Source organism: Coregonus lavaretus (assembly GCF_964263955.1).
Source record: "Coregonus lavaretus genome assembly, chromosome: 27".
NCBI lineage: Eukaryota > Metazoa > Chordata > Actinopteri > Salmoniformes > Salmonidae > Coregonus > Coregonus lavaretus.
In genome coordinates, this window is record NC_140014.1 from 10,157,635 (window position 1) to 10,225,877 (window position 68,243).

At 42.9% G+C, this 68,243-nt stretch overlaps 3 protein-coding genes across 3 annotated transcripts in view; 1 reads left to right on the plus strand and 2 right to left on the minus strand.

The window, feature by feature from the left end:
* The window catches only part of tonsl (tonsoku-like, DNA repair protein), a 28,147-nt gene extending 18,604 nt beyond the window's left edge, over nt 1-9,543 (minus strand). Inside the window, exons 1-18 of the mRNA XM_084143970.1 lie at nt 9,169-9,543; nt 8,824-8,919; nt 6,651-6,793; nt 6,205-6,388; nt 5,659-5,788; nt 5,051-5,222; nt 4,486-4,600; nt 4,147-4,295; nt 3,687-3,839; nt 3,404-3,529; nt 2,973-3,168; nt 2,700-2,758; nt 2,462-2,551; nt 1,546-1,618; nt 1,232-1,395; nt 957-1,080; nt 242-483; nt 4-63 (exon numbers count right to left, since the gene is read on the minus strand). Coding sequence (XP_084000096.1) covers nt 4-63; nt 242-483; nt 957-1,080; nt 1,232-1,395; nt 1,546-1,618; nt 2,462-2,551; nt 2,700-2,758; nt 2,973-3,168; nt 3,404-3,529; nt 3,687-3,839; nt 4,147-4,295; nt 4,486-4,600; nt 5,051-5,222; nt 5,659-5,788; nt 6,205-6,388; nt 6,651-6,793; nt 8,824-8,919; nt 9,169-9,193 — 2,301 coding nt within the window. The 5' untranslated portion in view covers nt 9,194-9,543. The remainder of the gene's footprint in view (nt 1-3; nt 64-241; nt 484-956; nt 1,081-1,231; nt 1,396-1,545; nt 1,619-2,461; nt 2,552-2,699; nt 2,759-2,972; nt 3,169-3,403; nt 3,530-3,686; nt 3,840-4,146; nt 4,296-4,485; nt 4,601-5,050; nt 5,223-5,658; nt 5,789-6,204; nt 6,389-6,650; nt 6,794-8,823; nt 8,920-9,168) is intronic.
* A 10,002-nt stretch (nt 9,544-19,545) lies between these two features.
* LOC311102843 (gamma-aminobutyric acid receptor subunit rho-1-like) lies at nt 19,546-39,037 on the plus strand (the record flags this gene model as incomplete). Its single annotated transcript, XM_084144285.1, has 10 exons — nt 19,546-19,661; nt 29,651-29,704; nt 29,911-30,017; nt 32,140-32,207; nt 32,610-32,833; nt 37,275-37,357; nt 37,472-37,612; nt 37,786-37,938; nt 38,183-38,379; nt 38,720-39,037. 10 exons carry the CDS (start codon nt 19,546-19,548, stop codon nt 39,035-39,037), a joined length of 1,461 nt encoding a protein of 486 aa, XP_084000411.1.
* Nucleotides 39,038-41,062: 2,025 nt separating this feature from the next.
* On the minus strand, nt 41,063-43,706 carry LOC311103099 (xaa-Arg dipeptidase-like). Its single transcript, XM_084144633.1, has 7 exons — nt 43,245-43,706; nt 42,930-43,078; nt 42,683-42,825; nt 41,972-42,126; nt 41,749-41,875; nt 41,545-41,652; nt 41,063-41,336 (listed from the first exon to the last, which is right to left on the minus strand). The coding sequence occupies exons 1-7, from the start codon at nt 43,677-43,679 to the stop codon at nt 41,158-41,160; spliced, it is 1,296 nt and encodes a 431-aa protein (XP_084000759.1). The 5' UTR covers nt 43,680-43,706; the 3' UTR covers nt 41,063-41,157.
* Nucleotides 43,707-68,243: the final 24,537 nt, after the last annotated feature.

Below are 68,243 nucleotides of genomic sequence, written 5' to 3' on the forward strand. Positions count from 1 at the left end.
GACAGGGCGCAGAGGGCTGACCACGCCATCCAAGTCACTGTGGTCGGAGGAGCTGCTGTCATCCTGAGGAAGACAGATTATTTGTCAATAGGAACAGTGTAAATCTGCATCACAACAACTAACTTTAGGATTGCTGTTCTTGACTGAGATTCTATGACAGTCGAAAAGTGCTGGGTCATTGAGAATTAGTTTGAAACCTATAACAGACATCTAATTTCCTATGTTGTAATTCAACTAGTACCCCAAAGAGGATGGAGGCCTCTGTCCCTCTGTGTCGTTGTGGGGGCCCCGCTGTGCCGTTAGAGTGCCTCCGTGTGGGGCTAGGTGGTACAGCGCTCTCCTGGGGGCTCCTGGTTCTGGGCAGGCTGTTGGTGGCCGAATGGCGCCCTCCGGTGGGGATCAGAGGCTCTGAGTTCTCTGCATCAAACAGCTGACTGTCCTGCAGAGCGTCAAATGGCTTGGGGTGCGCGGGAGCAGTGGGGACTTTGGTACAGAGAGTGTAGAAACGTTAACTGCACAGTAGAATAGTGAACGTCCTTACAGCAACAGGAATGTATATTGTGGGAGATGCAGTATTTTCTGGACATGTATTAAGCTGATTTTAGGCCTCACAAACAGTGCGCGTGTGAGATGATGAATCCACATGTACTGAGTACATACAACACTAAAACTAAATGTGACACATTGAATATACAACAGGATTGGGGTCCATTTCATTTTAATTTCTAGTCAATTCAGGAAGTACACTGAAATTAAATTCTCTTTAACGCTTTAAAATGAGGAACATTTTGAATTTGGTTTACTTTCTGAATTGACTGGAATTTAAATGGAATTGACCCCAACCCTGATATAAAGGCCTCATAACCACCCAGTTTCATTATAAACCACTCTACACAGTTCTAGCCTTCTTGTATTGTGTAGGCCTACACCCACCAGGGGAAGTATGTAGGCCTCACCTAACCCTGCTAGGGCGCTCCTCAGCAGGTCCTCTGTGCTGGACAGCTCCTGTCTGGCCTCCCGGTCCAGCTCTCTTCTGTACATCCTCTGCCACAGCCGCAGGCTGTCCAGGGGTGTCTCACCCTGAGGGGGACACGCACATACATGAGCTACTTGCACAAACACTCACAGGTGCACACACAAACAGATACACACACCAAACAAACAAACACACACACACACACACATGCACCGTCCTCCAAAACACACACACACAACACCATATTGTCCTCACCTTGGCGTTGCGGACATTGACCGAGGCCCCCCTCTCCACCAGTAATCTGGCCGCTTGGAAGTGTCCACAGTTGAGGGCGTCGTGCAGCGGGGTGACCCCCTCACACAGAGACCCCCCCCCATCGTTAATGTTAGCCCCCCTCTCAAGCAACAGAGCCACCACGTCTGAGAGAGAGAGAGAGAGAACAGAGAGGGAAAGAGAGAACAGAGAGGAAGAGAAAGAACAGAGAGAGAGAGAAGCAGATTTGGGTTAAAATGCTGATTAAGTCTGATCTGGCTCCAACTCCACTGAGGGCAAGTGTATTTTTCTGTTACCTGTGTGTCCGTGGTTGCTGGCCTCATGGAGAGGAGTCCAGCCACAGTAGTCCCTGGGGTTGACAGGATGACCCTGAGAGACAGGCACACTGGCTGAATACTACCATAGACAGTACTGGCCCAATACTACCATAGACAGTACTGTCCCAATACTACCATAGACAGTACTGTCCCAATACTACCATAGACAGTACTGGCCCAATACTACCATAGACAGTACTGGCCCAATACTACCATAGACAGTACTGGCCCAATACTACCATAGACAGTACTGGCCCAATACTACCATAGACAGTACTGGCCCAATACTACCATAGACAGTACTGGCCGAATACTACCGTAGACAGTACTGGCCGAATACTACCGTAGACAGTACTGGCCGAATACTACCGTAGACAGTACTGACCGAATACTACCGTAGACAGTACTGGCCGAATACTACCGCAGACAGTACTGGCCGAATACTACCATAGACAGTACTGGCCGAATACTACCATAGACAGTACTGGCCGAATACTACCATAGACAGTACTGGCCGAATACTACCATAGACAGTACTGGCCGAATACTACCGTAGACAGTACTGGCCGAATACTACCGTAGACAGTACTGGCCGAATACTACCGTAGACAGTACTGGCCGAATACTACCGTAGACAGTACTGGCCGAATACTACCGTAGACAGTACTGGCCGAATACTACCATAGACAGTACGGGCCGAATACTACCATAGACAGTACTGGCCGAATACTACCATAGACAGTACTGGCCGAATACTACCATAGACAGTACTGGCCGAATACTACCATAGACAGTACTGGCCGAATACTACTATAGACAGTACTGGCTGAATACTACTATAGACAGTACCATAGTCACAGAGAAGTAGTAGGCGTATAAACCCAGTTCCACTCACCTGCTCCACCAGGTACTGGACCTGCTTCAGGTTCCCGTCTATACAGGCTCTGTGGAGAGATGTCTCCCCCTTCTCATTCCTCTTGTTCCACTGAAATACAGACAGACAGAGTCAGACAGACATGAGTCTCTGCTTCTTTCAGTAACTTCAATGCAGACTGCTTACACAAGTCAAAGAATAGAAGAAGAATCCCAGACAAATCAAAAGCAAAGACATCATTGCCAAATGTGGCACTTACCCGACCCGGCTTTCTCCTGCCGCTACTGACCATCTTGTCATATTCCTCTACATCATCGTCTACAGAGAGAGAAAGACACTGAAAATTAGCCGGACTAAAATTATCTGCCAAAGCAGTGCCAATTTTCCTTACTTTATTCAGCAACATCCTGTATGCTAAACTAAATAACCTGATAGCTCAAACTGAGGTAAAAGGTGCTTATTCTATCATATAACTAAGGTACAGATTCCCGCAGTGGACAAACATAGCTGTGGAGACCGTAGTCTCACTCACCAGAGTCTGAGAGCTGGATATCGCTATCCTCCATGGGTTCACTGTTCTCCATCTCCTCGTCCTCCTCTCCCTCGCTCTCCCCCTCAGGACTCCAGCCCTCGGTGGCACACAGCTCCTCTAGCCTGGCCTGCGTGTCATCAGTCTGCGACGAGCCCCTGCGGCTCTGGGCACCCAGCCACGTCTTCAGCACTCGCCTCTGATGAAGAGAGCGAAAGAAGGAAGGAGAGAGAGAGACCAAGAAAGAAAGAGAGAGAGAAATAAATGAAAATGGAAAATAAAAAAAGCTAGTGTAAATAACATGCGGTTTCTGCTGTCTGTAGAACAAAATATTTTATCTATACAGGCCTAGCGCTTTTCATTTCACTGAAAAAAACACTTAGCATATTTCTATGGTGAGCCCAGTCAGAGTGGACCACTACAACCTACAGTACCTGTAGTTTGAGTTGGCCAGCCCTCTCTGCACAGCGCAGGGCAGAGTCGTAGCTACAGTCCACATCCTCCATGGTCCTCCCACTCTCCTCCTGGGCTGCTGCGATGTTCAGCCACGTGTTACACTCCTGACACACACACACAAAAATGATGTGAGCATGGATTAAAAGAAGCACAGCCAATGCTGATAAGACAGTATGCACCAAAGGAAACCTTTCTATATGACAAGACTAAGAAATCCAACCCCATAGTGTTCAGCCACAGGTAAACCCAGGCAGGTCATACCTCTTTGGGGTTGCCCTGTCTGAGGGCCAACTCCTGTCTGTAATGCTCCACAGCCTTGTCATGCTGCCTGAGGTCTGTGTAGGTGGCAGCCAGGGACACGTGAATGACAGCCAGCTCCCGAGCAGGCTTCCCCAACGCCTCTGCACTGGACAGCTACACAACAGACAAGTGTCATGTCATTGGTCAAGATAGGTCAAGATTATACAATAAATACATGGATTGGACATACAGCTCATGAAACACAAGACTGACAGGTATAGATAGCGTGGGAGGGGGGGGGGGATAGGGAACGGTTGGATGGACGTGTACTTATCCAGACAAGTGATTTAAATAGTTAAATGGAGGCAACTGCCCCTTCATTTGGTGAAATAATCTACTTTAATAAACAGGAAAGAGAGGAAGTGAAAAGGGACACAGGAAGTGGTGACTGTGTGGGGCTACGTGAGTGTGATGTTTTCACCTGCGTACGGTAGGCGTCCAGGGCTTTGCTGTAGCATCCAACCTTACAGTAGAGGTCCCCCAGCTGCTCCGCCAGCCCCACAGCCTGCTGGGAACGCCCCTTGCCGCCCAGCTCTCCCGCTGCTTCCTCCAGCTGACTGCCCCGAATCGCTACGGCAAACACACACAGAGAGAGATCAAAGTTGCTGCCAGAGTAGGAAAATCATTGAATCTATGAACATTTCCCCCAGACAGACAGACAGACAGAAAGCCCAGTCCTGGTTGACATGTGTGGCCCAGCCCCTCTCTCTCCATCTCTGTGGTTTTAAGAGTAACAAACAAACAAGCCTCTCTCTCTCACCTTGTTTGAAGGCCTTCTTCACTGCCTCCCTGTCCACAACCTGCTGGGAGCCCAGAGAGAAGGCCTTCTTCAGGGAACGCCTGGCTGCCACAAAGTCACCCAGAGACAGCTGCACCTACACACACACAATGTACAGAGAGACACATGTAACAGAGCTGATTGAGTGACCACGCTCACATGATCACTCAAGAAACCCTGCTTAAGACCTGAAGAGTTGCATTGCGAGTCAATACCCAGGCTTTTAATGGGCAGGAGGAGACCCAGGTTCGAACTCTGTCACATGCACAGACAAATGCACACACACACTAGCTTATACTGTTAATGGGAAGTTTGTTATAAATATGCCATTTAGCAGACGCTTTTATCCAAAGCGACTTACAGTACATTTTTAGGTAAGGGTGGTCCCGGGGATCGAACCCACTACCCTGGCGTTACAAGCGCCATGCTCTACCAATTGAGCTACAGAGGACTACATAATATAACATAAAACTGTAATGCTTTATAACTGACTGAATTAGTGTGTTCATTTAAAAAATCTAACACCATGAGAATTTCCACTCCTCACCTTGCCAATGGAGTGGAAGCACTCGCTCTCGCTGAACTTGTCTTTGATCTTGCGGGCACACTCCTTGGCCTGCTCCAGACTGCGCATGGCATTGGAGTGGTGCCCGTTGCGGAAGTAGATGTTGCCCAGGTTGAAGTTGGCACGGTACAGATCCTCCAGGAGCTGGTTCTTCCTATACAGACAAGGGAGGGGGACACCAACTCACTTCATGGTAAGATATTAGGAAAGGTATTATCTACTGTACAAGGTTGCCATGGATTGAACCTTACTCTAGGTCCTAGTTCAAAGTGTAATAGACCTAGCTATATTATTACAGAGTGGCATTGTATTGCGCTGTATTTCATGTTCTGCCTGCTATTAAATGTGTGGCACTGCATTGCATGTGTATCTGTAGTCTAGCCGATGGCTTTGAACAGCAAGCGTTGGTGTTATGGTGTGCTGACTGTGTTCCCATTGGCAGACCAGTGCCTGTATCCACAAAACGTCTCAGAGAAGGAGTCCTGATCTAGGATCAGAATCCCACCTGTCCATATAATCTTATAAATTATGATATGAAAGGCCAAACTGATCCATCGTGGATACGGGCCCAGGTTGACGTGAGCTCTTACTCTGCAATGTAGACGCTGAGGCGGATGTATTCACTGCATTGCTTGGGCTCCCCCAGGTGGTCACACACCAGACCAAGGTTGAGGTACAGGCGAGCCCTCATCTCACTCAGCTCCCGAGCAGCCACTGTCCCTGAGGGGGAGAGGAGATAAAGCAATATACAGGAGGAGGTGAAAGATGGAAAACCCTATGGCTTACCTCATGAATAGGCCCAGGGGTTTTTCCTGATCAGATCAAGTGGTCAGGAAAAACTCTGGGCCCCACATTTGCCCAAAAAGTGACTTTTCTGTTCACACATTTATTTGCCTCACTTGGATTCATATATAAAAGCCGACCGACAAACATACGTAGACAAACATACACACACGTCTTACTATACTTGTGAGGACTTTTTGGGGACCAACAATTGATTACCATTCAACATCATATTTTCCCTAACCCTAGCATTTTTACAAGTGAGGACTGGCAAAATGTCCTCACTTCTCAGAACTTTTGTTGGTTTACTATTCTTGTGGTACTCACAAGTATAGTAAAACGTGTACACACACCTTCCAGTTCGTTGTCCACAATAGCCATGCTCTTCCTAAAGGCATCTTCCGCCTGCTTCAAGCTGTCCCTCGATTGGTCAGACTCGTAGCGGAATAGGAAGGTTCTTCCAATGGTGGCGAGTGCCCTTTGTTCCTCTGCATGATCATTGACGGAGCGAGCCAGATCCAGATGACATCTCTGGTGCTGAACAAAAGACACACTCTTAATTAATATACTCTGCTTATGTATGATTTGCAACAGGTGAAATGGTGAGGATACTCTTGTAATAAACAGGTGGTTAGTACAGAATCTGATTATATTCAAAATGTTGATTGTTCTTGTTGTGCCTTTCAGGCTGCATAGTTAGTCCAAAAAAAAAAATCTAAAAGTGTATCTCGAGTAATGTGCCCATCTGAAACAAAAGCAGGTAGAGGATCAGAGAGAAAAGCTTGAGCTGTTCACTCACCTTCAAAGCCGCCTCAATGTTCCCCATCTCTGCATAACACTCCCCAATCTTACGATTGGCCACTGCACGTCCAATGACATCATGCATTGCCGTGGAAATTTGCAGTTCCTGCCGATGTTCCTCAATGGCAGCTCCATAATCACCTGATAGGAAACAAAATGTGCAGAATCGTAGCGATGAATCAAGAATAGATATGACGATTAAATGATTGCACATGAAACCCAGACAAAAAAAAGTACATTACTTGGGGGGTTTTCACAAAATGTAATCCATAGAATAGTCCTTTGGAGGAAGGATTGTTGACATTTATATCTAAAAGCATAATTGTGAAATAATTACTCAAAATTGCTAAATGTATGACATTTTGGCCTTAACCAGCCCTTCTTTAAGACTCATGCTTCATCTGTACATTTACATTTACGTCATTTAGCAGACGCTCTTATCCAGAGCGACTTACAAATTGGTGCATTCACCCTATAGCCAGTGGGATAACCACTTTACAAATTATTATTTTTTATTATTATTATTTTTTTTTTTTTTTTTGGGGGGGGTAGAAGGATTACTTTATCCTATCCCAGGTATTCCTTAAAGAGGTGGGGTTTCAAATGTCTCCGGAAGGTGGTGAGTGACTCCGCTGTCCTGGCGTCGTGAGGGAGCTTGTTCCACCATTGGGGTGCCAGAGCAGCGAACAGTTTTGACTGGGCTGAGCGGGAACTATGCTTCCGCAGAGGAAGGGGAGCCAGCAGGCCAGAGGTGGATGAACGCAGTGCCCTCGTTTGGGTGTAGGGACTGATCAGAGCCTGAAGGTACGGAGGTGCCGTTCCCCTCACGGCTCCATAGGCAAGCACCATGGTCTTGTAACAGATGCGAGCTTCAACTGGAAGCCAGTGGAGTGTGCGGAGGAGCGGGGTGACGTGAGAGAACTTGGGAAGGTTGAACACCAGACGGGCTGCGTCATTCTGGATGAGTTGTAGGGGTTTAATGGCACAGGCAGGGAGCCCAGCCAACAGCGAGTTGCAGTAATCCAGACGGGAGATGACAAGTGCCTGGATTAGGACCTGTGCCGCTTCCTGTGTAAGGCAGGGTCGTACTCTCCGAATGTTGTAGAGCATGAACCTGCAGGATCGGGTCACCGCCTTGATGTTGGCGGAGAATGACAGGGTGTTGTCCAGGGTCACGCCAAGGCTCTTCGCACTCTGGGAGGAGGACACAACGGAGTTGTCAACCGTGATGGCGAGATCATGGAACGGGCAGTCCTTCCCCGGGAGGAAGAGCAGCTCCGTCTTGCCAAGGTTCAGCTTGAGGTGGTGATCCGTCATCCATACTGATATGTCTGCCAGACATGCAGAGATGCGATTCGCCACCTGGTTATCAGAAGGGGGACTGCTAGCTACAATGCAAAAATTGATGTCATATGAAGCTTTACCGCTTGCTCTGTAATATGAGTAGTATTTTGATTTCAATCAAATAAACATAAATGTCTGAATATTGAAAAATATAAACATGAATATTGAAATATAAAAATTTTGATTAATAGGCACATTGTTCAATATATTATTGAACATAATACTCTACGGCATATCAAAGTTCCAGAGTGGGATCACCAACAGACCATCTTGACTCCATTTTCACATTCACTCTGTTGGTAATGCTTACAAATTGGATCATAACTCTAAAAGTAGCAGAAATCCCACTCAGGAACTTTGATATGCCCTTAAGAGTATATTATGTTCAACATTATATACAAAAATATTCAGAATCTAAAATTTTATATTTTCAATATTCATGTTTATATTTTTCAATATTCATAAATTAATGTAAAAAAGTTATTGAAGTCAAAATACTATCATATTACAGAGTGAGTGGTACATTTTCATTTGAAACCAATGTTTGCTTCGTATCACCTAAAGATTAAACACTATGGAGTCTTAAAGGAGGCCTGGATAAGGCCAAAATGTCATAAATATGCCAACTTTGATAAAAGCATAAATGAGAAATAATTTAAATACAAATGTCAAATATGTCAACAATCCTTCCTCCAAAGGACTATTCTATGGATTCGTGAAAATACCAAAAGTCATGGTATTTTTATGTCTGTGTTTCATAAAGAATATTAGATATGACTAAATTGACACTTTCTCTATGCAATGAAGTAAAAAGATGATCACATTACCATTTCTTGACAACACCTCTCCCAGTTGATTGCACAGACTGGCCTCTTCTCTCAGATTATTATTGCTCTGAGCTTTGTTCTTAGCTTTCTGTAGTTCTATGGGGAAAAAATAGGAAAATAAATTGTGTGTGAGCGTATGTACAAAGCCCACAAATGCCAATTGCCTGAATGCCTTGGTATGAAGTATGTTTGGTCAACAATAGTCTCGCGTTGCCATACCTTCAAAATCACGTCAACAACAACAGCAACCTGGCAATCAAGATATATATAAAAACGCAAACGCAATGCAGGTTTTGCCAGCTATTACTCATCGTTACATGATCGGAGTAAAGGTGAGCAACTTACGTTTTATCTCCCGGGCAGTGTTCATCTGGTCCCGTCTGAAAGCGTACGTTAGGCAGAACTGACAAAATATATCTTAGATCTGCATTGCAAGCTAGCTAGCTAGCTATCATTGACTAAGTAAGGTACTAACGTTACACGGCTGGCTGGCTTGCTAGCTAAATTAGCTGGCTATCTAGGAGTGATTGTGAAGACACTAACGTCAACTACCGTTTTTATTTTTCTGTCTGTTGTTAGACTTTACTGCCTACCTCATTATACGCTCTCTACACTTATTCTTGATCGTGATCCATAGTTCCTATATAATCCGATGAACGTTAATCTGTTTTTGTAGTTAAAATCATTTGTTATCGTCTCAGTACCTTTCCATAAAGTCCCGCCAATGTTTCTTCTTCTTCTTTGGGATTGGGTTGGCAGATCACATCCAACGTTGCATACACTGCCACCTACTGTACTGGGGTGTGAGGCAAGTCACGGCCTACCTACATTAAATTATCTTCATTATTCCTGTTCCTCTAAGAAAGTGAAAGAGCCCTAGACACCACTTCCCTCCCCCTACTACACCACCCAAACCCCGTCCAGCCTCTCTAACCCTTTCACACAATCTCACCCTATCTACCTCATACAGTTCACAAAATATCAACACATGCTCCACCGTTTCCTCCAATAAACACTCATCATACAGACTTGTTTCATGTCTCCCTATCATCCATAACGTGGCATTCAAACCTGTGTGCCCAAACCGTAGTCTACTCCACACAACTTCCTCTCTCCTATATCCCATACTCCCCACCGCTTCCTTTACTGACCGGTGCAAGCGATAAAATTGCCTCCCCTTACTACTAGCATCCCACTCCCTTTGCCAAAGATCGAGCCCTTTTGCCTGGATCAAGGACTTGACTACCCTGCGGCCCAGTGGGACCTACTCCCTCTCTCCTCACAGCACTCTTAGCCACCACATCGGCTTTCTCATTATCCTCCACACCCACATGGGCGGGAACCCAGCAAAAGCTTACCACCACTCCCATCCTCTCCAATCCCATTAACAGCCCCATCGTCTCCTATCCGACCTGCCCGTCTTCACACTACTCAACACTGCATCCGAATCAGAGCAGATCACCATTCTGAGTGATTTCACCTCCTCCACCCATCTCAAACCTTTAATCGTGGCCATCAACTTGGCCGCAAACACTGACACATAATCAGTTAACCGCTTACATACTCTAACATTGAAATCTGGGATATAGACCCCTGCCCCCACCCTACCACTGACTGGATCCTTTGAACCATCTGTATATATCGTTAAAAACGATTATCTATATACAGTTGAAGTCGGAAGTTTACATACACCTTAGCAAAATACATTTAAACTAAGTTTTTCACAATTCCTGTATTTAATCCTAGTAAAAATGTCCTGTTTTAGGTCAGTTAGGATCACCACTTTATTTTAAGAATGTGAAATGTCAGAATAATAGAAGAGAGAATGATTTATTTCGGCTTTTATTTCTTTCATCACATTCCCAGTGGGTCAGAAGTTTACATACACTCAATTAGTATTTGGTAGCATTGCCTTTAAATTGTTTAACTTGGGTCAAACGTTTCGGGTAGCCTTCCACAAGCTTCCCACAATAAGTTGGGTGAATTTTGGCCCATTCCTCCTGACAGAGATGGTGTAACGGAGTCAGGTTTGTAGGCCTCCTTGCTCGCACACGCTTTTTAAGTTCTGCCCACAAATGTTCTATAGGATTGAGGTCAGGGCTTTGTGATGGCCACTCCAATACCTAGACTTTGTTGTCCTTAAGCAATTTTTCCACAACTTCGGAGTATGCTTGGGGTCATTGTCCATTTTGAAGACCCATTTGCGACCAAACTTTAACTTCCTGACTGATGTCTTGAGATGTTGTCAATATATCCACATAATTTTCCTTCCTCATGATGCCATCTATTTTGTGAAGTGCACCAGTCCCTCCTGCAGCAAAGCACCCCACACAGCATGATGCTGCCACCCCCGTGCTTCACGGTTGGGATGGTTTTCTTCGGCTTGCAAGGAACCCCTTTTTCTTCCAAACATAACGATGGTCATTATGGCCAAACAGTTCTATTTTTGTTTCATCAGACCAGAGGACATTTCTCCAAAAAGTACGATCTTTGTCCCCATGTGCAGTTGCAAACCGTAGTCTGGCTTTTTTATGGCGGTTTTGGAGCAGTTGCTTCTTCCTTGCTGAGCGGCCTTTCAAGGTTATGTCGAAATAGGACTAGTTTTACTGTGGATATAGATACTTTTGTATCTGTTTCCTCCAGCATCTTCACAAGGTCCTTTGCTGTTGTTCTGGGATTGATTTGCACTTTTTGCACCAAAGTACGTTCATCTCTAGGAGACAGAACGCATCTCCTTCCTGAGCGGTATGACGGCTGCGTGGTCCCATGGTGTTTATATTACGTACTATTGTTTGTACAGATGAACGTGGTACCTTCAGGCGTTTGGAAATTGTGGAGGTCTACAAATGGTTTTCTGAGGTCTTGGCTGATTCCTTTTGATTTTCCCATGATGTCAAGCAAAGAGGCACTGAGTTTGAAGGTAGGCCTTGAAATACATCCACAGGTACACCTCCAATTGACTCAAATTATGTCAATTAGCCTATCAGAAGCATCTAAAGCCATTACATCATTTTCTGGAATTTTCCAAGCTGTTTAAAGGCACAGTCAACTTAGTGTATGTAAACTTTTGACCCACTGGAATTGTGATACAGTGAATTATAAGTGAAATAATCTCTGTATGTCACGACTTCCGCAGAGGCTGCCTCCCCTCCTTGTTCGGGCATGTTTCGGCGTTCGGCGTCACCGGCTTACTAGCTACTGCCGATCCATTTATCATCACTCCATTTGTCTTGTCTTCAATCACACACACCTGGTCCTTATTCCCTCATTAGTCATTGTATAAGTGTTCCCTCTTTTCCTACTTGTCTGTGTGGGTGATTGTTTATTGTGGTTAGTGAAGCTCGGTGGAGCTCGTGTATTTTCCGTGTGCCTTGTATTTTCCAGTGCGCCTGTTTTTGTGCCCTTGAGTGTGTTTGACGCATTTCTGCGTAAACCTGTATTTTGCGGATTAAAGCCTGTTATTCTGTGATTTACCCTCCTGCGCCTGACTCCTTCAACACCCCCTCATCACAGAATCACCCACCCGCTATGGAGTCAGCGGGAGAGACGCGCATGCCTGGAGTCGTGGAGCATTCAACTATGCTAGCCAGCTTGGGTGAAGCGATGGATCGGGTTCTTCAGGTCATCCAACGCCTGGAGAGGAGAGAGCCCGATCCATCGAGACCAGCTGGCCAACCGGATCCCGCCACCTACTCCCCAGCACCCAGAGGGATCCAGATATCCCGACCACGGGAGTTCGACGGGACAGCGGCGCTGTGCCAAGGATTCCTTCTCCAGCTGGAGCTCTGCTTCTCCAGCATCCGGCCGGTCCCATCGGAGCGGGAGAAGGTGTCTGCCCTCGTCTCCTGCCTCTCGGGGAAAGCCCTGGAGTGTGCCAATGCGGTGTGGAACGAAGGAGGAGCCGCGTTGGAGAACTACGGGAGTTCGCTCGCCTCTTCCGGGCGGTCTTCGATCACCCGCCCGAGGGTTGAGAGGCGGGCGAGCGGCTGGTCCACCTGAGGCAGGGGACGAGGACTGCGCAGGACTTCGCATTGTAGTTTCGAACTCTGGCAGCTGGGTCCGGGTGGAATGAGCGGGCCCTGATCGACCATTTCCGGTGCCATCTGCGAGAGGACGTCCGACGGGAGCTAGCCTGCCTTGACACCATGTTGTCCTTCTCGCAACTGGTGGACATGGCCATTCGTTTGGACAACCTGCTGGTAACCAGAGGACGTCCTGGAGGAGGTCTGCCCGTTTCCATCCCGGCCGACTCGGATCCAGAACCGATGGAGATGGGTAGAACTGCTAGCCGAGAGAGCGGAGGACGACAGCTCCAGGGCCACACTGGTGGCGCAAAGGGACATTTCACCACACGTTTTCGTCAACACTCTTCTGGGGTTGGAGGTGGCAGGCAGGCAGGGCACTCTCGCATCACCCAAGGTATCGAACACCCACACTCGTTCAGAGCCCTCTGCTGCGCACTGTAAAATACACATCTCCTTTCCTGAACACATGGTAGTTCCCCAGTGTAAGGCGCTAGTTGATTCAGGCGCAGCTGGGAACTTTATGGACAGGGCATTCACACACCGTATAGGCATTCCATTGATTCCCCTATCCATTCCACGCCCCATCAGAGCACTTGATAGTCGACCATTAGGGTCCGGGTTGGTTAAGGAAGTTACTGCACCAGTCACCATGATTACCCAGGAGACTCATTGTGAGCAGGTTACTTTTTCCATTATTGAGTCTCCTGCTTTCCCTGTGTTATTAGGTATCCCTTGGCTAGCACTCCATAACCCCACCTTCTCATGGCCGCAGAGGGTTCTCACGGGGTTGTCGCAAGAGTGTCAGGGTAGGTGTCTAGGTGTTTCCGTTGGTGCAACCACAGTGGAAAATCCTGACAGTACCTCCACCGTGCGCATTCCCCCTGAATACCTCGATCTGGCGCAAGCGTTCTCTAAAACGCAGGTGACTAAATTACCACCTCATCGGGCGGGGGATTGCGCGATAAACCTCCGGGTAGACGCTGTACCTCCCAGGAGTCATATATACCCCCTGTCACAGGCTGAAATGGTGGCTATGGAAACATTTGTCACGAGTCCCTGTGCCAGAGGTATATACGTCCCTCCACTTCACCCGCCTACTCGAGTTTCTTCTTTGTGAAGAAGAAGGACGGAGGTCTGCGCCCGTGCATTGATTATAGACCACTGAACAGGGAGACGATAAGATTGAGTTATCCTCTTCCCCTCATTCCTTCAGTGATTGAATCAATGCATGGGGCGTGCTTCTTCACCAAAGTAGATCTCAGGAGTGCGTACAACCTGGTGCGTATCCGAGAGGGAGATGAGTGGAAGACAGCATTCAGCACAACCACGGGGCATTATGAATACCTGGTGATGCCCTATGGTTTGATGAATGCTCCCTCAGTTTTTCAGTCCTTTGTGAACGAGGTGTTTCGGGACATGCTTGGTCGCGGTGTAGTGGTCTACATCGATGACATCCTGGTGTATTCCGCTATGTGCGCCGAGCATGTGTCCCTGGTTCGCAACGTGCTGGCCCGACTGTTGGAAAATGACCTTTATGCTAAGGCAGAGAAGTGTATGTTTTTCCAGCAGTCTGTCTCCTTCCTTGGATACTGCATTTCCACCTCAGGTGTGGAGATGGAGGGAGATCGCATTTCAGCTGTGCGTAATTGGCCGACTGCAACCACGGTTAAGGAGGTGCAGAGCTTCCTTGGCTTTGCCAACTACTATTGGAGGTTTATCCGGGGCTTTGGCAAGGTCGCAGCTCCCATTACCTCCCTGTTGAAGGGTGGGCCATCCCGGCTCCGCTGGTCTGCTGAGGCTGACCTGGCCTTCAGCAAACTGCGGGGTCTGTTCACCTCAGCCCCAGTACTGGCCCACCCGGATTCATCACTACCGTTCGTAGTAGAGGTGGATGCGTCCGAGGTTGGGATAGGAGCTGTCCTGTCTCAACGCTCGGTTACGTCACCCAAGCTCCGCCCCTGTGCGTTCTTCTCGAAGAAGCTCAGCCCGGCGGCGCAGAACTACGGCATTGGTGATCGGGAGCTGTTGGCTGTTGCCTTGACCGTGTAGAGGCATTGGCTCGAGGGGGCAAAACACCCTTTCCTCGTCTGGACAGACCACCATAACCTGGAGTACATCCGGGCAGCGAGGAGGCTGAATCCTCGCCAGGCCAGGTGGGCCCTATTCTTCACCCGGTTTGACTTCACTCTATCATACACCCCGGGTACGAAGAACGTGAAGGCAGACGCACTGTCCCGGCTGTATGACACAGAGGAGAGGCCCAGCGACAACACCCCCATACTGCCGGCCTCCTGCATTGTGGCGGCGGTAGTATGGGCGATGGACGCGGATATAGAGCAGGCATTACGCACGGATCCCTCTCCACCTCAGTGTCCAGATGGGCTACAGTATGTGCCTGCTCTTATCCGTGATCGTCTGATCTACTGGGCACACACACGTCACCCTCCTCTGGTCACCCAGGTATCGGCCGTACAGTGCGCTGCCTGACCGGAAAATACTGGTGGCCTACCTTGGCTAAGGACGTGAGGGTGTATGTCTCCTCCTGCTCAGTGTGCACCCAGAGTAAGGCACCTAGGCACCTCCCAGCTGGTAAGTTACAACCTTTACCAGTTCCACAACGACCATGGTCTCACCTAAGTGTTGATTTTCTAACTGATCTTCCCCTCTCTCATGGTAACACCACCATCCTGGTCGTTGTGCACCGCTTTTCTAAAGCCTGCCGCCTCCTTCCTCTGCCCGGTCTCTCCACGGCTCTGCAAACTGCGGAGACCCTGTTTACACACGTCTTCCGGCACTACGGGGTACCAGAGGATATAGTGTCTGACCGAGGTCCCCAGTTCACGTCCAAGGTCTGGAAGGCGTTCGTGGAACATCTGGGGGTCTCGGTCAGCCTGACCTCTGGGTTCCACCCCAAGAGTAATGGGCAGGTGGAACGGGTAAATCAGGACGTGGGACAGGCTGGGGGAGTGGTCGGTGTTCTTGCCATGGGCAGAATATGCCCAGAACTCTCTACGCCACTCCTCCACTAATCTAACGCCTTTCCAGTGTGTTATAGGTTACCAACCGGTTCTGGCACAAGTGGCACCAGAGCCAGACCGAGGCTCCTGCGATGGATGACTGGTTTCGGCGCGCGGATGGGATGCTGCCCACGTTCACCTCCAACGCGCCGTGCGTCGTCAGAAGGCCAACGCTGACCGCCACCACAGTGAGGCCCCCGTCTTTGTACCGGGGGATCGGGTCTGGCTCTCGACCCGGAATCTGCCCCTCCGCCTGCCCTGCCGGAAGCTGAGCCTGCAGTTTGTGGGGCCGTTCCAAGTCCTGAGGAGAGTCAACGAGGTCACTTATAGGTTTTTACTTCCCCCTGATTACCGTATTAACCCCTAGTTTCATGTGTCTCTCCTCAGGCCGGTGGTAGCTGGTCCGCTTCAGGAGTCTGAGGTACGGGATGTCCCTCCACCTCCTCTGGACATCGAGGGGGCCCCGGCATACTCTGTCCGTTCCATCCTGGATTCGAGGCGTCGGGTGGGGGGCCTTCAGTACCTCGTGGAGTGGGAGGGGTACGGTCCAGAGGAACGGTGCTGGATCCCGGTGAGGGATATCCTCGATCCCTCCATGTTACGGGATTTCCACCGTCGCCATCCGGCTCGCCCTGCTCCGCGTCCTCCTGGCCTTCCCCGAGGCCGGGGTCGGCGCACTGATGGAGCCGCGCGTCGGGGGGGGGGTACTGTCACGACTTCCGCAGAGGCTGCCTCCCCTCCTTGTTCGGGCAGGTTTCGGCGTTCGGCGTCACCGGCTTACTAGCTACTGCCGATCCATTTATCATCACTCCATTTGTCTTGTCTTCAATCACACACACCTGGTCCTTATTCCCTCATTAGTCATTGTATAAGTGTTCCCTCTGCTTCCTTGTCTGTGTGGGTGATTGTTTATTGTGAAGGTTAGTGAAGCTCGGTGGAGCTCGGTGGAGCTCATGTATTTTGTATCAACGGGAGTATTTCCCGTGTGCTTTGTATTTTCCAGTGCGCTAGAGTGTGTTAGACGCATTTCTGTGTAAACCTGTATTTTGCGGATTAAAGCCTGTTATTCTGTGATTTACCCTCCTGCGCCAGACTCTTTCAACACCACCTCATCACACTGTAAACAATTGTTGGAAATATTACTTGTGTCATGCACAAAGTAGATGTCCTAACCGACTTGCCAAAACTACAGTTTGTTTGTCCCACCTTATCCTCAGTGGCAGTTCCCCACTATCCACCTGCAATGCATCAACAGGTGTCGTCCTGAAGGCACCCACACACAATATCAGGGCCCTTGACTGTATCCTTTCAGGCGCTGTAGTACTGTTTTGGCTGCCGATCCATATACAAAGCATCCATAATCCAAATATGACCTGATCAATGCCTGGTACATATACAACCGTGTTTGTCTATCTGACCCCCAATCATATCCTGCCACTGCCCTCATGAGGTTCAGCACCTTCCTACACTTCATTTCAATATGCTCAACATGTCTCTTCCACATAAGCCCCTCATCAAACCACATACCTAAATACTTAAACTCAGACACCCTACCTATATCCTGACCGTATATTTGCAGCTTAACATCTTTAACCTTCCTCCTAGAATACACCATAAACCCCCATGTAAGAGACCAATCTTCCACAACTCCCACAGCTTCCTGCATCTTCCTCATCACATATTTCACATTCCCACCTCTCTTCCATACAGCCCCATCATTGGCATACAAGGCCAGACCCACTCCCTGTCCCACCTCCTGAAATATGTCATCTATCATCAGGGTGAACGACACCGGACTAACCACACTTCCCTGAGGAGAAACCATTGTCCACTTCAAACCCCATTGACAGTTCTGACCCCACCCTCACTCGTATGACTCTATCGAACAGTCCATGATCCAGTTACCCTGCCGATGTTTACACCAATTAATGACCAATAACTGCTTTGGAGGTTGTTTATTGGCTGACGGCCTCACGCTTGAACCTGACGTAGATTCCAAGCACATTGAGCCGTCCATCTTTGTAAGGGAATCTTTATACTTCCCTCCCATCTGACCTTCTCCTCAAGTTTTGAAAAGGAGTCGAGGAAAGCAGAGAGAGGACGCAAGGAGACGTATGCATTTGAGATTCTCTCTATGCCTCTCACCTTCCTTTTTCTAAAGTGAAATAACAATATGATGATATTATGATAGGTTACACATCATTTATGTATAGTATAAGTTGATGCTGTGTTGTGTTTTTGTTTCATAACGCAGCAATTCAATATTCTCTCCCACAAAATGGGTCTGGGCTAATCTAGAGTCAGGGGCTGCAACTGGGACTCCAACCGTGGCACCTCCAGTGCATGTACACCGGTTACAACAGCCTTAGCATAGGATCCATGAATAACCCTGGGATGACCAACCCTAACCAGAGATGGGTTAGCTCTAACGCTGACCTTGCCCTGAATTAAAATCTCAACGCTACTGTGTGTTGTAGATTTATGTTAAACATGTGGTCTGATTATTTTCAATCTTCAGATAACATTCTAATGTTATATTGATCTTGTAGGCATACATTATATGCTGGCATCAGGCAGCAGGCCTATAATGAGCTATGTTGATTGTTTTGCTTTTGCTATGCCTTCTCTTCAAATAGGTCACCAAGAATACAAATCCCAGAAAAATAGAACCCAAAATATCAAACATAAACAATGCCTAACATTACTAAGACAACAAACTGGGCGGCAGGTAGCTTAGTGGTTAAGAGCGTTGTGCCAATAACTGAAAGGTCGCTGGTTCTAATCCCCGAGCCGACTAGGTGAAAAATCTGTCGATGTGCCCTTGAGCAAGGCACTTAACCCTAATTGCTCTTGTAAGTCGCTCTGGATAAGAGCGTCTGCTAAATGACCAATTATTTATTTAAACCCTGACTAAAAAGCATTCAAGATTAAGATCAAAGGCTTGGATCAATATGCTGTGGATTATCAAAATAACTACTCAGAAAGAGAGCTGACTTCCTAAAATAATGAATGACAGCCTATACTGGTGAATATTATTAATGTATATATTAATGAACTATTTGTTTAAATAGGTTAGGTTTATCCAATAGACACCAATCTCTTTAGAGAGTGTATGTAAACTAATCCCACATAACTATGTTAGCAAAACTCAGGCTGAAGCCATATTTTAGCAGCATACTGTAGCAGCCTTCGAAGATGTCTCAGCAAAATAGCCTCGAGAGACACTTTGAATAGCACTGATAAGCACGCAGCTGAGGGACTTTACAGCCTTCCACATCAGGGACTCTGTGTCTGAATGTGTGATCCAGATCCTGTAGCTACAGTATCTCCCACCATTGACCTCCCAAACGATCACGCCGCATCATTATGAGAATTGGTCTGGGCGGTACAGAGCAGAGTAGAGTAGAGCAGCAGAGCAGAGCGAGTGAGCCACATCCGCCACTGGAGGGATCTAATCTGTGCAATCTGACGCTCAAGGATTTATAGGTTTAGTCAAAATTGCTTTTCTCCACTGTGGGGATTAAGCACCGTGGGATGTTTTGTTGTTCAGGCCAGAGCTGCTGCTTCTTACCCGGCCCCGATGCTGTTCTGTTGAAGACAATGTCCCAGGACCCACGCAGAGAGGTTTTAGCCCTAGTGGGGTGTGGAATTTGACTGGAATTTGAGGGGTCCACGGGGGTATGTGCACTATGCAAGTGGAGACTGTGTTTGTGCTGTTCTGCATCTGCCTCATGGGGGTTGCTGGGAGATCAGCTCATCAAAGAGGTCACAAGCTGGAGACCTACAAACAAAGCAGGTAAATGCACCTTACATCCTGGCATCTATACATAAAATACATTTTAAAATGGCATAAAATGTATAATTTCATTCACATTTTAGATCTGGGCATGGGTTAAAATGTGAATCTGTATTTTTAATAGATACATTCCAAAGGTGATTTCATTTAATATAATCATATTAATAACAAGCCATTTAGCAGACGCTTTCATCCAAAGCGATTTACAGTCATGCGTGCACACATTTTTACTTATGGGTGGTCCCGGGAATCGAACCCACAATCCTTGCGTTGCAAGCGCCATGCTCTACCAACTGAGACATATTTGATTGGTGCTGAACGCCTGCGTGACGTCCACTTGGTGATAATAACGTGTAACCTGTTCTGTTTTCCTCACCTGTTTCCTCACCCCACCAGGTGAATTCAGATTTATTCAGAAAGGGGATTAAGAGAGGGCACCTATATTCCAGTATCTATTTTTGTTCTATTGGTGGATGTTGTGGCTGTTGTTCCATGGTGTGCTGGATGTGGCACTATTGGCAGATGTAATGTATGTCATTCTGATCAGCTTATGATACATGTTTATGGAGCTCTAGCTCAACCTAGCCTGGTCCCAGATCTGATTGTGCTGTATTGTGGTGTATAGTCACCTATTTTTGGCATATCAACGACCATAGCAGGTGGCAAGACAGCACAAACAGATCTGGGACCAGGCTCAACGAATGCTTTGTTTGAAATGCATACAGTTAACAACAAACAGAACCAATTATTTGGAATTGATGGATTAATTGCTTCAGTTGACCTTGGATTAAGTGGCAATGAGGCAAACAGTATGCTACAGTACTTACAGTACAGTATGTTACAGCTGAATGGCAAATCTACTACAATGACTGCTTTTAATATGATGTTGTTGCAATGCTGTAGCTTGAGGTCGGTACAGATTCCAGCACAGATATGACTAGCCGCAAATACCATAACAAATACCACAGCATGCAAAATATGAAATATTCCTTAAACGCGATAGCTGAATCCTACAGTACAATGCCAAGCACAGAACAGTGCAACCGTTAATCTCTGGTAAAGATCGTAAGGAATTTTCCTATCCAAAGTGCATGGTGCCTTTATCAGCTTTGAGTGATTTATACTCACTTAATGTATTCCAAAGGCCCTTTCATATCATAATCCCACAAACCATGTCTCCTTTAGACACAGTATCACTCTCATGTGATCATGGCCCTTTGCGCTATTTTTAAGTCTGATCTGAAAACAGCAACTAGAAATCTGTTCACCATTAGACCAATCTTACAGATGTTTTACAAATATATATCAATGGTTTATTATAGAGCAGGTTATTTTATTTGGCCCCCCAAGTTTTTGTATTTTAATTGTTTAATTGTTGTACATAAAAGAGAGTAAAAACACCAGCAAATCAGCACTAAGTGATTCCCACGCATATTAGAGAGATATACAGTACCAGTCAAAAGTTTGGACACACCTACTCATTCAAGGGTTTTTCTTTATTTTTACTATTAGCTACTTTGTAGAATAATAGTGAAGACATCAAAACTATAAAATAACACATATAGAATCATGTAGTAACCCAAAAGGTGTTAAACAAATCAAAATATTTTCTTCAAATAGCCACCCTTTGCCTTGATGACAGCTTTGCACGCTCTTGGCATTCTCTCAACCAGCTTCACCTGGAATGCTTTTCCAACAGTCTTGAAGGAGTTCCCACATATGCTGAGCACTTGTTGGCTGCATTTCCTTCACTCTGCGGTCCAACTCATCCCAAACCATCTCAATTGGGTTGAGGTCGGGTGATTGTGGAGGCCAGGTCATCTGATGCAGCACTCCATCACTCTCCTTCTTGGTCAAATAGCCCTTACATAGCCTGGAGGTGTGTTGGGTCATTGTCCTGTTGAAAAACAAATGATAGTCCCACTAAGCGCAAACCAGATGGGATGGCGTGTCGCTGCAGAATGCTGTGGCAGCCATGCTGGTTAAGTGTGCCTTGAATTCTAAATAAATCACAGACAGTGTCACCAGCAAAGCACCCCCACACCATCACACCTCCTCCTCCATGCTTCACGGTGGGAACCACACATGTGGAGATCATCCGTTCACCTACTCTGCGTCTCACAAAGACACGGTGGTTGGAACCAAAAATCTCAAATTTGGACTCATCAAACCAAAGGACAGATTTCCATTGGTCTAATGTCCATTGCTCGTGTTTCTTGGCCTAGCAAGTCTCTTCTTATTATTGGTGTCCTTTAGTAGTGGTTTCTTTGCAGCAATTCAACCATGAAGGCTGTTCTCCTCTGAACAGTTGATGTTGAGATGTGTCTGTTACTTGAACTCTGTGAAGCATTTATTTGCGCTGCAATTTCTGAGGCTGGTAACTCTAATGAACATATCCTCTGCAGCAGAGGTAACTCAGGGTCTTCCTTTCCTGTGGCGGTCCTCATGAGAGCCAGTTTCATCATGGCGCTTGATGGTTTTTGCGACTGCACTTGAAGAAACGTTAAAAGTTCTTGAAATGTTCCGTATTGACTGACCTTCATGTCTTAAAGTAATGATGGACTGTCGTTTCTCTTTGCTTATTTGAGCTGTTCTTGCCATAATATGGACTTGGTCTTTTACCAAATAGGGCTATCTTCTGTATACCACCCCTACCTTGTCACAACAAAACTGATTGGCTCAAACACATTGAGAAGGAAAGAAATTACACAAATTAACTTTTAAGAAGGCACACCTGTTAATTGAAATGCATTCCAGTTGACTGCCTCATGAAGCTGGTTGAGAGGATGCCAAGAGTGTGAGAGGATGCCAAGAGTGTGCGAAGCTGTCATCAAGGCAATGGGTGGCTACTTTGAAGAATCTAAAATCTAAAATATATTTTGATTTGTTTAACACTTTTTTGGTTACTACATGATTCCATATGTGTTATTTCATAGTTTTGATGTCTTCACTATTATTCTACAATGTAGAAAATAGTAAAAATAAAATAAAATAAAACCTTGAATGAGTAGGTGTGTCCAAACTTTTGACTGGTACTGTATATTTAGGCAATAAGGCCTGGGGGGTGTGGTATATGGCCAATATACCATGGCTAAGGGCTGTTCCTTGGCACGACACAACACGGATATACCACATATACCACAAACCCTTGAGGTGCCTTATTGCTATTATAAACTGGTTACCAACGTAATTAGAGCAGTAAAAATAAATGTTTTATCATACCCGTGGTATGCTTATATACCACGGCTGTCAGCCAATCAGCATTCATGGCTCAAACCACCCAGTTTATAAATAGCGTTTTGGAATGACTCTTCAAATTTTGTTGTAGATCACCGATTTCTATCTCATGTAGACTGGAAATTATTAAATGTATGGTCATAGATGCCAAACATTTTTGCAATATTGGAACATAGTAGCCTATATTGCTATGGGTGATACCAAATGTCAGCGACACGTAACTTGAACCAGGCTTAGACTTGAAGGTGTGTTTATTTTCTCTCTATAAAAAACGAGGAGAACAGAGTACATCAAAAACACTATCAGTCCAGCTTAGCTAAGCTTAACAGACAATGATTGTATACTAACTAACCCTGACCTCTCACCCAAAAGGTGTTTCTCCAAAGGTCATATGAAAAACATTCTCTGTCCTCTTGAATGGCACCAAATAACAACAATAATCAATAGTACAATCCGATTCTGAGAAATGCAATGGCTTGTTGTCACTGGAATGCTGTGGATCCAATCACGAAACTGGAGCAAACCGATATCTGGACAGAGCAATTTTCAATTGGGATCTGTGAACTGCGATGCACTTTTCACTGTGTTTGCACTTGTTATGTGCACTTAACAGGAGTCGATTAATGATCATGTTGTTGACTCTGTCTGTCCAGAAAAGACAGGCAGCTGTATAGCAGCAGAGCTATAGGAAGCCCAAAGGCAGTGTTCTGCAGACAGACAGACAGACAGGCAGACTCACGCACACTCACAAACACACACACACATGCATACACACACACACAGACAGACTGTTCTAGTCTCCGGTTTGTGGAGGGGATAGGAGATACATTTCTGCCAAGGGGATTAGCTACTGGGGCGTACAGAGAGGAATAGCATCCATTACCCATCAGCCCACAGCAGTTAGCACCCAGTAGCTCTCTCTCTCCCTCTGATTGTCAAGGTAGATAATATCGCTGTCGGCTGTTCTCTCTCCATGCACGCCTGTGGGGCACTGTCACCACATGCACTCACGCCTCTAGGCCACCCATTAATCCAGTTTAGGGTTTTAGGGGAAAATCTATTTTTGTATTCTGTTTCAAATGTTTTATGCCCTGACTGGGATAATGCTATCAAAGCGACAATTCATTCAGATATAGGATCCCTTTGAGCGTTGACAAGAGATGAGCATGTTCTCTTGAAATAGAGTGTTTCTCTGAATGCCCTCACGCTCTTCATGTCTTTTGGAATAAGAATTGCAACGAATCAGCCTGATCTATCTCCTTGAGTCAAGTTGAGAGTAAAAGAGACATTTTTGCTTAGCTGTATAAGAAAACATGATATACAGTGAGCTAGAAAAGTATTGGGATAGTGACATTTTTGGTTTGTTTGGGCTCTGTACTCCAGTACGTTGGATATGAAATTATTTAATGACTGTTAGGTTAAAGTGCAGACTGTCAGCTTTAATTTGAGGGTATTTTCATCCATATCGGGTGAACCGTTTAGAAATTACAGCACTTTTCGTACTTAGTCCCCCCATTTTAAGGGACCAAAAGTATTGGGACAAATTCACTTACAGTTCAAGTCGGAAGTTTACATACACTTAGGTTGGAGTCATTAAAACTCGTTTTTCAACCACTCCACACATTTCTTGTTAACAAACTATAGTTTTGGCAAGTCGGTTAGGACATCTACTTTGTGCATGACACAAGTAATTTTTCCAAAAATTGTTTACTGACAGATTATTTCATTTATAATTCACTGTATCACAATTCCAGTGGGTCAGAAGTTTACATACACTAAGTTGACTGTGCCTTTAAACAGCTTGGAAAATTCCAGAAAATGATGTCATGGCTTTAGAAGCTTCTGATAGGCTAATTGACATAATTTGAGTCAATTGGAGGTGTACCTGTGGATGTATTTCAAGGCCTACCTTCAAACTCTTTGCTTGACATCATGGGAAAAACCTCCACAAGTCTGGTTCATCCTTGGGAGCAAATTCCAAACGCCTGAAGGTACCACGTTCATCTTTACAAACAATAGTACGCAAGTAGAAACACCATGGGACCACGTAGCTGTCATACTGCTCAGGAAGGAGACGCGTTCTGTCTCCTAGAGATGAACGTACGTTGGTGCGAAAAGTGCAAATCAATCCCAGAACAACTGCAAAGGACCTTGTGAAGATGCTGGAGGAAACAGGTATAAAAGTATCTATATCCACAGTAAAACGAGTCCTATATATCGACATACAGTATCCTGAAAGGCCGCTCAGCAAGGAAGAAGCCACTGCTCCAAAACCAGACTACGGTTTGCAACTGCACATGGGGACAAAGATCAGACTTTTTGGAGAAATGTCCTCTGGTCTGATGAAACAAAAATAGAACTGTTTGGCCATAATGACCATCGTTATGTTTGGAGGAAAAAGGAGGTCTCTTGCAAGCCGAAGAACACCATCCCAACCGTGAAGCACGGGGGTGGCAGCATCATGCTGTGGGGGTGCTTTGCTGCAGGAGGGACTGGTGCACTTCATAAAATAGATGGCCTCATGAGGATGGGAAATTATGTGAATATATTGAAGCAACATCTCAAGACATCAGTCAGGAAGTTAAAGCTTGGTCGCAAATGGGTCTTCCAAATAGACAATGACCCCAAGCATACTTCCAAAGTTGTGGCAAAATGGCTTAAGGACAACAAAGTCAAGGTATTGGAGTGGCCATCACAAAGCCCTGACCTCAATCCTATAGAACATTTGTGGGCAGAACTGAAAAAGCGTGTGTGAGGCCTACAAACCTGACTCAGTTACACCAGCTCTGTCAGGAAGAACAGGCCAAAATTCACCCAACTTATTGTGGGAAGCTTGTGGAAGGCTACCCGAAACGTTTGACCCAAGTTAAACAATTTAAAGGCAATGCTACCAAATACTAATTGAGTGTATGTAAACTTCTGACCCACTGGGAATGTGATGAAATAAATAAAAGCTTAAATAAATCATTCTCTCTACTATTATTCTGACATTTCACATTCTTAAAATAAAGTGGTGATCCTAACTGACCTAAAACAGGGAATTTTTACTAGGATTAAATGTCAGGAATTGTGAAAAACGGAGTTTAAATGTATTTGACTAAGGTATATGTAAACTTTCGACTTCAACTGTATATGTGTATTAAAGTAGTCAAAAGTATAGTTTTTGGTCCCATATTCCTAGCACGCAATGACTACATCAACCTTGTTGGATGCATTTGCTTTGGTTGTGTTTCAGCTTATTTTTTGTCCAATAGAAATTAATGGTAAATAATGTATTGTGTTATTTTGGAGTCAGTTTTATTTGAAATAAGAATAGAATATGTTTCTAAACACGTCTACATTAATATAGATGCTACCATGATTACGGATAATCCTGAATGAGAAAATTACAGACGCACAAATATCATACCCCCAAGACATGCTAATCTCTCACCATTACAATAACAGGGGAGGTTAGGATTTTCTGGGGGGGTATGATATTTGTGCGTCTAACTTTCTCACTCATTATTCACGATTAATTCAGGATTATCCGTAATCATAGTAGCATCCACATTAATGTAGAAGTGTTTAGAAACATATTATATTCGTATTTACAATAAAAGTGACTCCAAAATCACACAATACATTATTTACCATTCACTTCTATTGGGCACAAAATAATCAGAAACATAGCCAAAAAAAACAGCAAATGCGTCCAAGAAGTTTGTAGAGTCACAAGCTTGATGTAATCATTGCGTGCGATGAATATCGGCCCAAATACTAAACCTTTTACTTCTTTAATACACATTTGTCCCAATACTTTTGGTCCCCTAAAATGGGGGACTCTGTACAAAAAGTGCTGTAACTTCTAAATGGATGGCAATACCCTCAAATTAAAACTGACAGTCTGCACTTTACCCTCATAGTCAGTGTCTCATTTCAAATCCAAAGTGCTGGAGTACAGAGGCAAAACAACACAATGTGTCACTGTCCCAATCCGTTTTTTAGCTCACTGTAGGCTAAGCTTTTGTACTGTAGCTTACACTAGTTTTTGGTTCTTTGATTTATTTGTTGTTGTTGTTGCCAGTGGCGGTTCTAGACACATTTTACTAGGGGGGCCAAGGAGGGGCCAGTGTTTAATCAGGGGGGCACACATAAAAAAACTGGCAACACATGATATTCAAAGATTATAAACTTTATTTTACTTTAAAATCATATGACATTTATTATAACACGTATTTTGTACAAGAGTGCAGATGCAAGAGAGATAGTGCCATAAAAATGAAAAAAAAAAAAAAAAAGTACAGGGTACAAATACAGGGTTCATATTCAATGTGAACAAAACTCCAGGATACAACAAAGGGTACAACAATGTGCCATTTCCTATTTATGGAAGCCCCACTACTGTGGACAGTCGAGTCAAGGAGATCTGTCAAGGAGATCTGTTAGTGTTGCGTCAGTTCTAACAGCTCTTTGATAATCCCTCCATGCGATCATTGCACACTTGTGTCGTTCAGACTTTGCATGTAGTGAAAACCCTGCATTTCTCATAGTTGCCTTTTTCCAGTTTGTAAAACCAGGTGTTGAAACAAAAACGGTGTCTGGGGCATTTGGTGTGCTAAAATGTCTACATGCATAGCAACATGTAGAGTCCGTCATTACAGAATACTCAAGCCATGGATGAGTAGTGTACCAGTTTGGTCTGAAGCTTCGTCTTCTGTCCCCCATCAGTGTGGTTGGGAATATCTTCAAGTTCGGCTGTACTGGTACGTCATACTTAGACTTGCTGATATCTGAAGAAGATGGACAGTAAACATAGGGCACAACTACAACATTTATTTACTGTATATCTGCATGTATTTCAAAATGTAGGCAAAGTATTTACTTAAAAAAAAAAACAGAGCCATATTGACACAAAAAAGAATTAACAGCAGAAAGCAGCATTTTAAGGACACCCAGCAGGCCTACCATTACATTGTAATTGCATTGCTTTGCAAATAGTAAGAACCTTCCTCATCACAAACCTGATGGTGCAGTACTTGATCCACATGGATCCACTTGCTGTCCCTCTGGCTGTTCATCTCTCTGTCCCTGTATGCTTTCTTCTTCATGCTTCTCACCCTCTTCTTCATTCTCCTCGCCCTCTTCTTCATTCTCCTCACCCTCTTCTTCATCCTCCTCACCCTCTTCTTCATCCTCCTCACCCTCTGGAATTTCCCTCTCTTTGTCAGACCCCTCACTTTCATCACATGCTGGCTCTCCCTCTTCCTCAACTTTCTCAAAACCTCGATTTGTTTCTCTCACTTTTTTGTTTGCTGGGGCAAAAAATGACTTTATGTCCCTTCCTCGTTTCATGATAACTATTAGAAGAAGAAAAAACGTAGGGGCATGCATTACATTTTGTTACCTAACCATCCCTCCCTACTTAACACTGGCAGATAACCTGTTGATTACTTTACTAAAAATGTATTTGTTATCGCGATGCAACAGCCAAGACGGATGAAGTTACGTGGTTAACATCACAACATTGTGTAGACCTAGCAAGGATAGCCTACTAACATTTGGATATTTGCTTCTGCTTCGATGAGTTTGCTTAGATATGATTACATTTCTAAACAAATCGAGACCAGACATTTAAAAACTTGATTTGATTTATGTGTGAGGAACAAAAGGAACATGTAGGCTATGTGCAAGAACAACAATTCACTTATGATATTAAATCGTTTTTCTTACCTTCGACTCCTGCAAATCGTAGCTCCTCTCGCAAATAGTAGTTGCTGAGCTCTCATTCACCGAAGCAGCACCACACGTGGCAGGCAGGCAGATGGCAGGATACAGTTTTTGGGTGCGCCACTCTAATTTACCCGTGTAGAACGTTGCCGTGTAGAGCGTTGCATTAGTTCCGCTTTTGGCGCTCGCGTGTAAAATAGTTATAAATTCATAATTTTTTATTTGGTCAGCACGGGGGGGCCACAGGGGTGGCCAGGGACATTTCCAGGGAGGCACGGGCCTCCCCCGGCCTCCGTGTAAAACCGCCACTGGTTGTTGCTATACTGCACCAAACTTGCTTTGTATTTCAGCCTCACAATACTGTCGTGCAATGGTCTCAGCAAGATTATAGGTCATTACAAGGTTACTACACTTCTATACTCCTGTGTCACTTCTTCTATATCTATCACCTATACAGGAATTCATTTTGACATTTTGACCAGAAGTTGTTTGCAATCATTTTGCGATCTTTTCAAATCAAATCAAATTTTATTGGTCACATACATCTATTTAGCAGATGTTATTGCGGGTGTAGCGAAATACTTGTTTTCCTAGCTCCAACAGTGCAGTAGTATCTAACAATTCACAACAATACACACAAATCCAAAAGTAAAAGAATGGAATTAAGAAATATATAAATATTAGGACGAGCAATGTCAGAGTGGCATTGACTAAAATACAGTAGAATAGAATACAGTATATATGAAATTAGTAAAGCAGTATGTAAACATTATTAAAGTGACTAGTGGTCCATTATTAAAGTAACCAGTGATTCCATGTCTGTGTATATAGGGCAGCAGCCTCTAAGGTGCAGGGTTGAGTAACCGGGTGGTAGCCGGCTAGTGATGGCTATTTAACAGTCAGATGGTCTTGAGATAGAAGCTGTTTTTCAGTCTCGGTCCCAGCTTTGATGCACCTGTACTGACCTCGCCTTTATGCCCAGGTGATTGCCACTATTCCTTTCCTAAAAACAATAAACATCTTGTGATTTTTTCCATCAACAGATCCAGGAGACAAACGTCAAGAATGGATGGAGGAACTCATAGCAAGTCTGAAAGGTTAGAGTTCAATGTCATTGTACAAAACACTGATCTGCAAAAATGGGTTGCAAATTTATAGCATAAGATGAAAGGTGTTTTGTACAGTAAAGCTGATATTGTAATTTGATACCCTACTTTACAGTGTAAAACATGTCTGTTCCCATTGAAAAAAGACATCATCACATAGCCTAACCCTATAAAATAACCTATTTTCCTATCTACAGACCAATTCTAAAACGAAGTTCAGACATGACAAAATCTCCCATGACAAAATCTGAGCAGCTCCTAAGAATAGATGACCATGACTTTACCATGAGACCAGCATTTGGAGGTAAGACTTTACAGGAGTCATATAATGTGTATATTTTTACCTAGTGAAATCATCAGGTTTAGTATGTGAAAAACATGCTCCACATAAGATTTGAAAGTACCCTTCATCAATGTACGTGCTGTGCATCAACAGTGATGCACAAATTACTTTGATGACAATGTACAACGTTTATTCGCTCCTTTTAGTTATGGTTGTAGTTGCTTTTTTGTTGATGCTTAAAGCACCAATACTAACTATTTTTTCCCTTTAAACGGGGTCGTCCAATCTATCCAATGGTCTTATCAGCTCAGCCCTCCAGAAGCCCTAATGACACCAGCAACATGACAAGCTGTACATTGGCATGCTAGTACACTTTCTTTTAACAGAGATGTTGACAGAGGGTTTGTGGTTTTATGGTCAACGTACAGGGATTTGCTGTTGTGGGATTAAAGGCCCTGCATGTGGGATCTATTGTATTAGTGAGAGGCTTTATGGGTTCTCATGTTAAGGTAACATGTTCTTTTTGTGTTACAGTATTTACACGTTTGGGAATCCATAATACCTTGAGGACGGCCATCTTAGGTCAAACAGAGATATAATAATGATCTAGGCCAAATGCCAAAATGTGTTTCAGAGTGTCCACACAAGCCCATGGAAAAAGCAACATGTGGGTTGCTGAAAATGAATGTCATATTTGTGACCAGAACAAGGGCCAAATATTTCAATTCATGTGTTTTATGAATACATACAAATAAACAATAACAGACTGTAAGAGTAATCTGAGTGATAAAAACATCACACTATGAATGATCCCTCTGGCCTCCTTTAAAATGTCTACTAATGCCACGCCAGCTCTCCAAATCTGTCTGTAAGAAGAAGAAAAAAAGAGATCTCAATAGCATCCAGATGTTTCACGTTGGAACAACTTGATCCATTCTGACCTAATTGTATTCCTGTATTACGGCGGATGATGGCGAGTAAAGGCTAAAATAGGTCAAAAATAGTATCCAGCCCGTCATGGCATAAGCAAATCCAGCCTATTAATAGGCCTACACTGTATTTGAATGAAACTACTTTATACTACACACAGCATTGTCACAATACACTCAGTGGCCAGTTTATTAGGTATACCCATCTAGTACCGGGTCAGACCCCCCATTGCCTCCAGAAAAGCCTGAATTCTTCGGGGCATGGAAACGTTGCTCAGTTGGTATCAAGGGACCTAACATGTGCCAGGAAAACATTCCCCACACCATTACACCACCAGCCTGTATCGTTGACACCAGGCAGGAAGGGGGCATTAACTCATGCTGCTTACTCCAAATCCTGACTCTGCCATTAGCATGACGCAACAGGATCCGGGATTTGTCGGACCAGGCGATGTTTTTCCACTCCTCAATTGTCCAGTGTGCCCACTTGAGCTGCTTCTTCTTGTTTTTAACTGATAGGAGTGGAACCCGGTGTTGTCGTCTGCTGCAATAGCCCATCCGTGACAAGGACCAACGAGTTGTGCGTTCCGAGATGCCGTTCTGCACACCACTGTTGTACTGTGCCATTATTGGCCTGTTTGTGGCCCGCCTGTTAGCTTGCACGATTCTTACCATTCTCCTTCGACCTCTCATCAACGAGCTGTTTTCGCCCACAGGACTGCCGCTGACTGGATGTGTTTTGTTTGTCGCACCATTCTCGGTAAACCCTAGGCATGCTTGAAAAGCCCAGGAGGCCGGCCATTTCTGATATACTGGAACCGGCGCGCCTGGCACAACGATCATACCACGATCATACCACGCTCAAAGTCGCTTAGGTCACTCGTTTTGCCCATTCTAACGTTCAATCGAACAGTAACTGAATGCCTCGATGCCTGTCTGCCTGCTTTAAATAGCAGCCAAGGCCATGTGACTCACTGTCTGTAGGAGTGAATTTTCATGTACGGGGTGGTGTACCAGACACATGATGTTCTCTGTGGTAGAATCAATGAGTATCCATTATAGCAATGCATGAATGAAATGAAGGAAAAACTGTAGTGCTCTTTTAATTCAATTTCTTTGATAGCTTTTTGAACAGAGGTCAAGGATAGTAAATTCAATCTGAAAATCTACTCTCTCACTGAACTTTCTATGAATATAATTGTATTTAATTACAGGACCCCCTATTCCAGTTGGGGTAGATGTTCAGGTTGAAAGTCTGGACACAATCTCTGAAGTGGATATGGTGAGTGGGATTTCAGTCTCTTTATTACACGGTGAAGGGTCATCTTTCCTAGCCTGTTGTAACCAGCCTGAACCAGCGCGATAGCTCACATTCTGTTTTACTTGAAGCGAAAGGAAACGTAAGCACAGCAGTCAGTCTGCTTGACCAAGCTACATATTTTCCCCATACTATAACAAAAGTATTCCACTATCTAGAAAATGTTTTCAACCAGAGAAGCCTTTCATGAATATTACATAATGACAACAAATTAAGCTCACTCAAATCCGATATCTCATATGTAGAATCCTCCAACACATGCTGTACCTACATTCCTTTCAAAAAGCATCTTCATCGATAGGTGTGATTGTCCTCCAGCAGAAGGCACCACCACCACCATAACAAGCCCCCGTTGTGTTGTTTCAGGACTTCACCATGACCCTGTACCTGAGGCATTACTGGAAGGACGAGCGCCTGTCTTTCCCCAGTACCAACAACCAGAGCATGACCTTCGACAGCAGGCTGGCCAAGAAGATCTGGGTTCCTGACATGTTCTTTGTCCACTCCAAGAGGTCCTTCATCCACGATACCACCACAGACAACGTCATGCTGCGGGTGCACCCTGACGGAAACGTCCTCTACAGTCTGAGGTAGCTGCTCAGCTCCCCTGTCTTAGAATTATGAGAACTGGGCCGTGTCCATTAGGGCACACCGTAGAAAAAGGTTTGCAACGGAACACGAAAACAAGCATTTCTTATTGGACAGGTTCCGATAGTACCCAGTTTCCGAATGTTTTCATGTTAGCTGAATACGACCCCGGTTTGATGACTTGCCCTCAAGGGTATTGGATTTAGTGCTGAACTCATGTTCAAACTGATTTATCAAGGTATATGAAGAAGGCCGATTTGTTGGACTGCAAAACAAAGCTATTGAACATGCTACTTAGTAAGCATGTAATGTTACCATATGGGAAAAGGTTAGATCATGTGTGAGCAATCTTCCTGGGTTCTTGAATTGGAAAACCTGGAGCACTTGAATTAGTTATCTTAACACATGTTTTGTCCATTGAATAAATTATGTCCATTGAATGATATACAGTAAGATAGATTGGGTGGTGCGTGACATAATTTCTCTGACAAAGTTAGGACCGTTTAGTGACAGCCATTTAATGAGACAGATGAACAACACTGTTGTAATCAGAAATGGATGCCAAACACTTGCCCTTCCCCTGCCAGTGTTCCTCACTGGACAGATTTACTCAACATGTAACCCATGTTATACATAAATCCTTCAGTGACATCCCACTGAGCAAAAACTGGTTGACTCAACGCTGTTTCCACATAACTTCAACCCAAAAAATCAATGTCATGACGTTGAATCAATGTGGAAAACTGATTGGATTTGCAAAAAGTAATCAACGTAGGGGCATTTTGATATGGTGACTTTTTTTGTGTGAATTCACGTTAGTTGAAAACTCAACCAAATGTAAATCAAAACTAGACGTTTAACTGACGTCTGTGCCCAGTGGGATAGTATAGAACCCTCATACTCAACTCTGGAGCCAGTTCCACATAATTGTTGTATTGTTCCCTCTAATCAGGGACTGATTTAGACCTGGGACACCAGGTGTGTACAATTCATTATCAGGTAGAACAGAAAACCAGCAGGCTCCGGACCTTGTAGGGTAAGAGTTGAATAATCCTGGTATAGAACATTCTGTACTCTCTTAGCAATTAGACATAGATCACTTACATGGAGTTGAATTTGGAAAAGCTTGTTTTCAAAGTGTTATATATATATATATATATACACAGTGAGGGAAAAAAGTATTTGATCCCCTGCTGATTTTGTACGTTTGCACACTGACAAAGAAATGATCAGTCTATAATTTTAATGGTAGGTTTATTTGAACAGTGAGAGACAGAATAACAACAACAAAATCCAGAAAAACGCATGTCAAAAATGTTATAAATTGATTTGCATTTTAATGAGGGAAATAAGTGTTTTGACCCCCTCTCAATCAGAAAGATTTCTGGCTCCCAGGTGTCTTTTATACAGGTAACGAGCTGAGATTAGGAGCACACTCTTAAAGGGAGTGCTCCTAATCTCAGCTTGTTACCGGTATAAAAGACACCTGTCCACAGAAGCAATCAATCAATCAGATTCCAAACTCTCCACCATGGCCAAGACCAAAGAGCTCTCCAAGGATGTCAGGGACAGGATTGTAGACCTACACAAGGCTGGAATGGGCTACAAGACCATCGCCAAGCAGCTTGGTGAGAAGGTGACGACAGTTGGTGCAATTATTCGCAAATGGAAGAAACACAAAATAACTGTCAATCTCCCTCTGCCTGGGGCTCCATGCAAGATCTCACCTTGTGGAGTTGCAATGATCATGAGAACGGTGAGGAATCAGCCCAGAACTACACGGGAGGATCTTGTCAATGATCTCAAAGCAGCTGGGACCATAGTCACCAAGAAAACAATTGGTAACACACTACGCCATGAAGGACTGAAATCCTGCAGCACCCGCAAGGTCCCCCTGCTCAAGAAAGCACATATACAGGCCCGTCTGAAGTTTGCCAATAAACATCTGAATGATTCAGAGGAGAACTGGGTGAAAGTGTTGTGGTCAGATGAGACCAAAATCAAGCTCTTTGGCATCAACTCAACTGGCCGTGTTTGGAGGAGGAGGAATGCTGCCTATGACCCCAAGATCACCATCCCCACCGTCAAACATGGAGGTGGAAACATTATGCTTTGGGGGTGTTTTTCTGCTAAGGGGACAGGACAACTTCACCGCATCAAAGGGACGATGGACGGGGCCATGTACCGTCAAATCTTGGGTGAGAACCTCCTTCCCTCAGCCAGGGCATTGAAAATGGGTTGTGGATGGGTATTCCAGCATGACAATGACCCAAAACACACGGCCAAGGCAACAAAGGAGTGGCTCAAGAAGAAGCACATTAAGGTCCTGGAGTGGCCTAGCCAGTCTCCAGACCTTAATCCCATAGAAAATCTGTGGAGGGAGCTGAAGGTTCGAGTTGCGAAACATCAGCCTTGAAACCTTAATGACTTGGAGAAGATCTGCAAAGAGGAGTGGGACAAAATCCCTCCTGAGATGTGTGCAAACCTGGTGGCCAACTACAAGAAACGTCTGACCTCTGTGATTGCCAACAAGGGTTTTGCCACCAAGTACTAAGTCATGTTTTGCAGAGGGGTCAAATACTTATTTCCCTCATTAAAATGCAAATCAATTCATAACATTTTTGACATGCGTTTTTCTGGATTTTGTTGTTGTTATTCTGTCTCTCACTGTTCAAATAAATCTACCATTCAAATTATAGACTGATCATGTCTTTGTCTGAGGGCAAACGTACAAAATCAGCAGGGGATCAAATACTTTTTTCCCTCACTGTATATATACAGTGGGGGAAAAAAGTATTTAGTCAGCCACCAATTGTGCAAGTTCTCCCACTTAAAAAGATGAGAGAGGCCTGTAATGTTCATCATAGGTACACGTTAACTATGACAGACAAATTGAGAAAAAAAAATCCAGAAAATCACATTGTAGGATTTTTTATGAATTTATTTGCAAATTATGGTGGGAAATAAGTATTTGGTCACCTACAAACAAGCAAGATTTCTGGCTCTCACAGACCTGTAACTTCTTCTTTAAGAGGCTCCTCTGTCCTCCACTCGTTACCTGTATTAATGGCACCTGTTTGAACTTGTTATCAGTATAAAAGACACCTGTCCACAACCTCAAACAGTCACACTCCAAACTCCACTATGGCCAAGACCAAAGAGCTGTCAAAGGACACCAGAAACAAAATTGTAGACCTGCACCAGGCTAGGAAGACTGAATCTGCAATAGGTAAGCAGCTTGGTTTGAAGAAATCAACTGTGGGAGCAATTATTAGGAAATGGAAGACATACAAGACCACTGATAATCTCCCTCGATCTGGGGCTCCACGCAAGATCTCACCCCGTGGGGTCAAAATGATCACAAGAACGGTGAGCAAAAATCCCAGAACCACACGGGGGGACCTAGTGAATGACCTGCAGAGAGCTGGGACCAAAGTAACAAAGCCTACCATCAGTAACACACTACGCCGCCAGGGACTCAAATCCTGCAGTGCCAGACGTGTCCCCCTGCTTAAGCCAGTACATGTCCAGGCCCGTCTGAAGATTGCTAGAGTGCATTTGGATGATCCAGAAGAGGATTGGGAGAATGTCATATGGTCAGATGAAACCAAAATATAACTTTTTGGTAAAAACTCAACTCGTCGTGTTTGGAGGACAAAGAATGCTGAGTTGCATCCAAAGAACACCATACCTACTGTGAAGCATGGGGGTGGAAACATCATGCTTTGGGGCTGTTTTTCTGCAAAGGGACCAGGACGACTGATCCGTGTAAACTTAAGAATGAATGGGGCCATGTATCGTGAGATTTTGAGTGAAAACCTCCTTCCATCAGCAAGGGCATTGAAGATGAAACGTGGCTGGGTCTTTCAGCATGACAATGATCCCAAACACACCGCCCGGGCAACGAAGGAGTGGCTTCGTAAGAAGCATTTCAAGGTCCTGGAGTGGCCTAGCCAGTCTCCAGATCTCAACTCCATAGAAAATCTTTGGAGGGAGTTGAAAGTCCGTGTTGCCCAGCGACAGCCCCAAAACATCACTGCTCTAGAGGAGATCTGCATGGAGGAATGGGCCAAAATACCAGCAACAGTGTGTGAAAACCTTGTGAAGACTTACAGAAAACGTTTGACCTGTGTCATTGCCAACAAAGGGTATATAACAAAGTATTGAGAAACTTTTGTTATTGACCAAATACTTATTTTCCACCATAATTTGCAAATAAATTCATTAAAAATCCTACAATGTGATTTTCTGGATTTTTTTTCTCATTTTGTCTGTCATAGTTGACGTGTACCTATGATGAAAATTACAGGCCTCTCTCATCTTTTTAAGTGGGAGAACTTGCACAATTTGTGGCTTACTAAATACTTTTTTCCCCCACTGTATATATATATAAGAAAATGGTCAGGCATAAGTCAGGCTATGATGTCACTTTTGTTCTCACAGAGTCACAGTAACGGCCATGTGCAACATGGACCTGAGTCGCTTCCCTCTGGACACACAGACCTGCTCCCTGGAGATAGAGAGCTGTGAGTGCATCTATCAACTTCACCATTTACCTACACATCTCTGATGACATTTGATCCAGTTTTATCATAATCATGTGAGGTATTCATTGTGGTTTTTTAACGTTCTCTCATCAGACGCGTACACGGACGATGACCTCATGCTGTACTGGAAGAAAGGCAACGAGTCACTGAACACGGACGAGAGGATATCTTTATCCCAGTTCCTCATCCAGAAGTTCCACACCACTACAAAGCTGGCCTTTTATAGCAGTACAGGTAACCCTGAAGTCACATATTTACTAAGACAACCATGGGCCACATTAAATTGCCTTGCGGGCCGCATTTAGCCAGCGGGCCGTGAGTTTCAGACCCCTGCACTGTGGGAATGGAATCAGGTGAAATGGAAAGGATCTGCGTAGAATATCAGCTGTGTTCTTTTTCCTTCCCAGGCTGGTACAACCGTCTGTACATCCACTTCACCCTACGACGCCACGTCTTCTTCTTCCTGCTCCAGACCTACTTCCCTGCCACCCTCATGGTCATGCTGTCCTGGGTCTCCTTCTGGATTGACCGCAGGGCCGTCCCCGCTAGGGTCCCTTTGGGTAGGAAAGCCCTTGCCAGAAGGACCAGGAAGTTTGTAGCTCTAGGCTTAATGGATATTTAAGTTTTTTATTTGAGATGTAGTACAGTCTTGATGCTCATGTGTTTGATTGTGATGTTTGGTCTCGATGGTGCCCCCAATGAGGCTTAAAATTAACTGTAAAGGGACCGACTAAAAAGCTATTTCAATGGAGATTGGTGTCAAATCATCTAGGTTGCTGAACCCTCTGTTTTGACTCTGTCCAGGTATCACTACGGTGCTCACCATGTCCACCATCATCACTGGAGTCAACGCCTCCATGCCCAGAGTGTCCTACATCAAAGCAGTAGACATCTACCTGTGGGTCAGTTTCGTATTTGTCTTCCTCTCAGTCATAGAGTATGCAGCGGTCAACTACCTCTCGACTGTGCAGGAGCGGAAAGAGAGGAAACTAAGAGAGAGGGTACGTTTTGTTTAATTTAATTAACATGAAATGTTTTTCTGCTTTTCTGTATTAATTTATTTTTAGGACAACATCTGGTGCACAACATTGCTCATATCTCTCCATATGCCAAATGTTGTGGCATATGGAGCTTAAACTGCATAAGTAGCCTCAGGAGGAAGTATTTCAACACAGAGTCCCTGAAAACTTTTCTTGCCACAAACAACCTTGTTTAGAAGCCCTATGCAAAAAAAGTTACATATATTAGACATATTAGTGGCTTTAAAGCCACTTCAAATACTTCCGTTTTGCAGTTTAAGTCTTGTCCGTTAATTCACCTTTTACTTCCGCATTCCTGCAGTTGCCCTGTACCTGTGGCATCGGCAACCCGGACGACATGACGTGCGACCCCCAGATCTCTGGCTACACCACCATGGACGTCAACAGCACAGGGAACTATGGCACCGCAGGGAACTATGGGATGCCAGAGAACAGCGGCAGGCAGGAGAGGATGTTAGCCCAGGTAGTTCTGGGGGATCCCCAGCTCACGGCCCAGGTAAAGAGGCCAGGCTACGTGAACATTTGGATAGACACCCACGCCATAGACAAGTACTCACGGGTCCTCTTCCCTGGTTCCTACGCCCTGTTCAACATCATCTACTGGTCCATCTACTCCTAACGCCTGGCCTGTGCCACCAATGGGGATGGACCCTTCTACCCTATCACACTCACATGCTGCAGTTAGAGGTCAACATGGTCATATTCATTAAGCACCAAATGGCAGAAAACTGACAAACATGGAGGGAGTGGGACTACCTCAACTTGTCGATTTTTAGAGTGTGCCCTAATGAATATGACCCAGGACTCCACTGTGACTCCATTAACAGGGATAGTGGCCACGGAGAGAACATGTCTTTGTCTGTTTTTCAAGAGAGAGAGAGACTGAGATATGGCTAATAAAATGCAAGGAACATTGCCTTTTTGACCCAGCCTCTTAAATGGACCAATTTAAATATGTACTCTTTCCATGTGTATTCAAGAAAACAGTTATAAGGGTTTATCGTCATTTCCACTGAGCCACCGGGTCAAATTTGTAAATACTGTGTTTAGCTAGACGGTAAGGGCTTAGGATCGTGTACAATGTTATCAATGACTCAGAGGGACCAAAGATAGACTGAGGTATCTATCCTTCTGGCTTGGAAGCGTTACAAAATTGGGTGCAGTATTTTTATTTAAACATCCACTGAGAATGTTCAGTTGCGGTATGGTTTCTCAAACATCAGACTAATTAATATTGATAACTGTTGCATCGGGGTTGTAAAAACAATTTTTGATAGCAACAATGTTTTGGGAACGTCAAATTTTGAAATACAAATGTTGTTTACGCGTTGTGAATTATTTTCCATAGAATGTATAGCCCCTTGTTGATTATCCCTTACTTAATCTCTGAGACGATCATATATTTGACATTGAGACGTTTTTTATTATGGTCACGATTAAGTCTAAATTCTACCGTTTTGGGATTGTGTCATATTGGTTGTGACTAATGGACAACTAAGCAACAGAAAAACAACATTGATATGTTTCAGATCTGAAGGCTTGCCCACTGGGTAGAGGGCCTTGGGATGACGTGTGTTTGTATATATATATGTGCGTTAATTGGGTGGTCCTCTGTAGCTCAGCTGGTAGAGCACGGCGCTTGTAACGCCAAGGTAGTGGGTTCGATCCCCGGGACCACCCATACACAAAAAAAAAAATATGCACGCATGACTGTAAGTCGCTTTGGATAAAAGCGTCTGCTAAATGGCATATTATTATTTATATTATTATTTATATATATATATATATATATATATATATATATATATATATATATATATTAGTGACTTAGCATGACTATGACTAGATAGTGCCCCGGAGAGTGCTAGCCCCTGTTAAACTCTAAAGCCTGAATTTCAGGTGATATCTTAAATTTTTATTTTCATATTTGCAGTTCTGTAATATGAACACACTATTTGGATGTTATGTATCGTTGCTTATAATCTTAAACACTAGTTTGTTGGTAATAAGCAACCATTTCACTTTGTCATAATTTTCGCGTCAACAGCACAACTACATGTGACACTAATAAATAAGGAACACATAACAATTCACTACTAGTGACTACTACAGTACTACATTTAGGTTATTTGAAGCCAAATGTACAAATCACTTTAGACTGTTTTCTTTTTCACTATTTTGATACTTTTGAAGTTAATGTCTCCTCTTGTATATTATTATGTGAAATTCACTGTATTAGTTGTTTCAGGTTTTAGTATTTTTCCACTTTAATGCGTTTGAATAAATAACCTAGTAGGTAACCTCTTATATAGCTACAGGATGGATATATTATTGTCTTACTAGGAGAGATCATGTCTCCAAATACCCCTTATTTTTATAATCAATGAGCATAATCACTCAACACACCTTTGTAAAGCTATGTTATGATCATTGTTAAACATGTTTAATAAATGTGATGTTTTCTGAGAAAGAGAAAGTCATTGCATCTGAAATGGAAGAACACGTTTTGAACTAGCCTACTGCATAGTAAAGTAATGTAAATTGACATATTACAGTAATTGCAATGCTGTAGTGTCTCATTAGAAACTTTGCTTTATGGTGTATTAGAATTGCTTTATTGATAACAATGATTACCATTCTTCAAAAATCATGAGCAGCTTGGCACTGATTGCAGAGCAGCCTCTGATTGGAGGTAGCTTGAATCAATACTTCCTGTTAATGAGGTCATCCATGTTGTTTTCATGAATGTGTGGAGCCAGTAGTGTCCTCGTCTTTCAGTCCTTGCTCCTGCTTCAGTTTGGCCTCAGAGAACTCCTCCCTCACCTTGTGAAGCATCTCAGGGCAGCACAGCACGTCCACAGCTGTCATGGCCAGGGCTTTGGCCGTCCGGAGTGTGTAAAACTGGGCCTTTTCTGCACCTGGACCGTTCAATGGAAGAGGCATTCACTGATGTGAATAATGTCCTAATGGTCAGAAAATCAGTCTGTTTGAACAAATTGATGTCAAACAAATGTATCAGGGTCCATTTTGTATCCATTTTCTGTATTCACAGTTTATTTTGTAGAGCTTAAAATAGGTTGAAATCAAGTTGAGCTGTACCCATCCCTGTTTATTGCTGGATCCTACCTGCAGCTGCGGTATACTCCTCAGTATGGTTCAGTGCATCGGTGCCAATGTAAAAGAAAGGGTGTATCCCAGGGACGACAAATGACACGTTGCCAAAGTCAGTGGAACCTGCCAAGACATAGACCAGACTATGTAGGCAAGTGCTCATCTCCAGTAATACTACTCTATTATCTCTACACTTATTATTATTTCATTTTTTTCTACCTGAGAAATTGTTCTGCACCTCCACAAACTCAATCCCCAAGGCTCTACCATTATCTTCGTAGAGCTGTGCAAGGGTGGTGTTGGGAAGTATGTTGGAATATGTGTGGTTTGGATAAGTTATCTCCACCTATGGAAAAATAAACGTACACGATTAACCCACCAACATTTTTTCCCTTGATCTTGATGGTAAACAAGGGACAATTGCTATTTGGAGCATGCTTACTTGGCAACCAGTTGCCATGGCAGCTGACCTGAAGCAGGCCTCTGCCTTGGCTTTGAGGTCAGACAGGTCCCTGACCAGTGGAGTGCGCAAGTAATACTCCAGCTCGGTGTAGGCTGGGATGATGTTAGGCTTCACTCCACCATGTTTGATGATGCCTGTAGAAGAAGACAAAGAAAAAACCAATTTAACCTTTATGTCTGATAAGGAAGAGGTGTACACAGAGACTGTGGATCAGCCAGGTATGGTGGTTTGTTCAACAGCTGTTACTGTATGAAGCCATCAATGGTGTACACAAAGACCTGATACATAATTGCACAGGCGCAACAGGTGAATAGCAAAATATCACTTTAAAGAACATAAAATCAAAACATTACTTCAATGGTTATGCCCACACATGCAGGCAGGGGTGCAACTTTGTTTTAGAAGTGGGGGGTAGATAATAATTTATATATATATATTTTTTTTTTATCCAGTTAGATAAACACTCCAAACAGCCTACCCGACCACTCGGAGGCATCCGAATGGTCCTAAAGCACACCGTTGCTTTGTTTTGTATCACATTCTAATGATAAAACTGGGGGGGAGGAAAAATGCAATTTCAGAATGTGGGGGGGACATGTCCCCCATCTCCAGTGAAAGTTGCGCCCCTGCATGCAGGTATATGACAGTAGGAGTTAATGAGTCCATGAGCCTCTCTCATTCATTATTTACCATGGAGTCTCCAGTCTGGCTTTAGCTGCTGTCTCAGAACTGACAGGCTGTTGTATGCCAGCACTGCTGCATCCAGGGCATTGACCCCCTCCCAGGGGTACGCTGCAGCATGAGACGCCTTCCCATGGTACTTCACTGTCACACTGAGAATAGATTAACCAAGATTGAAACAAAATGGAAGCATATAACGGTTAGTTAAAATGTTGTTAACCGGAATTGGATACAGACGGCGGAAACAGAATCTTACTCAGTAATGGATACACAGGGTAGGAAGGCAACATCCTGCTGAGCGGGGTGAGCCATGAAGACAACATCCATGTCTTCAAACACCCCAGCCAGGATGAGGTCGACCTTCCCTCCTCCATCCTCTTCTGCTGGGGTCCCAAGAACTGTCACCTATGGCAATGATAAATGGCTGTGTTTACTGAGGCAATTTAGTCAATCAATAATTTATTCAAAAGGCAAATGGTGACATTTTGTCCATGCACAATAATTGAGTAACTGGACAAATGGACACACCTTTAAAGCCACAATATATGCACTCGCTGCAGGCAAAATTTACCTTTACACGGAGAGGAGTCTGACAGTCAGTTGGTTCTCTTACTAATTCCAATGCACCTGTCAGCCCAAGTGCAGCAGCCACACCGACTTCTGCTATAAGGTTGTGTCCACATGCATGGCCAATACCTGGCAACGCGTCGTACTCACATAGGAAGCCCACATTCAAAGCTTTGTCGCCGTCTTTGCCACCAAATGGACCCCATGTCGCCCGAACTGCGGTAGGCAGTTTGTAGTGACTTTCAACGTCCCATAAATTATCATCAGAGAAAAAACGAACGAGCCTGTCGTGTGACTGTTTCTCCCCATACGCAAGCTCTGGACACCTCCATATGTCTTGGCTTAGAATGAACAGCTTGTCTTGAATTTTGTCTATGCAGAGTTCAATATTGTGTTTCAACTGCATTCGTTTTTCACGCGATTGAGAGTCTAGTGCCATAATCTGTTTAGCTGTCCAGCAAACCAGTAACAGTCTTGCTCTGGCAAGCAGTGAAAGTTGTTTTTCTTTTTTCTTTTTCTGTGGCATACTGATTTTCAGATAACTAGGGCAGAGGTGTCTCACCGCCATCTACTGGCAGGAGTAAGAATGTGCCCTCATTCAATGTGAGGTATCTGAGGAAGGCTGTAATTATTACGGGGCAATCATTTCAACCATTCTGAAATTAACCTGATAAAAAAATAAATGAAGCCTGAAAAGCATTTGTCTGTTTTGAATGGTGTCATTTTTGTAATCTCACATATCTAGAAGTGAATCATGTGAAGTCCATCAACCTTCTGCATTTCAATGAATATGAAACTAATAAAAAACAATCAGACCTTCTTCACTCTTACTACTCTAGAGGGACCCAAAGTAATATTTGTGTGCTGATGCAAGGAACACTGTATTATATCTCAATGCCCACAGCACTTAAACTCCTATTATTTGCTAGCATGAGGGTTTTGCAGCAATGATTACAGGATCCATTTTGTGAAAAAGACAACACACTGCATTGAATACAGCATTTGTCTCTCACCTTGAATTAATAATTACATCCAAACGGACAATATTAGTGTGAAATAAAAGCATGGAAGGAATAAATTATTCCCCCATCCTTTTTCAAATGTCGAGATACTTTTTTCATGGTCACTCGAATAATAAAACACTCATGCAGGAAACAACGAAGTACCATGGGATGGGGCTACACAACTGCGAGCAAGGTCTGACCCAGCGGAACGGGCTCAATTAGTGCCAAATGAATAAAGACAAGGCCATACAGCTGTCACGCTACGACAGAGGACTCAAGTGTGTGTGTGTGTGTGTGTGTGTGCTCTCTTTGAGCGTGTGTATAGAGTGGCTGCCGTGGGGGTTAATTGGGGTCTTTGTCAGCCACAGGAGGAGATGTTGTTGGACTGTGCAGAGCAAGCTGTCACCAGTACCCCCTCTCTGACATGGTCTGTCACTCAGTTTACTTTACACACCACCAGTGTCACTCTCTATTGTCTGTCAATTAAGTGACATCAGGGAAATAACCCTTTTGCTTTCCTATTGTCTTAATCACTGATTTAGTTTGTGGACAGCTGTTTAATTTCACATGATTACCTAGTAGTGCTTCATACCCTTTAATGTCTGCCCTGAGAGGATCAAGACTGTTCATGCCAAACCATTTCTGTCAGCTGTCTCTCTGTTTCACAGTGGTGGATAAAACATTATATATAATATCATATCTTTGTTATTGCACTATTACAACAGACAGTATGCTATTAGATCAATGGTGTAGAATACATTTCAATTCATGTCTTAATATGAAATAAAGGTGCCAGGAATGCCAGTCTGAATGATGGGCCAAACAAAATCCTTGCCAAATCCATACATTTCCTACGTTCAATATTATCAAGTAACCCTTGACATGATGACTCGATCAGTGCAATCCATTAGTGAACTGGCATCAATCCAAAGCAGAGCGATATGATATGCACATACAGGCATCACAACAACAGGAATTCCTTAGGGAATAGTGTGTTGATAGCCAGAATAAATGTGCTCCTAATTTCAATGAAATGAGTGATCGGATAACACAGACCTGTGTTTACTGTGTCGTGTGTGTTGTATGCTATCTTTGTTGTGGGTGTGTGTGTGTTTACGTGTGAGTGTGTGTGTGTCATTGACTCTCTCCACAACCAGTTATGTCCTCAGGGACACACTCAGACAGTACTGATCAGCCCGTTTTAAAACATGAGGTTTCAGTCGGCTGAGGTGAACTGTCATTCTGTCATGATTTCTGGAAAGATGGGATCTCAATCCCACTATCAAACAAAGAGCACACCCCAGCATGCAATGCTCCTCAGGCCAAGAGCTCTGTTAATTGGAGGAGAGGCCGCAGGGCCTCTTGAGTGTTTCTGTTTGCATGCTGCTTGACAGTCCTTCCTGTCATTTATGTCCCACCACTGCACACACAATCACATCACTCCTGTTGTGGTGAACACCTTGGATACAAACATATTTTTCCCTGTAGGTCTAGGAGGAGGTTGGGTAGGATTCTCTCAGTAATGGTCCTGGTTTTGTGAAGACCGAAGGACAAAAATTGCTACTAAATATTGTCCAGGTACTTCTTTGTCTATAAGGTAAAACATAACACAGTATATAAATGCTAGCTACAACACAAATATTCCCTCCAAAAGCTCCTCCCCAGCATTGTAATATAAAACAATGTTGTAATGCATTTCTCTCCTCAGTTAAATTATGCACAGGGGTCCTATTCTTCTGCCTTCTTCAGTTCTGTCAGTCAGTGGATTGTGATTCTCAAGCTTCACACAGGGAGCCCATACAACTGCCCAGCTACTCCCCAATATGCCACTGTAGGAGCGGATAGTTTCTTTGTGAAACCACAGAAAAGGTTGCTGCCAGTTTCAATAATGTGAGCCTTTGTTGCGAGTCTCGCTGAACAGGAAAGTGTGAGCTGTTCCTCCTACCGCAGAATAGCCTATCAGCAGGGTGGGTGGAGAGGTCTAGAGAATCAAAGGTTACCACAGTCTCATGGTTTTTCTGTCCACAAAGAGGTTAACCGCATGCTGTGCTTTTGTCTGTTGAGAGGGTAAAATGGCATTGTAGTGTACCATCATAGTCTGAGTGCAGTGCAGAGACAACTACATCCTGGTTATGAGGAGAAAAATTATCCATAGGACATTAGACATTTCTCAAACAGACGCATCCGATGCTACAAAAGTACCAGCAATGAGATTGGAACTAAGTTTGGAACTGGTCTGTCTGTATCAAATCTATAGTCCCCAATACTAAGCTACAAAGTGTAAACTAACACAGACAAACACAACAAACGCAGACAAAACAATACAGCAGGCAAACACATTTTCTAAATAAGTCAGTGTTAGTGGAGCAGTCACACAGAGTTCAACCGTGGCTTTACAAACATTTTACATTTTGGTAGAGGATCTATAATACCTCCTCTCAGTGAGAGCTTATTACGACTAGAATGTCTTCAACTGGCTTGAAAGTTCAAACACTGAACCCTGCATGTGTATTCACAAAGACATCACAGCTACAGAAGCTACAATCACAGTGCATTCCCCAATGGAAACATCTTTGTTGGATATTTCCCCCTTGGTAGGGTGAGGACAAAGATATTTAAATCTATTCATACTTTGAAGATTAGCTTTTTGTTTTGGCTCTGTGATTAATGTATCTCTTTCTCTGATATCTTTGCATCCTTCCATTGCTATTTTCATCATAATGATGCCACATATCTTTGTTAATGATTTAGTTCACCAATTTACATGTTCTTTGCCAAGACCTTTGAATTACAGCAGTTGACTTATCACTAAGGAAGATAGTTCATTTTACTTCACAGATAGATTCATCATCACAGGGTTCCTCTGGTGCATTCATTGTTGAGATGATGGGTTATAGGTCTTTGAAAAGCGGTATAAATAAAACATGGTCTGGTGAAGAGGGACTGGAGCACAGGTGGCTGGTGGCACATTAATTGGGGAGGATGGGCTCATAGTAATGGCTGGAACGGAACTAATGGATTAGTATCAAACACATCAAAAACATGGTTTCCATGTATTTGATACCATTCCACTCACTCCATTCCAGCCATTATTATGAGCCATCCTGCCCTCACCAACCTCCTGTGGACTGGAGTGCACTTGTCGAGTATAAAAACATATCAATATCACAAATGTTGTGTTATCTCACTCTGAATACTAAGAAGGTTTGTGTATTCCTCCTCACAGTGGTTCAATTCAATTCAAAACAGTGAAACTGTAGCTCAAAAGTCAAGCTGTTGCTATGAAATGGATCTACTGTGATTTAGCGTAGCAGGCATGAGCGGGGGGAAAAAGAAGGGATATGGATCAGATAGGAGTGTCACTGTCCTCAGGTGAACTCTCTCTCTGGAACACCTGCAGTCACAAACTGTAATATCCACTACCTCAGTGTGGACTGGTCACAGCCACTTGGAGGATATGAGTAGATGTGAGTCATACACAGGGTCTCTCAGAGGTAATATTAAGTATTGTTTCGTCCAAGTTATATGTTGAAAATGTTATCTAAGAAGGTTTATAGGAACAAATAAAATCAGTTCTGACCATCTGGGGATTTCAAACTTTTTTCTTTCATTTTTGGTTGGATTTCTAACTTCACAGTTACAAACGTGCATACATGCACGCACTTACGCACTCACTCACTCACGTCAACACATCAGCCAGAGAGCTAGAGTAATTGGTAACTCTCCTATGGGAACTCTGGGGCATCTTCCTTGTCCTTGGTGTTTATGAGATGAGCTAATGTGATTGGCCACGGCTTCCTTTGGATTCACACTCCTTGAATAATGCACATACTTAATATTCTCTCTTTAAAGAAAGGGTTTCATCATGACCTGTTGTCCATAGAAAATAGAAGAGGGCGTTTAAATCAAGACCTGACACATTTTTGATATGTATTGTTGTAATACCACACGGTTACTTGTTAGTCTATGATTTGATTTATTGCAAGTGTTTACTTTGTGCATTCCCTGGCTGTTAGTGTGATAAATGTTGTTAAGTAATGTTTCTATAGTATGAAAAAGTATGAGTATCCTAAAAATATTTACATTGATAAATGACTATGTACAGTGGCTTGCGAAAGTATTCACCCCCCTTTACATTTTTCCTATTTTGTTGCCTTACAACCTGGAAAAAATGGATTTTGGGGGGGGTTGTATCATTTGATTTACACAACATGCCTACCACTTTGAAGATGCAAAATATTTTTGGGGGTGAAACAAACAAGAAATAAGACAAAAAAACAGAAAACTTGAGCCTGCATAACTATTCACCCCCTCAAAGTCAATACTTTGTAGAGCCACCTTTGGCAGCAATTACAGCTGCAAGTATCTTGGGGTATGTCTATAAAGCTTGGCACATCTAGCCACTGGGATTTTTGCCCATTCTTCAAGGTAAAACTGCTCCAGCTCCTTCAAGTTGGATGGGTTCCACTGGTGTACAGCAATCTTTAAGTCATATCACAGATTCTCAATTGGATTGAGGTCTGGGCTTTGACTAGGCCATTCCAAGACATTTAAATGTTTCCTCTTAAACCACTCGAGTGTTGCTTTAGCAGTATGCTTAGGGTCATTGTCCTGCTGGAAGGTGAACCTCCGTCCCAGTCTCAAATCTCTGGAAGACTGAAACAGGTTTCCCTCAAGAATTTCCCTGTATTTAGCACCATCTATCATTCCTTCAATTCTAACCAGTTTCCCAGTCCCTGCCGATGAAACACATCCCCACAGCATGATGCTGCCACCACCATGCTTCACTGTGGGGATTGTGTTCTCGGGGTGATGAGAGGTGTTGGGTTTACGCCAGACATAGCATTTTCCTTGCTGGCCAAAAAGCTCAATTTTTGTCTTATCTGACCAGAATACCTTCTTCCATATGTTTGGGGAGTCTCCCACATGCCTTTTAGCGAACACCAAACGTGTTTGCTTATTTTTTTCTTTAAGCAAGGGCTTTTTTCTGGCCACTCTTCCATAAAGCCCAGCTCTGTGGAGTGTATGGCTTAAAGTGGTCCTATGGACAGATACATTTTTTAATAATGGATTTAATGGTGCTCCGTGGGATGTTCAAAGTTTCTGATATTTTTTTATAACCCAACCCTGATCTGTACTTCCCCACAACTTTGTCCCTGACCTGTTTGGAGAGCTCCTTGGTCTTCACGATGCCGCTTGCTTGGTGGTGCCCCTTTCTTAGTGGTGTTGCAGACTCTGGGGCCTTTCAGAACAGGTGTATATATACTGAGATCATATGACAGATCATGTGACACTTAGATTGCACACAGGTGAACTTTATTTAACTAATTATGTGACTTCTGAAGGTAATTGTTTGCACCAGATCTTATTTAGGGGCATCATAGCAAAGGGGGTGAATACATATGCACGCACCACTTTTCCGTTATTTATTTTTTAGAATTTTTTGTAACAACTTATGTTTTTCATTTCACTTCACCAATTTGGACTATTTTGTGTATGTCCATTACATCAAATCCAAATAAAAATCAATTTAAATTACAGGTTGTAATGCAACAAAATAGGAAAAACGCCAAGGGGGATGAATACTTTTGCAAGGCACTGTATGCTACTGAAATGTCCCACAGAGCTAATTAAGTTGAATGATTTTCGTGTTCTTTGATCATTTTCATTTAAACCTCTAGTGATGAGGCACTTCTTTTTCTGACTGAACAATAATGTTGTTTCTACATTGACTTGTCTTCTGCTCATGGACACAGTCATACAAGAAGGATACCATAATACTGAAAATGTTATCATGAATATGAAATTGAGGAGCTACTCATTATTAATAGCAGCTGAACTAGAGTCATGATTAAATTACTTGATGGATTTGACTGATTGATCAGCCAAACGTCAATATTCACATCACAAAATGCACATACATTTTGGATGATTTCATGCACATACCCATTGGGTCACATTTGGCCCTTCACCAGTAGAATATTTACATAATAAGTAGGGTGTGGATATATTTCTTATTCAACTCTTTTTTGTATCAGTAGCTAGGTTTCCATCCAATTGGCGACTGATTTACATGCGAATATGCTCAAATCCACATTTAAAAAATTATGCGCATTTTCACACCAGTGATGTGTTTCCATCGAATTGATTTGTTCCAGATACTGTAAAAGGCTGTGCGTGATGACATAATGCACATAAATGTATAGGTACATGGGTTTCCATCGCATTTTCAACTCAACCGATGGTTTTCTCACAAAAAAAAACATGTTACGTGATATAGCGAGTGTGCCCACTCTGGTATCGACACATGCACTCTAGCCAACAGTTTGCAAATACAGTGTGGGTAGGCCAGCCTACATGATGAGATTATTATGGACAAAAGAGCGAGATTATTTGGTTTCCACTAGTTACCACAGCCTATCTTAATTTAAGGTTAGGGTTAGGCACAAGGTTAGAAATGTGGTGAAGGCTTGGTTAAGGTTAGGTTTAAAATCACATTTCAATAAGAGAAATTGCAGAACTAGGCAGGGTTTATGGCTTTGTGGCTGTGGTAACTAGTGACGACCAGATTATTGTAATTTGTCAAACGGCAGCCAAGCATCGATGATCATGTCACCAGAACAAGACCCTTGATATTTATTATAAAGTAGCATCAAACTCATCACCTTGCACTTTCACCACCTTGCACGTTCACCACCTTGTGAAGTTCATCATCATTTATGTAATATGTAGCCTAATAAACTGTGGGGGGACCACACATGTCATCGCGTGACTCCGAAGTTTTCTTCCGATATGATGGTTATTTTATCAATATTTGTGCATAAAAGTGTTTACACCGAAATGTGTCACATAATTAATTTTATCAACACAAAAAGATCCTACCTTGTCTAGCGTATTTTGTTTAGTCGACATTTGGAACGTTTACAGACAAATGTTCTGTTCCATCAGGCCTGTCATTACATTTTTTATCCGACATGTACGCTACTTTACGCGCATAAAAATATTAGATGGAAACCTAGTAATACAACGTATTCTAACAGGATTGTTCATGAAGTATTGATCGACGGGAATTAGTGAATATGAAGACAAAGAAATTGGGAAAATCTAAATATCTGCCATGGTCGCTTTACAAAGACTACTTTTCTTCCGCATGGAGATCCAATCAGCTCAGATTTGATTACTATAATAAAAATTTTACTATCACATAATCTGAAAATAATTTCACAGGAAAGGGTAACGAGTATCTTCACCCCAGGCCTTTATCCACAGATTGATTAAAATGGGAACGACTGGTTTTAAAATGCATGACTTTCTGCAATCAGTGATGACTGGGGGGGAAAAAAGCTTAATAATGGCTTCACTCCATGCTCTGACTAAAGGGATGCAAAATGCAGACTTCACCCCCACCATAATTAACCCTCTAATATTTCTAATCAGAAACATGTCAGTAGATGAGATGTTCGCCAAATAAATTACCATCCATGATAGTACAGATTCAATGTAGTTAAAAGGTAAACCATTTAGATGTATGGGTTGGATAGAAGACACATGGAGATGGATCAGTTTGGTCTCCTGACAAGACATGTGGCATTGGCCTTCACTGGAGAAGCTCTGCCCTCATCTTGACATCTACCATGGTACTGTATTACACCAAGGGATATACAGTGAGGGGAAAAAAGTATTTGACCCCCTGCTGATTTTGTACGTTTGCCCACTGACAAAGAAATGATCAGTCTATAATTTCAATGGTAGGTTTATTTGAACAGTGAGAGACAGAATAACAACAACAAAATCCAGAAAAACGCATGTCAAAAATTTTATAAATTCATTTGCATTTTAATGAGGGAAATAAGTATTTGACCCCTCTGCAAAACAAGACTTAGTACTTGGTGGCAAACCCTTGTTGGCAATCACAGAGGTCAGACGTTTCTTGTAGTTGGCCACCAGGTTTGCACACATCTCAGGAGGGATTTTGTCCCACTTCTCTTTGCAGATCTTCTCCAAGTCATTAAGGTTTCGAGGCTGACGTTTGGCAACTCGAACATTCAGCTCCCTCCACAGATATTCTATGGGATTAAGGTCTGGAGAATGGCTAGGCAACTCCAGGACCTTAATGTGCTTCTTCTTGAGCCACTCCTTTGTTGCCTTGGCCGTGTGTTTTGGGTCATTGTCATGCTGGAATACCCATCCACGACCCATTTTCAATGCCCTGGCTGAGGGAAGGAGGTTCTCACCCAAGATTTGACAGTACATGGCCCCGTCCATCGTCCCTTTGATGCAGTGAAGTTGTCCTGTCCCCTTAGCAGAAAAACACCCCCAAAGCATAATGTTTCCACCTTCTTGTTTGACGGTGGGGATGGTGTTCTTGGGGTCATAGGCAGCATTCCTCCTCCTCCAAACACGGCGAGTTGAGTTGATGCCAAAGAGCTCCATTTTGGTCTATTCTTACCACAACACTTCACCGTTCTCATGATCATTGCAACTCCACGAGGTGAGATCTTGCATGGAGCCCCAGATTGACAGTTATTTTGTGTTTCTTCCATTTGCGAATAATCACACCAACTGTTGTCACCTTCTCACCAAGCTGCTTGGCGATGGTCTAGTAGCCCATTCCAGCCGTGTGTAGGTCTACAATCTTGTCCCTGACATCCTTGGAGAGCTCTTTGATCTTGGCCATGGTGGAGAGTTTGGAATCTGATTGATTGATTGCTTCTGTGGACAGGTGTCTTTTATACAGGTAACAAGCTGAGATTAGGAGCACTCCCTTTAAGAGTGTGCTCCTAATCTCAGCTCGTTACCTGTATAAAAGACACCTGGGAGCCAGAAATCTTTCTGATTGAGAGGAGGTCAAATACTTATTTCTCTCATTAAAATGCAAATCAATTTATAACATTTTTGACATGCGTTTTTCTGGATTTTTTTGTTGTTTTTCTGTCTCTCACTGTTCAAATAAACCTACCATTAAAATTATAGACTGATAATTTCTTTGTCAGTGGGCAAACGTACAAAATCAGCAGGGGATCAAATACTTTTTTCCCTCACTGTATACAAAAATTACCTCAGCCAATGACTGCTATAGCTCTGTACTGTATACTGTATGCCTCTTTGGGAGGTTTGCACATGTGACATAATGAGTATCAGAGTGTCTGGTACAGTATGGTCACACAGTCTTGGTGAAGTTGCTATGGTGATTTGCCCTCCAATGCAGGTAAAATTGTATCAGTCCTCCTCATAATCTCCCTAAATTTGATTTCAAATGGGGATTGATAATTGTATTTGTCTAGATGTTGTTTGATTGGGAACATAGATAGTAGTCAGAGCTGGGCGTTCTACTAAGTTAACATATGGAATTGTTTTAAGATGGTCATACCATGGATAATTTAGCTATTTGATTTAGAATTTCAGGACCCCTTCAGTTATCCAAAAATATTTTAAAAGTATTTGATAAAATATTAAATTTGGCCTTTACTACTATAGCCCATAGAAACATATTAAATAACACATTCATAATTGGGAATAAAGACAGTCAAAAACTACAGTGAGGGAAAAAATTATTTGATCCCCTCTCAATCAGAAAGATTTCTGGCTCCCAGGTGTCTTTTATACAGGTAACGAGCTGAGATTAGGAGCACACTCTTAAAGGGAGTGCTCCTAATCTCAGCTTGTTACCTCTATAAAAGACACCTGTCCACAGAAGCAATCAATCAATCAGATTCCAAACTCTCCACCATGGCCAAGACCAAAGAGCTCTCCAAGGATGTCAGGGACAAGATTGTAGACCTACACAAGGCTGGAATGGGCTACAAGACCATCATCAAGCAGCTTGGTGAGAAGGTGAAAACAGTTGGTGCGATTATTCGCAAATGGAAGAAACACAAAAGAACTGTCAATCTCCCTCGGCCTGGGGCTCCATGCAAGATCTCACCTCGTGGAGTTGCAATGATCATGAGAACGGTGAGGAATCAGCCCAGAACAACACGGGAGGATCTTGTCAATGATCTCAAGGCAGCTGGGACCATAGTCACCAAGAAAACAATTGGTAACACATTACGCCGTGAAGGACTGAAATCCTGCAGCGCCCGCAAGGTCCCCCTGCTCAAGAAAGCACATATACAGGCCTGTCTGAAGTTTGCCAATGAACATCTGAATGATTCAGAGGAGAACTGGGTGACAGTGTTGTGGTCAGATGAGACCAAAATCGAGCTCTTTGGCATCAACTCAACTCGCCATGTTTGGAGGAGGAGGAATGCTGCCTATGACCCCAAGAACACCATCCCCACCGTCAAACATGGAGGTGGAAACATTATGCTTTGGGGGTGTTTGCCAGTCTCCAGACCTTAATCCCATAGAAAATCTGTGGAGGGAGCTGAAGGTTCGAGTTGCCAAACGTCAGGTTCGAAACCTTAATGACTTGGAGAAGATCTGCAAAGAGAAGTGGGACAAAATCCCTCCTGAGATGTGTGCAAACCTGGTGGCCAACTACAAGAAACGTCTGACCTCTGTGATTGCCAACAAGGGTTTTGCCACCAAGTACTAAGTCATGTTTTGCAGAGGGGTCAAATACTTATTTCCCTCATTAAAATGCAAATCAATTTATAAAATTTTTTACATGCGTTTTTCTGGATTTTTTTGTTGTTATTCTCTCTCTCACTGTTCAAATAAACCTACCATTAAAATTATAGACTGATCATGTCTTTGTCAGTGGGCAAACGTACAAAATCAGCAGGGGATCAAATACTTTTTTCCCTCACTGTATGTGGGAACTCCTTCAAGACTGTTGGAAAAGCATTCCAGGTGAAGCTGGTTGAGAGAATGCCAAGAGTGTGCAAAGCTGTCATCAAGGCAAAGGGTGGCAATTTGAAGAATCTAAAATCTCAAATATTTTTAGATTTGTTTAACACTTTTTTGGTTACTACATGATTCCATGTGTGTTATTTCATAGTTTATGTCTTCACTATTATTCTACAATGTAGAAAATAGTAAAAATTAAGAAAAACCCTTGAATGAGTAGGTGTTCTAAAACTTTTGCCCGGTAGTGTAGGTATTTCATATGATGTGCCTCTCCCCTCCAACCTGAAATTAGAGAGACACAAGTTTACAGTCCATTTCTCTCCTCACTGCCCTGTATGGTCAGAGTGCTTTCTCTCTGGAGGGGATTCTAACAAAATCTCCAGAACATTCTATCCACAACACTTTCTCTCCTCTCTGAACTCAGGTCCTGTCAGGAGCACTCTCTCCTCTAAGCTACACAGACATCTGCTACTGTTTACATTCCTATATCTCCTTAGTCATCTGATATTTGCCTGTAGCCTGTGACACACTTCCAGTACATTAGGGACTTAAAGATAGTGTGTCGATGAGCTGAACTGAGCAAGAGTAGTCATGGTGAAAATCATTGGTGTCTGCACAGCAGGGACGGCCTGTTCAATAGGGCGATATGGGCGACGCACTGCCAAACGGGAAAAGGAAGGGATTTTTTTTCTAATCAATTATATCACGGCAACAGTAGTTATCAGTGTTGTAATCTATACGTCTGATCTGCCACAGTGCCACACTGCCACTAAATGTCGAATCAGGCTAAAGTCGTGCTTCAAATGGCTCCACCCCCTTTTGGGGCGATTTCAGTCAGATTGAAAATCGCCCAGAACTTCTGTCATAGACTCCCATGTAAAATCTATTTTTTTCAAATTTCAGAGCCTTCAATACAATCTCAATGGGTGTCTGTGGGCTTGCACTTACGCGCTTTCGTCATACGTTACGTAACCATGAACGTAACTGAGAAAAGAGTGGATTGTTTGAAAGAAGTTCCTTTTTGTCGGCGAACAAATTAAGATAAATTGGCAACGAAACAATTAGGACCTCCCAGACCAAATTTAATAATTCAACAGGTTTCTACTAAAGGCGGAAAGTCCTACACCCGAGGATTTTCCAAAAATTGGTACGAACGAAAAAAGACATTGCCACTCACTCAACTGGATGACGAGGGATACAGGCTAGCTGTCCGCCGCCACAACGATGAGGTTAGTGTTGATAATCACAAGTTTACTGGATGTGGATATGGTGTAATAAAGGCAGTTTATTCAGAGGTAAATATATCTGGAATCGCGTTCACGGACCCGTTCGTCAAACTCTTAGGGAGCTATAAATTAAGCCCCATTACTTACCATATCAGATAAGAGAAATTGCTGCAGCTACATATATTTTACATCCTGGCCCTACATAGTTCACTATTTGCATCACTTACCAAAATATTACATGTGGTCATATATGCTTGGAAAGTGGAGATGCCATAGAACGTCAAAAAAGTAAACATTGCTGGAGACACATTGCCGTTTTGGAGAAGACATCGCGTTTGCTAGCGAAGAGATTTGTTGTGGCAAATGAACTTGGGCTGGGAATTGCCAGGAACCTCACGATAAGATATATGCATCAGCATTGCGAGTCTCATGATTCTATACGTATTGCGATTCGATACTGTGATTTTATTGCGCACCATATGTCTGTTGCAGAGGGATCAGAAAGCCATGAGAACGAGTTTTGATCAGTCATGGAAATAAAAGTGCTGAAAACAAATTGGCTCCCAATGTGAAAAGATTGAGAACAAGCTATGAACGAACAATAATGGTGTTTTGGTGCAGGTACAGCCAACTAGCGCTAAAATATTGCGATATTGTCAATACAGTATATCGTAAAGTATCACTATGTAACTCGATTTCTTTCACCCCAATCCCTCAAATTAACGGTAAATAACTGAATTGTTTGCCCCACATTTAGCTAAGATGATTAGCTAGCCAGCTAAAATGTTTTAGTTAGTTAGCAGTCGCATCTACAATAGTTTACTGTCAATAACATGTCTCCAAAAATGACGTGGTGTCTCCAATTGTGTTGACATTTTACAATTGCAATGCGCATCCATGAGTATCCACTTTCTGTAGCTCAGCTGGTAGAGCATGGTGCTTGTAACGCCAAGGTAGTGGGTTCGATCCCCGGGACCACCCATACACAAAAATGTATGCACGCATGACTGTAAGTCGCTTTGGATAAAAGCGTCTGCTAAATGGCATATTATTATTATTATTATTATTATTATTATTATTATTATTATCTGAAGAGAGCCCCGAAACATTGTGTGCAGACATTTTATGCAATAAATGAAGTAGGTTCAATCTAGTAGTTCTGATCTTCTGATTGGTCCTGATGAGTTGGGCGAGGTCCCCTGCAGGCTACTGTCACTGTTGCATTGGCTCTGAGTCGGGTTCTCTGTCTTCAAATGTTCAGCCTAAGAGAGGGGATTTTTGTGTGTGTGTGTGTGTGTGTGTGTTTAACAGTGATGATGTGTGTGTGTGTGTGTGTGTTTAACAGTGATGGTGTGTGTGTGTGTGTTTGTGTGTGTGTGTGTCCTCAGAGCAAGAACTCGTGAGTTGGAAGAACTGAGAGGCCTATGGCGTGGGTGTTGTCCTTGGCCACCTGCTGACAAGGCTGACAAGATAGGACCCTTTTGTCCATTGTTATTGGATAGGAACAGAACTTATAACCAGCTCCTGACCTAAATAGATCTTAGCACAACATTTTACTCAACATATCATATTCCATATTCACTATAACAAATATATTTACTACGACATTAGCAAGAACCGCCACATCCTCAGCCGGCTAATCCAGTGTGTGAAGTTTTGCGGAGTGTTTGAGTTAGCTTTGCGAGGCAAAGATGAAACTGAGGGCTCCACCAACCCTGGTAAGCCAACACTTTTGAGATCAGTCAATAAATGCTTCTGGTATTGACTTATATGCTGCCCCTGTCTTCATGTTGTTGCTGGACATATCTTTTTTTAAATGTGTGTAGGTCACCTAAATCATCAGAAAAATTGCCCCTCCTGAGAATTTTTTCAGGAGCCGCCACTGCTGCACAGTGTAGGACAGAAGAGTGTCCCAGATAGAGAGATATGGAGTTTCTCTGTAGAAAGAAACACATCAACGTGGTTGATTCAAGGAATGGACACTGCTAAAATGGATTGTGGAGATTTTCTGCATATATGTGTTATCATGCAGCTCCATTAAGCAGGTCAGCAATTTCACCCCACAGCTGGCTTTCACACTGTCTGTCACTGTCTGACACAGGCAGCGGGGGGCCTAACCCTGATTTGTGGCCCACTCAGGGTCATACAGTGAGTTCCAAAAGTATTGGGACAGTGACAATTTTTGTTGTTGTTTTGGCTCTGTACTCTAGTACTTTGGACGCACAAATATCATACCCCCCCAAAAAGTCTAACCTCCCCTGTTATTGTAATAGTGAGAGGTTAGCATGTCTTTGGGGTATAATAATAATAATTATAATAATAATAATAATTGGTCATTTAGCAGACGCTCTTATCCAGAGCGACTTACAGGAGCAATTAGGGTTAAGTGCCTTGCTCAAGGGCACATCGACAGATTTTTCACCTAGTGGGCTCGGGGATTAGAACCAGCGACCTTTCGGTTACTGGCACAACGCTCTTACCCACTAAGCTACCTGCCTCCTGATATTCATGCGTCTGTAACTTTCTCACTCATCATTATTCATGATTCATTCAGGATTATCCATATTCATGGTAGCATCCACATTAATGTAGAAGTGTTTAGAAACATATTATATTCTTATTTACAATAAAAGTGACTCCAAAATGACACAATACATTATTTACCATTAATTTCTATTAGGCACAAAATAATCACAAGCTTGTAGTCATTGCGTGCTATAAATATGGGACCAAATACATACATTTTTACTACTTTAATACACATATAAGTGAATTTGTCGCAATACTTTTTGTCCCGTAAAATGGGGGGACTATGTACAAAAAGTGCTGTAATTTCTAAACGGTTCACCTGTTATAGATGAAAATACCCTCATCAAATACCCTCATCATCTCAAATCCAAAATGCTGGAGTACAGAGCCAAGACAACAAAAAACATGTCACTATCCCAATACTTTTGGACCCAGGACATGCCTGTTCTGCTGGATAAGGATATAGCAACCCCAACAGGATCTCAGGGAGGCTCTCTCAGTTCATCACACTCCCTGCCATCAGAGCCTAATCTCTGGGGTTATTAGCTATGAGCTCTGGCCCCAGTCTGGGGCAACTCCCTATGCGTCTCTCACTCACTTATGGTAATAAAGCTGCCTCTCATTCTTAAAAGCTGAACCCAGGTCTAATAGAAAGATTGTGCATGCATGATTTGGATCATTTAAGATGTGGAATTATTAGAACACATAATATGGTCACTTTTATGTGTCATTTCTCAGAGGAATTTTTTTTTTTTTTGATTTTCTCTTTCATTTAATACAAATTCTGAGAAGAACTTCAGTAAAGAAAATACACGCCAAAAAGTGTAATTAAAATACTTTTTTGGACAACATTTTGACCACAATCTGTAGGCTAGGCTATTTTTTTTTACTTTGGATACGAATCAAGGACAGCCACCAGCTTGAGCCACTGAGATATAAAGAACCAAGATGTCTGACCCTTGTTATCAAGGTAATCTACTCACGTTTGTATACGCCGATTCATGGACCGTCTATATCCGGCTTGCATTCGGTTTACACGGACTAACATCAAATGCACAGAGAGCAGCGGGAGCAGCAACGACGTCATCACGTCATCCAAAAACATGACAGACATTGGATGAATATAACATGTTAATGGCCGTGTTCGAGAGCATCAAAACGACTGCCGACTGACTGAGCTACAAATCACCTTGCATCATAAATAACGACTCATTATTATTTGTTGATCAGCCAGCCAGTGACAATTTACCCATGATACATTGCGGTTTTGATCCTCTTGAACACAGCCAATATCTTTAACAAAAAAAGATTTAAAAAAAAAAAGAAACGGCCTCAGCGACAATTATTTGAATAATTCTATGCATCTATGGATGTTTTGTGTACAAAGGTGATGACTAAAGTGTTTTATTGTGAATGATAAAATCTGACTTCTCTATGTGACCATCTATGGAAATTGTCTTTCTGGGCCGGGCAGTTAAACTGCAGTACCAAAGCAAGATTTTAGGAACAGTCGAAACAGTGCTTCTAGACCGGAACCCTGGCCCCTTGGCTAGAGCAGCCGGATTCGACTGGTGAACTTTATTTGACCTTTATTTGACATAACTTTGTTGTGTCAGCTTCCATACCAACAAGCTCTGGCATCACTGTAGGATCATCACAATGCATCACAATTGTGACACGTTTCAATGTTCCATGTTCCAGGCAACAACTTGCCATGCATTCTTTTTGTCAGAGATTACTTAAACATTAAGGCCCGAGGGGGTGTGGTATATGGTGAATATACCACGGCTAAGGGCTGTTCTTAGGCATGACGCAACAGCCCTTAGCCGGGGTATATTGGCAATGTACCACAAACCCCCAAGGTACCTTATTGCTATTATAAACTGGTTACCAACATGGTATATGGTCTGATATACCACGGCTGTCAGCCAATCAGCATTCATAGCTCAAACCACCCAGTTTATAAAATGACTTTTATCACAGCTCTTACGAGACAACAATTTCTTTGCTCTGTTAACATACCACTTAAAAAGTAAATGTGAAAATAGGCTATTGCTCTTTTTGTTAGCCTACTGCATGTTTTTATTTGCTCTCTCTTCTCTCCCAATAATTTCAGCAACATGGATGTTAATAACAACATCAGCATTGAATCATGGAGAACTTACATTAATGAGAAAGTAAGTGGTCTCATTCACCAGCCTTTTGATGCGTGTTTGATAAAAATATTGAAGCCTGGCACAAAATGCCATGTCATCAGGGTTCCTGACTCATTTAAACAACATTATCAAGTGGTTCCAAGAAGACAGAATCAATTTGACAGAAAAAGGTCCTGATAAAGCTGTTGATGCCTCTGTAGCAAGGTAAAGTGCCAGCCAACATCACCATTAATGAACTCAAGGAATGGTATTACTCCAGTGATGAAAGGAAAGTTAATATAGAATGAGAAGTGTTCAGGTGTCTATATTCAGGTGTTTGTAATGGTGGTTTGCAGGGACATGCCTGTCCTGCTAATCTAGTCAGATCTCTGTTTCTCTCTTCCTCTGTGTGATTTATTGTATCAGGTCTCATTATACGGTGTGCCATAGCTGGAGAGGTGCCCAGATTAAAGAGCTCAGCAGGTGGTTCAGTCCCACCATGCATCTCTGTGACAGCATCGTGCCACATGGCACCTCATGTGGCGGCAGATAGCCTAGCGGTTAAGAATGTTAGGCCAGTAACCGAAAGGGTGCTGGTTTGAATCCCCGAGCCGATTAGGTGAAAAGTCAAAGCATTCAACCCTAATTGCTCCTGTAAGTCGCACTGGATAAGAGCGTATGTAAAGTCTCAGCACTAGGCTCATGGCTTTGATTTTGGGAAATCCTGCACATCTTGTCTTCTTTTTCTGAAAGTCTTAGCCTGCTCTCACTTGGTTGTATTCATGGCTTTTTGATAAAGGCTCACATGAAGGAGTAACATCAAGGAACATATGTTCTTATACCCTCAACTCTCCTTTGTATTCCCATATCAAGTAGGATCAAACAATACTGTTTTATAAATTGATGTCAGTGAATGTATTGATCATTATGTAAGTCACATGCCGACTGAAACTGTAGGAAGCACTTGAGATGAAAATTCCTCTCACAAAATGAGATCACACATTGTGGTTTTGTGAGATGAAAAGTGATGAGATGAAAGGTCTTCACTCACATTGTACTAGGGTTGTTCTTGAATTATGATGGCATTTGGGCATGGCATTTTGGAAAAATGTACTTAACTTGTCTAGATTTTCGTTTGTGTGTTTGGGTACATCATCCCATTGTAAATCAACTAGTATGGTAGCTTTATGACTATAAATACATTTTACCATTATGATAACATTGTGCAACCAGTAGGAGTAGTAACGCCAATGATGGTTACACCAATTAGACATTTTAGGTAAATTAGGATTTTCATTAATGAAGGCCACAAATGCGCAAATCTAAGGTCATCAACCCTAAAAAAATTATTTACAAAAGTTATATGACTAATACTTTTGCTCATGCAATGTTATTTCCCCTAATGTAAATTCAGTAACACCAAATGACGCTTTGGATTTAGACACACCAAATGATCAATGGAATCCTCAAATGTATGACATACTAAAAGGGTGTGATTGACTAATACTTTTCCTTAATATACAGTGCATTTGGAAAGTATTCAGACCCTTTCACTTTTTAGAGCTTTTTGGTCTAAACTCCACTCGCCGTGTTTGGAGGAAGAAGAAGGATGAGTACAACCCCAAGAACACCATCCCAACCGTGAAGCATGGAGGTGGAAACATCATTCTTTGGGGATGCTTTTCTGCAAAGGGGACAGGACGACTGCACCGTATTGCGGGGAGGATGGATGGGGCCATGTATTGCGAGATCTTGGCCAACAACCTACTTCCCTCAGTAAGAGCATTGAAGATGGGTCGTGGCTGGGTCTTCCAGCATGACAACAACCCGAAACACACAGCCAGGGCAACTAAGGAGTGGCTCCGTAAGAAGCATCTCAAGGTCCTGGAGTGGCCTAGCCAGTCTCCATACCTGAACCCAATAGAAAATCTTTGGAGGGAGCTGAAAGTCTGTATTGCCCAGCGACAGCCCCGAAACCTGAAGGATCTGGAGAAGGTCTGTATGGAGGAGTGGGCCAAAATCCCTGCTGCAGTGTGTGCAAACCTGGTCAAGACCTACAGGAAACGTATGATCTCTGTAATTGCAAACAAAGGTTTCTGTACCAAATATTAAGTTCTGCTTTTCTGATGTATCAAATACTTATGTCATGCAATAAAATGCAAAGTAATTACTTAAAAATCATACAATGTGATTTTCTGGATATTTGTTTTAGATTCCGTCTGTCACAGTTGAAGTGTACCAATGATAAAAATTACAGACCTCTACATGCTTTGTAAGTAGGAAAACCTGCAAAATACTTGTTCTCCCACTGTATATAAAACTAATGAAAATTAAAAAATATACTCTAGAAACAAAAAAAATAAAAATTAGAAAATTAGAAAAAATAAATAAATTGTAAAGTGGTTGTCCCACTGGCTACCATAAGGTGAATGCACCAATTTGTAAGTCGCTCTGGATAAGAGTGTCTGCTAAATGACGTAAATGTAATGGGTGGCAGCATCATGCTGTGGGGGTGCTTTGCTGCAGGAGGGACTGGTGCACTTCACAAAATAGATCGCATTGTGAGGAAGGAAAATTATGTGGATATATTGAAGCAACATCTCAAGTAATCAGTCAGGAAGTTAAAGCTTGGTCAAAAATGGGTCTTCCAAATGGACAATGACCACAAGCATACTTCCAAAGTTGTGGCAAAATGGCTTAAGGACAACAAAGTCAAGGTATTGGAGTGGCCATCACAAAGCCTTGACCTCAATCCTATGGAACATTTGTGGGCAGAACTGAAAAAGCGTGTGCGAGCAAGGAGGACTACAAACCTGACTCAAATTCACCCAACTTATTGTGGGAAGCTTGTGGAAGGCTACCCGAAACGTTTGACCCAAGTTAAACAATTTAAAGGCAATGCTACCAAATATTAATTGAGTGTGTGTAAACTTCTGACCCACTGGGAATGTGATGAAAGAAATAAAAGCTGAAATAAATCATTTTCTCTACTATTATTCTGACATTTCACATTCTTAAAATAAAGTGGTGATCCTAACTGACCTAAGACAGGGAAATTTTACATTTCTAAAAACCTGTTTTTCCTTCATCATTATGGGGTATTGTTTGTAGATTGATGAGGAACATTTCTTTTTTAATCCATTTTAGAATAAGGCTGTAACGTAACAAAATGTGGAAAAAGTCAAGGGGTCTGAATACTTTCCGAATACACTGTACACCCCTCCCCCGATAAAAGTTTGCCACAGGAGAAAATGCTCAATGTCCTTGTATATTTTAGTAATGAGTGATTTTCACCCCCTTTCAAAAATATCACTGTTTGTTGCCTTATAGCCTGGAATTAAAATACATTAAAATAGTTTGTATTTATTTATTGATCTACACATCCTACCCCACAACTTCTAAGTGAAAATAATATTCTGGATTGTTTTTAGAAAATCTAAAAATAAATAAAACTGAAATAGCTTGCTTGGATAAGTGTCCACCCCCTTGTAATAGCGATCCTAAATTGGCTCAGGCGTAACCAAACACTTTCAAAATCACACACCAAGTTAATTGGCCTCCACCTGTGTTAAATTGTAGTGATTCACATTATTTCAGGATACATTTAGCAGTTCCTGTAGGTTCCCTCTGCTGGGCAATTAATTGCAAAGCAAACAGTCAACCATGAGTACCAATGAGCTTTCAAAAGAACTCTGGGACAAAGTTGTGAAAAGGCACAGATCAGGGGATGAGTTTAAAAAAATATTTCAAAAGCCTAGAATATCCCATGGAGCACGGTCAAGACTATTATTAAGAAGTGGAAGGTGTATGGCACCACCAAGACCATGCCTAGATCAGGCTATCCCTCCAAACTGGATGACAGAGCAAGTTGGAGACGGATCAGAGAGGCTACCAAGAGTCCAATGGAAACTTTGAAAGATTTACAGGCTCTTTTTTGGCCAAGACTGGTCAAAGTGTGCATGTAACAACAGTGTCCCAAGCAGCCATTACTCAAGAAAGCCCACCTTGAATCCCATTTGAAGTATGCAAAAAAAAACATTCAGGAGATTCTGTAGCTAAGTGGCAAAAAGTTTTGTGGACTGATGATGCAAACGTTTATTTTTTTGGCCTTAATGTAAAGCGTTACGTTTGGCGCAAACCCAACACGGCACATCACCCAAAATGAACAATGTAAAGACCTTGAGGAAAACCTGCGGCTCTCTGCAAGAAAACTGAAACTGGCACTGAAGTTCACCTTTCAGCATGACTATGACCCGAAGCACACAGCCAAAGCTACAGTGGAGTGGCTAAGGAATAAAAAGGTAAATGTCCTTGAGTGGCCCAGTCAGAGCCCCGACCTAAATCCAATTGAAGATTTGTGGCATGACTTGAAGATTGCTGTCCATCAACACTCCCCAAGGAACTTGACAGAGCTTGGACAATTATTTAAAGAAGAATGGTCAAATATTGCCAAATCTAGGTGTGCAAAGTTGGTATAGACCTATCCAAAATGACTGACAGCTATAATTGCTGCCATTGGTACTTCCACCAAGTATTAACTCAGGGGGATGGAGACTTATCCAATTATTATATTTAAGTTTTGTATTTTTAATATATACTTAAAAGTGTGGAGTATGGTGCGTAGATGAGGGGGGGGGGGATCATTTTTTAAATGCATGAAACTCTGATGCACTAACACAACAAAACGTGAAAAAATGTTCAAGGGGGTGTAGACTTTCTATAGGCACTGTATAAATGGCCTTTGTTTTTATTGATTTATAAAATACATTAAATGCTTTTGTTCACTTTCTGGCATTCCAAATAATAGACATCTCTAAATCCCCAAAACATGTCACATCACTACTGGGACAAGACCATTTGCTTAACATAAACATAACGTTTTGCAGTATAAAGGACTTGCATTATGTTTTATCAATGATCAACAGTTCATTATAAACAGAAACATGTATGATGTGTAACTATTTGTCATTGTGTTATTGATAGTTGCAAAGGCAAGGGAGGCAAATGTCGCCGCATAGGGCACTTTCCAGGAAGGATGAAAATGTATTGGATGTCGGTCTTTTAAAAATAGAAAGTAGGTCTTGAAAACATGTATTATAGTGTGATATTGTCACATGACCAAAGTGTTTTCAAGACCTGCTTTTACAGGGCAGAATTATGCTATTCAAGACACACTGCTGGTATGTTTTTTCCCCAAATGATAAGTACACCCCCAACTTGTGACGTTTACAGTGCCTTGCAAAAGTATTCATCCCCCTTGGCGTTCTTCCTATTTTGTTGCATAACAACCTGTAATTTAAATGGATTTTTATTTGGATTTCATGTAATGGACATACACAAAATAGTCAAAATTGGTGAAGTGAAATGAAAAAAATCACTTGTTTCAAAATATTCAAAAAAATAAATAACGGAAAAGTGGTGCGTGCATTGTATTCACTTCCTTTGCTATGAAGCCTCTAAATAAGATCTGGTGCAACCAATTACCTTCAGAAGTCACATAATTGGTAAAAATAAAGTCCACCTGTGTGCAATCTAAGTGTCACATGATCTGTCGCATGATCTCAGTATATATACACCTGTTCTGAAAGGCCCCAGAGTCTGCAACACCACTAAGCAAAGGGCACCAACAAGCAAGCGGCACCATGAAGACCAAGGAGCTCTCCAAACAGGTCAGGGACAAAGTTGTGATGAAGTACAGATCAGTGTTGGGTTATAAGAAAATATCAGAAACTTTGAACATCCCACGGAGCACCATTAAATCCATTATTTAAAAGATTGAAAGAATATGGCACCATAACAAACCTGCCAAGAGAGGGCCGCCCACCAAAACTCACTGACCAGGCATGTCACAAACAAACGATACGTGAAGTCTTAAGGTTACACACAACAAACCTATACGGACAAGGCAAGGAGGGCATTAATCAGAGAGGCAACAAAGAGACCAAAGATAACCCTGAAGGAGCTGCAAAGCTCCACAACGGAGATTGGAGTATATGTCCATAGGACCACTTTAAGCCATACACTGGGCTTTACGGAAGAGTGGCCAGAAATAAGCCATTGCTTAAAGAAAAAAATAAGCAAACACGTTTGGTGTTCGCCAAAAGCCATGTGGGAGACTCCCCAAAGATATGGAAGAAGGTACTCTGGTCAGATGAGACTAAAATTGAGCTTTTTGGCCATCAAGGAAAACGCTATGTCGGGCACAAACCCAACACCTCTCATCACCCCGAGAACACCATCCCCACAGTGAAGCACGTGGTGGGTTTCAATCCAATTGAGAATCTGTGGTATGACTTAAAGATTGCTGTACACCCCTGCGGTGCAGTTTTGCCTTGAAGAATGGGCAAAAATCCCAGTGGCTAGATGTGCCAAGCTTATAGAGACATACCCCAAGAGACTTGCAGCTGTAATTGCTGCAAAAGGTGGCTCTACAAAGTATTGACTTTGGGGGGGGGGGGGTGAATAGTTATGCACGCTCAAGTTTTCTGTTTTTTTTGTCTTATTTCTTGTTTGTTTCACAAAAAAACCAAATCTTCAAGGTGGTAGGCATGCTGGGTAAATCAAATGATACAAACTCCAAAAAAATCCATTTTAATTCCAGGTTGTTAGGCAACAAAATAGGAAAAATGCCCATTTGCTTACATTTAGCCAAAATTACTGGGAAAAATGAAAATCCTCCGGTGAAAAATAACTCACAATGTGGACCCTGCTTAGGACCACACATCCCCCATTCACAAACTGTACCTGTCTCTATCACCTCTTAGCCCAGGGAGATCATGTCGGTTTGGTGTGCACAGAGAGATTCATTGTAATGTGCGACCACAAAATGAATTCTACATTTTCTGCTGTGGGCTTTTTATATTGTGCATAGAAGCCCAAAGTCCCCTGGCGACATTATCACCATAACATAAAGTATATGTAGAGATAGGTCCCATTTTCCTCCCCTTGTCCCTTAGCCTCCCACAAACAGCCTGCAACTGGAACCATTAACCTACTAGCTGAAGACAACCATTTTTATGGCAATAATCATCAATCATCTTTTGTTTGCACTGCCTGTTTCCAATTGCCGTAAAAATAATATGAGCCAGACACAAATATGATAGCTAATGATATACACAGAATGGGTGTCAAAGGCAACCTTGAGGACTATTACAAGCTCCATTGAGTCTGTTTACGAACTGAAAAAGTCCTTAGGCATCCATATTTGGACTATGAGGACAATTACAGTGCCTTCAGAAAGTATTCATACCCCTTGACATATTCCACATTCTGTTGTGTTACAGCCTGAATTCAAAAGGGATTTTTGTTTTTCATCCAT

What these genes read in the sequence shown, in the direction of transcription:
- LOC311103099 (XM_084144633.1), bottom strand. Translation starts at nt 43,679, where the DNA reads ATGGCACTAGACTCTCAATCGCGTGAAAAACGAATGCAGTTGAAACAC. An exon ending in GCCAGACTGGAGACTCCATG is followed by an intron (nt 42,127 to 42,682) that starts GTAAATAATGAA and finishes CTTCTTCTACAG; the next exon opens with GCATCATCAAACATGGTGGA. An exon ending in GGAGTATACCGCAGCTGCAG is followed by an intron (nt 41,337 to 41,544) that starts GTAGGATCCAGC and finishes TGAACGGTCCAG; the next exon opens with GTGCAGAAAAGGCCCAGTTT.